Below are 63,056 nucleotides of genomic sequence, written 5' to 3' on the forward strand. Positions count from 1 at the left end.
GAGGAAACACGAGCCTTCACTATGACCTTGTAAAAATACCGCCATCGGCTGCAAAACACCCAGCACCAGGCTCAGGGGCAGCAAGAGGTGCTCGCACCCATCTCCAGCCAAGCAACCAGCACCACCCAGTGCTGAGAAGCTTCCACCCCGTTGCCACATACCGCTTCCGAAGCTTCATCCTCACCGTGTGTGTCTTCTCTGGCCAGCAGGGGTACGACGTCCCTCGGAACCTGCTCCAGCACGTCCCCTCCGTAGTCAACACTACTTCCATAACTTCCACCATGGCAGCTTTAGAAGACATTTCTTGCAAAGAAGAAGCAGAAAAAAAACTCCAGACAAGTGATAAAACTTCTTGCCTGCGTAGAGCAGCCAGCCAAAGAGCAGGAGGACTATGCAAGTGAAGCAGCCAGCACCTGCCCCTTGAACCAACTGGCCACAATTAGGGCTTAAGTCAAGCAGGTGTCCGTGGTTAAGTAATTAACTCCCACCTGGTCTCCCTCTTCTTTTTTTTTCTTTTTAAGGTGGCTCCCTAAGGTGGCTGCTTTTTCCCAGTCACCACTAGGATCAATCCCAGCTGTAGACATTTTAACAATTAAATTACCAGTGCTCCAAGCCCCATTCTTCACATCAAGCTGAATGACCCATTCCTCAGTGACAATGTGATCTTTCGCTCTTGGGAGTTGTGTCAATCTGTATATTCTTAAACATTGAACTTAAATAAGAATATAAGAATAACAGACTAATTTATTGATAGATAATCCAAGCTAGTGGACTTCTAACATCAGATTGGGTGATAGAGATAGGTCCTAAAATCCTAGAAACTCATTTAGTGTAAGAGCCTTCAGCCCTTTAAACCCTCAAACCTAGTTGAAACATGGAAAGGAAATTCAGACAAAATCCAACACTCATGGAATGATTTTATAATGGTCACCTGTCTAGGTAACCACAAATTAAGCATCCCAGACTGTTTTCCATTAGTCCACAAATTAGCTGCATCTTATCACCAGCATTTTTTTCCACTAACTGAGGTCTGTGACCACTTCAGGTCTGTGCAGCTGCCTTGGGGATTTCTGGGTGCTGGGTCAAAGCTCCAATGCTCTGGCACACTTCAAGTGCCTGGGATGCTACAGCAATGCACTAAAGCACCTGTGATTAGATGCTTCAGGTATATTGTTGCACTTAAAATCAAGATAAGATGCAAATTGGTAGTTCATTCAGCTTTCCTTACACAGGTAAGAAATATCCAATTCTGAATGAAATCTGAGCAGTCTGGAAGACTGTAGCTCCATAAATGTTGTAGTTTCCATTGGAGAAAATTCTGTCACGAAAAAAACCCAAAAACCACAATCCAGAATAACTTGGCCAGGGAGGAGGAATGTGCTGTTTGCCAGTCATTAAGACCTGAACTCTAATTTGGCTCAGATGGCTGGGGCTCCAGCTGGAAGGGAGGCTGGCTGAGCTCCCTCCACACACCAGCAAGGTGACTTTGCAGACACTGGAGCCCTGCAGAGCTGGAAGATTCCTGCCATTCAGCCCAGAGAGGTGGTGTTTTACACAGTAGGCAAAAATGTTTCCAGGTAGGAAGGTTGCAGGGATGCAGAGTGGGGCACCAGGAAGAGAAATGATTGTGAGGAAAGCATGAAGTAAAGCAAAGCTTTCTTTATGTGTGTGTCTTGGATCCAAGTGCCTTTCCCTGCTCCTCTGGCAGAAAAACAGAGCTCAGGAATTTAATTAGGTAGATTCAGGAAAGCTGAGCTGTGTGGGATGAAATGCAGGGCAGAAAGAGATGTCCCTTCCCAGAGGCAGGAGGGGGGAGGAAGGAAACACCCAGCATCTATACCAGGTCGTCACGCAATTAAAAATGTCTTACAAAGAAGTGCAGTTTTCTGACACTGCTTACACAGGTCTGGCAGAAATGTTTATGCTTAAAGATCCTTAATAAATATCAAATAAAGTCAGAGTTCATTTCTGTCCCAACATAACTCTGACTTCAAGCACATTATTTAAATTATATTTCAGCATTTGTTCAGTGGGACAAACTCACCATTCAGTGAGGTAACATTGTAGAAAGAGTTTCATGTGAATGAGAAGGACAATGTTATTTAAAAATAACATTCAAATTTCTTACCCTTTAGAGGAGAACCACCTTTGGGACAGGCTTTGTAGATCCTTTAAAGGGTCCCTTTAGAAGTTTTACTGATTGAGAAAAGAGACCCTAACATTTTAAGACCTGTAGTTTACTGAGCAATAAGCTTAGCAGAGGCTATGGAGGTTCACAATGAAAGAAAAAGAAGGAGCAGGCTCATGATAATAGTTTGTAATTCAGGGCCAAATCAAAAGCATTGAGCCTCAACAGCTGTGCCAATTAAATCTCATTCAATTTGCAGAACAAGAATGTTAACATTAATCACTTGGGCAAATTTCTTGGAATATTTTGTGTCACTAAGTAGTTCAGTGATTTTGTGCTTGTTTACAGTGCAGAATAACATTATATGAAGCAATATCATTAATCACTGAGCAACAGTGAGATGCTCTGGGAATTCCTCTGTGGTTCATGGCAACGTTTCTGTGGTGGTCCTGTGCCTCCTACAGGCTGTTTTTTACAGAAGCATCCAACAGACTATTTTTTTAATTGCAGTTATTCTTTCCCTTCCCATATACATCGAGCACAGCTGCAGAACAAACTGCCAGCCTGAGGAGAAGCAATTTTACCTTCTAAAGCCACCACATCCATGTCCCATCTCCAGAAAACACCATCATTGCTTGGAAAAAGGAGATCCTGTGCAAACTTCCTGCTGTAGTTCAGGCCACAGGGAGGCAGAAAATCCCTCCTTGGTCATGTTTATTCCTTTAAACCTACAATTAAATAGGTTTTTTGGGGTTTTTTTTATGACATGTACCACACTACACAGTACTGCTGTAGCAGAGGAGGAATATCTCACCCTGGGTTATTTCAAAACATGTGCTACTCAGCAACAGAGAGGGGACCTGGTTTTCTGAGCTTGGCAACAACATCCCAGGCTGCAGTACCTCATCTAAAAAATGTCTGGGGGCAAGGGGGTCTGAGGGAGAACTGCAGGAGAGAGCAGCACCTGCCAGGAGAAGTCCAGGCAATCAGCTTGCTTTTACAGAGCATTTAGGGGATTCCTTTTCTTTTCCTGGCTGCAAAAGTACTTCTGAGGTGGATGAGGCAAGGTGGGAGATCCTGCTTTGTGGTCCTTGGCCTGCTGAGGGTGAAATCTGGGATGCAAAAAGAAACAGCAACAATAATAGAAAATATTCAGGCAGCAAAATCAAAATTATAAGATTTTTTCCTCTATTGTAAAAGGATTTCCTTCAGATGCAGCTTCATAGATTTAGAGCTTTATCAGTTTAAACATGAATAAATAGGGGCCAACTGTGCAGGAGAGACCAGTCATTTTGAAACTAAGTAAGGAACAGTTGCTAAGTCCCACAGCTGCACAGAGCAACCCACAATGTGTCAGGTAATGCAGTTTCATGATGCCACACGGAAAATTTGATGTTGTACCTTGTTATTAACAGTGGAGGAGCATTTCAAGGAGCATTTCTGGAAAACTGCAAAGGTCAGTGAGATTTATCTTAAGTGTAAGATAAAATCAGTTGTGCTACTTCTTAAATGTGTTGATCCAGTAGGGTAAGACACGTTACTTGCTGGTGATACCAAGAAGTATCAAGCCCATGGGGTTAAACTTCCCTTTTGTATGTTTTCTCTCTTCCCATCCACATTCACTAAAAGGTTCTGTCTTCTGTCATCAATGCCCCTAACCAAGGGCTTTCCCACCCCTGAGAGAAATGCTCTTCTCCTGCAGCCCAGCAGCCAAATGGCCTCAAAATTCCCACAAAGAAAGGAGAAGCACAGACCACAGGGCAGGGCCTGAGCTGGGCGGCATCTCCTCCAGCTCTTAGACCTCTCCACTCCAAAGCCAGGGCTTGTATTTGCTGTAACTGAAAAAAAGAAAAGCCACGTGTAGTGATGAGGCTGCTCCTTGCTGTCAGAAGCTGATGAAATCAAAACACACCCAGCAGAGTTTCATTAGTCCAGTTTTTATTCAAATCAAAGGACAGGGAACTACAACGTGATTTTCGTTTATAATAGAAATGAGTCAGTAAAGAATGTTTCTTGAGTCGTTCATCGCACTGGACAAGACAGCTGTCAAGAGAATTACTTTGCAAAGTCTCCAGTCCTTCACATTCATGCAAAAATCTTTAATTAAAAAAATGAGCTTGAACAGTCAACCAACTCATTAGGGCATACTGTCAGCTACTGAACCAACAAACTCTGTTTCACAAAAACAAAGAATTTCACACCCAGGTAAATTATTTCACAATTGTCCATTACTCTTAAGGGCTTTTTATACATAAAAGTCACAAATTAATATTCTCAATATTAATTTATTGTTACTGTAGAGAATAATTTATAGACCCATAAACAATGATAAGGGCAGAGGGAAAAAAGTGAATTACCTCATTTCCAGGCTATAAAGTCTAACACACTCCCAAACACTTAGCTCTGAGCAACCAGTTATGCTCCTGTGAATGTGATTTGTGGGCAGGATGTCAAGCCAAGGGGGCAACTGCTTTGATACTACATTTTATTAGTAATGAATCCCAAAGGTTAAAACCGAGCTGCATTTATCTGTTGAACCATCATGTTAGCTTGATAAATAGGCATCACACATGGCTGGATATTAAGGGTTTTGATCTCCAAACACTGCAAATGAGAGAACAGAATTAAGCCTTCACGGTGGTGTCACACAACTGCTGCCAAGAGTGTTGATAGTAATTACAGAGCTGTACACATCTGTACAAAAAAGTATTTGTGTGAACTGAATGAACTGAAAATTGGTTTTAATCACCCCCAATTTATCTATTAGGCACAAATGGAAAAGATGGACTTGATTCAAACTTGTTTCAACAACAGATTGCTCAAGGCAAATCGATCCTGCTCAACCTCTGCCTGCTCTGCAAGGCCAGCAGTGGCTGCACCCCTGGGTTTGCTGTTGGGTTTGGGGGTGCCCCTCCCTGGGGGACACTTTCTCCACAAGAGCAAAGTCACCTTTGGGAAACCCACAGCCAGCACCCCACAAGGGCTCAGCACACAGTGACTCCCAAATAGGGCTGACACCAAGAGAGAGCTGAGGAAAGCTTCCATATTCACAAAGGACCACTGGGAGGAAGTTGCTCAAGTTGCTTTGTGAAGCTTGTACAAAATCTGCAATAATTTAACTGGTTTTGGCAGCCTGGGGGTTTGCACCCGTGCTGTTGTGTACATGGCATCCTCCACCTCCAAGCTCACGCAAGAGCTGAGAAATTAAACCACTGAGAGACAGCTTGTCCACCAAGCTGACTGAGAAGCAAACACATGGCACAAGAAAATTAAATCAGAGCATTGAATTTGTTGTAAAATAACTAATCATCTAAGAGCGTACTGGTGACTGAGGTAATGGATTTGAATTTCTCTCACAATGTTGAACCCAGTGCTGTCCTTCTACAAGCTCAGAATCAACATAAGAGCTATCCCAGATCTTAGTTGTAACGTTTAATTTCTTGTGCAGAAAACTTAAGAGATTCACACCTACATCATGGCCAGCAAAAACTGCACTGGAATGTAAGAATTAGATCCAGAATTTACCAGCACTGTCATTGACGACCATAAAAAGCAATCAAAATATTATTTAAAATTGTCTTATAAAAATATTTACAGTAAAATTTATTAGCTCTAATGTTATGTTTTCAGTCCTAGAAAAAGGCAATCTGTACAGGATCTGGCTCAGGTGCTCAGAATTAACAATACAAACATGAAACCACACACCAAAGAGGAACAAATCCTAAAAGCATTTCAAGGGGGGGGGGGGATACAGCTGGTTCATCACGTTATGGTTGTTCATATTGCATAGCTGGAAAATGAGGTCACTTGACTTGCATAACACTGCAACCTTGGAGAAGGGAAGAAAGAAACGTGTCATTGGCCTTGGAGGAGAGCTGGCTGCAGCAGGGAACACCAGCTGTCACCCCTGGCAAGGATGGCAAGTCCTAGCCCTGTCCAGCAAGCCACAAGTCTGGGCCAGGAGCAGGCAGAAATGCCATTTGACAAGAGCAGAAAACCACCCAAAAACTGTTTTCCTTATAAGCAAGGAAGGTTTATAAAGAGACGTATAGCAGAGGAAAAAAATATCCAACATGTTCAGCAGGATATGTTATCCAGGGATATTCACCTTTCATATCTAACAAACCTGGCAAATTTCAAACCAACCTCCCTAGCAGTAACTACCAGTTTTTCTCTCCAGCCCACAGAAACTCTTAGTCTCTGGGTAATCTTTGCCTTTGCCTCAGATGCTCCAAGTGGAAAGTGAGCTGGTAACTGCTCCCAGCTATTGAGCTGTAGGTGGGCTCTACAGTAGCTGTTTAACCTCATGTTCCCTATTTCTATACCAGACCTAACAAGGGCCATGTGTGCCCAAATCCCTGTCTACCCTTGTCCTGCCATCTCAGTCTAACAAGAGACGCTGACTGTGACCAAAACATTCTGCCTGTCCCATGTTATCCTCTATTCCCACAGACTGCATGAAAGGAAAGCATCTTTTGATGTCTGCTTTTTGGGGCAGTGAATTTCAGTCACTCCAACCCGAGGCATCATCTTGCTGATGTCATTGTAAAGATGTGTCTCAGGACTCTGACCTGAGGGCAGGTCCCACCAGGGATACCTTCCCACCAACCTCCATTGCTTTACAATAAGGAACACCTCATAGAAAAGCAGCATGTCATACTACTATTTTGGCACATTTCATTGCAGATTGTAGAACCCAAAGCAAAAGGCTTAAAAAGGGTATTATACAAAAGACTTTTTTTTTTTTGTTATTATCCTCAAGACCTCTGAGCTGACATAGAATGGAAGGGCAGACATGAAGAATAATACTGCTATTTCTATGGTCAGTTTGCTTACGTTTGTAAAAACAAGAACATCCAAAGTGAAGTGGGAATTACCTAATGTTCCCCATGAAGGTCAGCCCCCTCTGTGGGAGGTGACACAGCCAAGGTAGGTGCTGTTTCCCCCAGAGTGAGCAGGTATCCATCTTACATGGATTGTGTTAACTCCAACACTGAAAGTCTGCTTATTTACAGAAGTAACACGCTCCTCTACAAAAACCAGACAGGGTGATGCAGCCTTAGATCCCTCTGATATAAAGTTTTAAGTACTTTTCTACTGTAGAAGGTCCCATAGAGCCTTTTTGATAGGAGATCTATGGAGAAAGAAACCAGCAAAACAACACTGGTCAGTGCTGGAGCTCAAGAGTAACACAGGCAGATTCAGTGCTGCAGGTTAGCTGCCCACCACAGAAAGCCTCACCTGATCCTCAGGGTGGGGAAACAAAAAACCAAAAAGGAGAGAAAATAGTTTTCTTCATTAGTTGTCTTGAGCTGAGGAGTCTTTTGGGAATCCACCCCTGTAGGCAGGAGCATGCCAGAGCTCACAAGGAGACACAAAAAGGTATTTTGAAGTCAGACATCATCTTAAACTGAAAGCTTTAAGAATTTGGGATGGAAGCAAGAGAGCTTCTTTAAAGCTGGATCGAGATTTGTCTGTTTGAATAATCTTCTGAACTCTTCACACTAACAGAGGAACGCCCTCAGTACGGGCAAGATGAAAATAGCAATTACAGTGACAGTGATTAGCTAATCTTCATCCTCTGGAAGCATTAAAACACTGCAGGTATTTTAGTTTGCTCATTAATCCCTGCTTGGGTGACAGAGGGTTCTTGCTGTATGTCATGTCTCTGCATTAATGGCACCATAAGGTACTTCTTTTTAACAACTAAATGCTCTATTATGAAATGGCATTGAGATGCTGGACAGAGCTAGAACTGGGGCTTTCAGCACAGCTGAAATGCAATGGGTTGGGAATACTTTCTATTCAAGCAACAATTGTTCCACAGGAGCAACAAACCCCACGGGAGCAGCACACGTTTTGTGGGGTTGCGAAGATCTGCGTGATTCAGGTGCTGAGACTTCAGCCCCAGGGAAGACACTGCCCAGCAGGTCCCATCAGGTACAGCAAACAGCATTCATGGCAAGTAGAAAAACCACACGGTATTTATTTCCACCACACGACAAGCACTGGAGGGATACAGACAGTAGGCCAGTGGCATATACAAACGTATGACTGAGACAGCGTCGCACTCGAGCCAGAGCACCCTGTTCCAGTCCATTTCTGCTGACTGCTTTTCTCACTTGGTACTCAGAAGTCTCCACTGCCAGTAGTAATGTCCACCCTCCAGGCACAGTGAGTAAATAGTTCAACAATGTGTACAGAGCATCAGTAGTAAAGAAATCCAGAAGTGTTCATTTTTACTCACGTGCCCAAACGTAGAAGTTCTGTTTCACACAAGAAATTCAGTGCCTGCAGTTCAAGCACAGTGTTTATCTCAGGACACTAGCCATTGAGAAGAACACTTGATTGTACCACAGATAACAAGCAACACCTCGTGCCTAGCATGGAACACGTCCCCAGAGGGATCTTCACTTCGCTACACAATCCACCACAGAGCAGATGATGTTTGTAACGTATCACTTGTCATGCTAAGACGTGAACAGCAATGAGATGGGTCAAGTCAGAGGTCAGTCATCTTCCCAACACCACCTAGCTGGATCCACTTCACTTCTGCTCCTCACATTGGCCTGATCATGTGTCACAATGGTTTGTGAATCACAGCCACACCTGTTGTAACAATGGACAGACACAGTTATCGTGAGCAGCTCCTGAACTGTGATGTAGCCAAGATTGTCCTGCAAAGCCCAAGACCAGCAACAGGCTAGCAGAGAGAGGTGTCTACTACTTCCATGGAAGTTTCCTCTATTGAGCCACACAAAACAAACAAAAATATAAGATCAAAGCTTCAGAAGGCACAACACTCCAGTTTATGGATTACCCCAGTTGTTGTTGTCAGCTCTCCCACTGACTATTTACCTGCGTAACTTCTGCCCGTGCTCATGCTGGTTGGTAATAATGTCCACTTGTCTGTGGTGGGGTTGTAGTATTCCACTGAAGCCAAATTACAGGAACCATCATCTCCTCCTACCACGTAGAGGAGACCATTCACAGCACACACACCTCAAAGCAGAGCACAGATGGTTAGACATGGGCTAATTTGTCCCCCACAACATGTCACCTACTACATTCCAGTTCATTCCCAAGTAGATACCTCATCTTCCATTTTTACCACTTTCTTACAATACTGAACACTTACATCTCTAGCGTATTATCATAGAATGGTTTTGGTTGGAAGGGACCTTAAGGCTAATCTAGATCCAACCCTCTTCATTGGCAGGGACACCTCCCACTACATCACATTGCTCAGAGCCCAAACCACACAGACAACTGCAACCAACCCCCAGAGAAAGGCTTATTGTGGTTACCTGCATTTCTTCTACACATATTCATGTCTGCTACTTGCTTCCAGGTGTTTGTTCCTGGATCATAGACTTCCACACTCTTCCTTACTAAGGGCCCGTCGTGCCCCCCGGTAGCGTAGAGCAGCCCACTGAGAACACCAACACCTGCCAAACAGAGCCCAGAATCAGCCAGACATACAGGGGAAAGGGTCACATGTCCCTAGTGTTGCCTTGGCCTCCACAAGGCATTTCCAAAACATGGGTTACACGTGCCTCAAGATCACCTGGGACATGCTCAGTTCTCCACCCACCCACCACGTGGCAGTACAGCAGACCTGTGCAGCAACACCTGGCAGATGTCCTGTCTTTCAGGGCTGTGCCCCTTCTCAGGTAGATGTTTGTCTATCAGAGATCAATGGTCTAGTCCCATGACATCATCTCCCCTTATTAAATCTCTTTAGACTGACTTATTCTCTCTTCCCTTTCTCACCCCTGACTGCTGCATCCCAACCTACCTCATCCCCACCTGCCCAATACTTTCTGCCATGAGGCCCTTTGCTTTTAGCCTGATTCCTGCTTCCAGGAGCTTGTTTTTTGCTTTTCCTGCTGCCTTTGTGGCACATGGCTTCATCCTCTGGACACTCTTCCTCTTCTCAACAACTTACTAGCTCCAGTTGTTGAGGAAACCACTGGGTTCCTCTCCCCCATCACGGCAGCAGCAATTGGGACAGACAAAGTGCCTTCAAGGCCACCATACCAGCCACTTTCACAGGCCCCTCTCTCAAGCTCTGGGAATGACAGGGATCTGAAGGGTGTTTCTGCCTAACATTGAGTATATTAATTAAAATGTTCACCAATCCATAAGCGTTAAAACTTCCAGCAACGTATCTTCGTTAATAGGTTCAAAGGCCTCTATTAAAATTAACAAGGTGGGATGTTAGTAAAAGAGAAACACAGATCTGAATTGCATCATTTTGACCATGGGCATGAACCAGCAGGATGGCCCCCATGCCCTGAAGATGGACTCATGCTGATGATTGAGGGAAAGGCACAGAGTTGGAAATGGCTGTGCAGGAGAAGAAGGACCTGCCAGCCACAGAGCAGGCACCATCCAGGCTTGCGAGCTCCTATGCCACAGGAACATCTCCTGGTGGTGTGTTACATCCCAAAAAAGTGAAATGTCACACTGCTCCAACTCTTGCTATGGTCAGCAGGAGCAGGGACAACAGTGCTCCACCCAAGGGATGGCAACATGAGGCAAGCAGGGAAACCATCTGAGCAATATTGCTCTTCCCTCACCCAAAGAAAAAGCCAGCACCTAACTGAGACCAAGTGATGAGCTCCAGCAGGCACACCACTGTTCAGAGGACAGGAATGCTGCCATGGGTCTGCCACCATCAGCTCTCTCTTCTCCAGATTATCTAAATTTGCTCCTGTTGTGTTTGGCTGTGATGAGCTGTCTCTTGCTGCACCAAGAGGTGTCAAAATTCCAACACAACATTAGGATTCACGGTTCACCTCTGGCAAACACTGGTAATTAATGTCTAACTGCCATAAATATCCACTTACTGGGTGAAATTCTCAGTCTGGTGGAGGTACTCCAACTTGCACCATCTAGGAAGAGCAGAACGTGTCTCAGGATATGTTCTGGCCCCACAGCTCTACACAAGGTGCCTCCCAGTTGACTGCAGAATGGGAACTCACTTAACTGGTGAGGAAAGCTTACTGCACCTGAGCCCAGCAGCCTGGGTTTACAGCATCGCAGCATTTGACTATATTCAATTCTATTCAAATTTTATGCTTTTAAGAAATAATTTAATTAGTGAACTAATTTAAGCAGTAGGAGAGTAAAGAGTCAGAAACACCTAAAACTGCGTCCCAGTGCGGTGAGACAGACAAGGAGACGTGGATGGGATAGCTCTGGCAGGAGGGGAAAGGGACCAGCAAACCAGGCTGCACCCACACATCAGCACAGCCCCACTGCCTGGATCGGGGTCACCCTGGGGACTTGGGGACACCCGTCCTCGCCTCCACTAGATGTCAGCAGCGGGACGGCGATGCCGGCAGCTCGCAGCAGGGCTTCCTTTGTGGAGCTGTTCGGTCGATGGTGATGAGCGGCACCGGGCCCTGGAGGGGGAGCTGGGTGACAACCAGAACTTGAGGACCTCAGCTTTCAGGCTGGGAACAGAAAATTGCAGAGCTATTTGCAGGCAAGCAAGAGCATTCCAAATATTGGGCTTGCCGTGTGGAGATGTACTTGCAAAGCAGGGCTCAGAGCAGAGTGCTCCCAACAAAAAAATCCACTAAAATCCATCTCACTACAGACACAGACTTTCAACATGCTGTCAACAACACAAGAGACTAATTCTGTTCTCGTATGAGGTTTAAGCATCAAGCAGATAAAAACCTCTTCAACTGAATTCAAACTATGAGTGTGTGACCATATTTGCCTCACCTGGAGTTACGGAAAAGGTCTGAGTATGGAAAGAAAGACAGTGTGTACAGAGCAGCTTCCCAGCTGCTCAGCTCAGAAGGGAATTCCCACAGCAGCTTAATTTCCAGGGTCATGTCAGCCCCATGCAAAGGGCAGCCTCTGGGCTTGGCTACCCCTGGGCAACTCCACTTTGACTGTTGTACAAGAACTGTTCATTTTGACACCAGGAAGGACCTGCTACACACACTGAGCAACAGGATCAACACTGACAAGTTCCCTTTCATCTGAAGATGATTTTAAATGAAATGGACAAGAGCTTCCTCAGAGAAGAACAGTCACAGAGAAGACAAGTGCCTGCCTAATGTCATGTAGTAATGTAGAAACCATCAACATTAAAATATAATCCTTTTTTAACATGTCCTTTTGTCTAATCCTCAGTATCACCAGCTCTTGCCAGGAAAAGGTGCACTAAAAACTAGCTTAGCAGGGGCAATTTGAGATGAATTTTGTTACCCTTGACTTGGTCTGCACATCACCCAGTGCAGATGTGCTTTGTGCTGCAAAGCACCTAATGGATACTTGCAGAGAAGATCCAAAAGGAAAATCCACGTGACAACCCCCAAACAATAGAAGAGAAGGAGGCACAGCTTGGCTTTCCAGTCCCCAGCTGAGCCTGCAGCTGGCTATTTGGCAAGACAACTCTCTGCTTAAAAGTGAGATGCATCTGTTAGCAAGGCTACTTAGAAACACTGAACATTATTTCATTAATCCAGAAATGAATTTCAATTTGGCAGATTTTAACAAAGTCAAGAGAGCTGCCGAGAGCTTCCAAGCAATTATGGTTTTTTTCCCCTCATGGGAAGTGGGGAGGAAATAACAGGCTGCACTTGCCAGCCCAGCAATGCCAAAACACACTTTTCCTTCCCTTCTGTAAGCAGAGGAGAAGCCAGTGATCATCCCCTCTGAAGAGCCCCTCTGGGAGGCAGTACCTGCACCGCTGCGCCGGGTGCTCATGTCGGCCACGTAGGTCCATTCATTGGTGGCTGGGTTGTACTGCTCGACGGTACTAAGGCACTGCCGGGATGCTCCATCATAACCCCCCACAGCATACAGCTTACCTGGAGGAGACACACTTGGCATCAGCATTATGTCTACAACTGACTGGCATTGCCATCATGTCTGACAACCCCAGGTGAGGACAGATCCCAGCTGAGGGAGGCCCCGGGAGATCTGCCTAAACCTGCAGGGATGTCTGAGGGAAATCCTAGTGAAGGATCTGAAGCAGACTCACAGACAGGTGGGACTGTTCTTAAAGCTGTTAAAGCTGTCAACCAAGACAAGGAAACAATGTAACACCACTGCTCAATTAGAAGCCAAAAACCCAGAGGGTTTTCCAAAAGACTTGTTGCCCCAGGAGAAGAGGTAACATCAAAGAATGTTCTCCTGATTGAGATGTTTCCTCCTGTTCTGGTGCCACAAGGCAAGGTGTGCTGTCAAAGGCTGATACTGTACATTAATTACAATATCACAGGAGCAATAAATATGAAATAGCTTCTTATGTTAATATAACACCTGCATGGAAACCTAGATCTGATTTTGAAGAACCTGGATCAAATCAAAACCAACCAGTGCTGCTAGCACAGCTGAGACTCGCCTGCTCACTCCTGCCAAGTGATCGCAACACAGAAGATACCACAAGAAACCCTCACAGCATGGTATAGCTGTCCCTCCCTACCTCAACTCAATGAACACTGGACAACATACACTGAGTAAGATTGGAGAAGCACTGTCAGATGTCACAGGACTACACCATACATGAAAGAAGGCTGATGCTCCATCATGTCTACTGTTCCAGGGCCTGACTGATACTGTCTCCTTGTCTCCCTGTATCATCTGTTGGGGTATTTTGCACTTAGGTAGTAAACTCTCTGGACAGAGGGGGTTTCTTAGTGCTTCTTTACCACAGCACCCAGCACAAAGATGGTCTGGTCCAAGACCAAGCTTCCTAGACACTACAAGAAACAACCATTAATGAAGTTCAACGAACATATAGGAAAACTCTAACGCAAATTTTTGTACAAAACCCATCAACTGTGTAACAGCAAAGCCTGGACACATGCTATGTAACTCTTCAGCACAGGAGACTCCCCACAGCAATTACAATCTACAGGCTTATGCTTTTCCATCCTCCTGTTTCCATTATATTTGCAAGCCTCCAAGAACAGGCCAGCTCTTCTCCTTTTCATGGTCCTGCCTCTGACCCCTCTTCTCCTTCACCTCCACTCATGGCCTCCTCAGGCTGTGATCATCAGGAGAGGTCCCCAAGCATCAGGTTTGCAGACTCTGCTCCCTCTGCCTCTACAAACATTTCTAACTCATGTTTGTGCTGTTGTTTCAACCTGCCCAGTGTTAGTCAATGAATCAAGGCAAGAGTGCCAGGCAGAGCAAGACACAATAAAGTTCTCTGTCTGGGATCAATTATTAGGTATTTTCAGTACCCACAGACATGAGATCAATCTTCAACATGTTCAGATGAACACTGGATTAACTGCAGGCTGTAGCTTGTTCCCTACACCTCTCTGGTGAGCTCTTCTTCCCCATCACATGCCTTTTTTTTTTTTATCATAGACTCCAACATGTGCAACGTTTATTTGCACTTTCAAACAAAGCAAAGGAAAAGGATTTCACATGTCTCCAGTAGAAATACGTGTCTTAATATTTGTTCCACATTCAAACAACTGACCCATTTTAGCAAATCCCACTGACTACCAGCAGCCCAGCACTTCACATTCATGGGCCAATTCTGAAGGAGATGCTTCTTAAATATGTGAATTTAGAATAACCACCACTACTTATTCTGAATTGATCTCCCTCCCTCCTCTCACATAAACACATTTCACGTGCATAAACACATTCCATGTATTTCCTATGCACACAGGTCAAACCAAGCTGCTCCAGAGCACAGGATATACAACAAGGCTTGTGCCAGCAGCTGCCTCACACTGTACTAACTGGACATGCTGCACCATGCTAAAGACAAGGTCAAATCAAGCCTTTCACTTGCTTCCAAACTGATCTTGCTAAAGGAAGGAAAGGTTCTTACTAAAACTGCTCTTTCTCCTGGATGCAAACCAAGCTGCTCAGCTCCAGCTCACTCTACTCTGGTGCTGACACAAAGGTGCCAGTGCTGCCACGGTTCCTCCAGGCACCCTCCGCCCCCCTCAGCTGCCTTCCCCAGAGCTTTGCCTGTTTTCAGTCCCTGCTCATTTACAATCCAGAGCAAACCCTGCTGTGTGTGCCAGCAAGTCCCACGTCAATAAACACAGGTTTCAGTATTCCTGCCAGACCACCAGCTTGGGGCTGTGGGATGAACTATGCTCCTGTTCCCCTCTCTGAGCAGATTTTCAGTGGTGGGTTCTCCATCCAGGCAGCGTCTGCTGATGGCACCAGCAAACACATCACAGTACCATTTATTTGCTTTCACTGGCCAGAAGCAGCCCAGGAAGCATAAGGACTCAAAGAAACCTGGACACACCTAATGGCATTCACAGGAGGCTTGGGCTGGTCTGATATGGGTCTGAGGCTTTTGGAAAGCTACACATGACTTCTCACTAAGATAAAGAGGAGAATGGAAAAAGCTGCAGCAATTACATCATCTAAAATAAATCTTTAGCAACTAGTCTAGACAACAGTTCCTGCAGTTCCCTCCTATTGCACTTAACCATTCAGGCTTCTGTTTGCCACAGTAACATTTGCTTGATGGAAATGGCTGCTGGTTTTCTTACCCTCCACAACTCCAACTCCAACACTGCTTCTTCTTGTGTTCATAGGAGCCACAAAAAACCACTCATTGGTTTTATAGCTATAGGCCTCAACTGATGCCAGACCTAGTTAAAAAGGGGATACACAGGTTTTCTAATTAAAAAAAAAGAGAAGAAAAAAAGATTGATGTTGCACTTTCATCTTCCTTCCACCTCCTCCCAAGCCCGTCATTCCCCCCACACTCCTGCAACCCAGATTTCTAGTCCTTTGCCTTTCAGGCTGGAACCAGCATGTCAATGCCACTTCTCCAGCAGCTGGAAAAATTGGTACCCCCATTGCCCCTGCCCTGGGACTGCTGCCCCTCTGATGTGCCAGGGACATCAAGAAGCAGAACCCAGATTCCAAGCATTACAAAACATCCGTGTAAAGGTTTAAAAATTCCCCCAGACTCTGTTGCACTGTACTGCTCACCGGTTGAAATAGTTTAGGGCTTAACCAAGTGGCAAAGCTCTACAGCAGAGGCAGAGGTGTGAATCTAAACATGCAGTTATGCCAAGATAAATCCCACACACACACCCCATGAGATGCCTTGCTGGCATTTTATTCATGTTGCTATGAAAAATTTAACTAAATCAAGGAAAAAAAAAATCCCTTTTCAGTCCAGAAAACACATACTCATACAGAGAATGAAAGAAGAAAAAAACCAGGGTGAGATTCTTTGCATTACTGATGGTTAGTTACAGCACGCAGTAAACATGATCTCTGGCTTGTTCTCTAGAAAACCACAGAGGAAGGGTGCAAGAACCTCTCTAAAGCTCTGCAGTCTTGCAGGGGTCTCTGAAAACATTTTTTTCAGGTCAGGCACTGCCTGGTTTTTGCTCAGTCACCTACCAGTGCTGCCATCAAAGCCGCCCACTGCGTACAGGAGGTCATTGAGCACCGCGGCGCCCAAAGTGCTTCGTCTCTCCTGCATGCTGGCTATGGATGTCCACTGGTCCTTCACACCATCATACACATCGACTGTCCGTACCCTCAAAGATCCATTAAAGCCCCCAACAGCATAAACATTGCCAGCCATAAATACCACACCTGAGAAAAGAGGAGAGACATTTTATGGAGGTTTTACAACCAGCTTGGGAAGCCACTACCATCAGATGTCTGACAGACTGAGTAAGACACTGGGAAGAACAGAACGTGAATGAGCCTTTGGCATTTTCTGCAGGTTAAGAGCACTGGATCCAAGTATGATAAAACATACGTGTCGTGTGGAAGGTGAAATGCACAAAAATACATGGCAACATAAGGCACAGTTGGATTTCACACCTGAAGGAATCATTTTCTGAGTCAGAGAGGACACCAAATGGCAATCCACATTGACAACCCTCTCTGGTGTTTTCAAAGGAACACTCCCAACCTACAGATCTGCTGTCTATCACCCACTCCTCAGCACCAAGAGGGCCTGACTCAGCTCCTTTGATTTTTCAACCAGCAAGGACGACTGGATCCCTGTGGGCTGCCAGGGTAGTGGGACAGGAGGAGGAGGTGAAATGCTGGTGGAGGAGCAGCCAGGATTGAGGGGAGATAGTGGCTATGGAGAGCAGAGAGGTAGGAGCAATCCCTCTGGAAAGCAGGGCACCCACCTGAATGAGAAGGACATGTGTGTAGGGAAAGATGAGAAAAGAATAGCAAAAAGAAAGAGCTGCTTGAGGCCAGGGGTACAGAAGAAGGCTGACAGAACAACTGAGAATACCCATCCAGCCCTGAAGAGCTGCACTGGGAAAACAAAAAAGGTTACAGCAAGTGTTCCTGTTACCTGCTCTGCATCTCCGGGAGGGAAGCTCAGCAACCTGATCCCACCTCTCCTCCTCAAAATCGTAGCACTCCACGCTGCGAATGGCTTTGGGCGCCTGCCCGCCCACCACAATCATCACCTGCAGAGAGAAGACAAGAGCTAGAAAACCTCAGACACCAGCCCGGGCAGCTGCTCTCTGCAAATAAACCATTGGCACAACCTGGTCAAAAGCAGCTGCCAAAAACATGCTGCAGGCCCACTAAAAGCCTCTGCAGGAGGGAAAAATGTTCTCTCCAATCTGATGCACAATAAATATGTCAGCACCTTTCCTCGCCCTTTCCAAGGAGGGCAACCTGTCCCATTTCCTCACTACACACAAAACTGCTTTGCACCACAGCACACACACAAGACTCACTGCAGAAATATTTTTAAGTGAAGATCTCAGTGTAATTTCCACTGTTTAGTCATTATCTCCATGGTGGTGCTGAAAATAATCAATGGCACTTAGTAAATGAAACCTGACAGCTGTACTGCCACCTGCGGGGAAGACAACACGCAGGGAAACCACCAGGACTATTAAGACCTCGGGTGCTGGGCTGCTGAAGGAAGTGATTTGTCAGCTTCATTAAGGCTTTTGGCTGCAACATGGATTGATGCAAATCCAGTAATTAAACCCTAAATTCCTTAGAGACAGGGAAGATCTATGTGAAGGTGATCGAGGGCAATGCCAGAAGCATGACAGCCACTCTGCCAGACAACCATCCAGCCCCAGACTCCATTCCCAGGAATGGCAAAGCAGGGAACACTGGTGGAAAAGCGAGAAGAGCTGGGCAGCATGCAGCGTGATCCTTCCCAAATCTGCCCTGTCTGCCACCAGAAGACAAACTCCCCATGGACTCACCAACTTGCCCAGGGGTGGTGGTCCCAGGAACCAACAGCTCAGCACTCAAGGGCTACCCATCACTCCTGAGTCCTGCTTCTGGGTGCTGAAGACCAATGGATGCACAGGCAGTGTCCAAACCACCCGCACCCACAAACAACTTCATCTGCACTTTGATCTGAACGCATTTCTACCCCCCACAGTTATCAAGAGGGAGGATTTGCTCCCCTTCTTGCAGCAAATCAGCAGGAGCAAACATTACCCAGGACAATCTGAGTTTTACAAGGCCAAAGAGCTGGAAGCAAGATAAGAGGGTTTCAAATAGTCAGAGTAGATGAAGAAACTGGGTTTAGCTCCTACAAGCTGGCTGTGAGCAGCTGAGGGGATCAGATCATCTCTCGAGGTCACTCAGGTAACCAGCTCAACTCCAGTCATGGATGCTTTAAAAGAACAGAGCTAGACAGAAATTTAAAGAGTTTGAAGAGTATGAAAATAGTGGACTGTTTGATCTACAAAGTTGAGAATGTGACATTAGAACACAAATTGAGTTTAAATTAGCAGCCTGACTACTAGTTGTGTAACAGTCTCCCATGGAAAGCTGCAGAGCTTCACACTATTACCGAATTAAGAGACTCCACAGCAGACAGTAATCCCTCATCCCCAGGACCCACCGACCAGACGAAAGTTGCTCAGTAACAGGATTGCTGGAGTATCATCATCACCTTCTCCCCTTTCTTTACAGTTAAAAAGAAGGGAGGAGAGACCTGCAGCAGATTTGGGTTTATGTTCATAGGTCATGCTATAGAAGATGTTAAGATCCTCTGAACTTTTTCTGTTTGTTTTCACCTCCGAATACTTTAGTCCTTGAACAAGGGTCACATCAGCCCTTCACGATACCCTCAAAGCTGTGTTCTATCCACTTCATCTCAGCACCAGCAGATGGAAAAGGACACAACACACCAACACACTCTGCAGAACCGCAATTTCTCAGTGGACAGTCTGATATCTAAGGATCTGAACAGCCCCTCTTAGCTCAGATCTCATTCACCATCCCACAAACCAAGCTCCCTATGATTTTGTTTAGAAAAATGATACACTAGTGGTTTTGATGTCTTACAATCTCTGAAGTGCTTATTAATAACTTCAGGCTGTAAAGAGACAGCATGCTGAACTAGGTTTCTCTCTGGGGCACAGGGAAAATAGTTTCTGTCATCATTTTTTTCTTCACTAATAAAGCGGTGGCCAGAGCATCACATGCCTGCAGGATAAATGCAGCAGTAACCAGGATTATTTATTCAGTAGCTGCTTTGAGTCTATTGAAATTCACTTCAGACTTCCTGCCCATGGGTCTGGTGCTGTAGTTTCCTCCTTTTCTGACTTCTGATTATGGAGACAGAAAAAGGAAAGACACCTACAGTGACCCTCCTCAGCAGTGCTGCACCAGTGCTACAAGCCAGCAGAAACCTCAGCCAACCCTCCCAGGGTTTATCCAACTTGATAATATTCCCTTGGTGGGCACAGGCAACAGCAGAAGAGGGAGTAAAACACTTCCAAGAACAATCACAGAGGTAGTAAGAAGTAATATGGCAAACATGCAAGCTCCTTTGAAATACAGAAAATGCCACCAGCAGTAGAGTATGAGGTGACACAAAATGATGAACTCTGCTTACCTTTGGCAGGCTAACGGGAGTCCTTGGCTTTGTCCTGGGATTCTTTATCAGCTGCCTTTGATCCAGGGGAAGCAAATGATACTTCATGGCCTCGATAAGGAAGTCTTTACAGGTGTTGTTATTCTTGATTAAAGCTTCTTCTTCAACTGTCTGAGAACGTCCACACACACACAAAACACCATTTAAACTGAAGTACTTGGTGGCACAGGCCACAAGAAGCTTCGTAACAAGAACATGAAATCTGCAATTGCTCTTCCAAAATATCAACATTGAACAAAAAGGCAGAAGAAAAACACAGACTTCCAGCACTTCCCAAAGAAACACATTCCAGCTTCTCACTCTTTTCCAGTATCACTCACGAGTAGCAGTGATCCTTCTATTTTACCACCCTAAGCCAGACACTCAGAGAAGAATTCACCAGGAGTCTGGGTACAAAATAAGTAATTTCTTTTATTTGAGCCAGAATTTTTAAGGAGAGGCAATATCTTTTACTTGATCAGAAGATATAGTTGAGAGAAAAAAATACATTATAAGTTCATCTTGTGAATACCAATTTTATTTCAATTGTATTGATTATTTTAGAAACATGATAAATGCATAGTAGTCAAAGGGCTTGTATGTCAACCCCTGCTTTGGAGACTCTCAGCTCATTATCAAGGCCCAGATCTCAGGAATTAACTTGTCAAAATTTATCTCTAAGTCAGCATCCCAACTTCAGTCACACAGACCCATCTCCATGTGGAAAACACTTCTCAAGCCAAAATTATCACGTGACGTGTTGTCACCAAACTAAATTTACCTGTGCACCCCGGGAAAAAATGCAGAAGCTTGTAACACCACCACCTGGGTATTTTTAGGGTGAAAACCCCCAAGATATTAACTTCTAAATGCTTCCACCAAGAGAGGCAGGAGCTCTGCTCTAGGCACAGATCACATGAGCAAGAAGGTTTCTGTGCACACACATTGATTGCAGAGTCCACCCTGTTCTTCCCTTTATTCCCTTGTTTACAGACTCAGTGACATGACGAATTACCCAGCTCAGACACAAACAGCCAAGCCATTGATTAAGGAGCTACCAGCAGCTTAAGTGCAAGTATTAACTACTTGTTTGCAGACTAACCTGTACAAGATAATCTCTGGGCAAAAGGGGCAGGCGAACATGCTCCATCAGTTTAGCCATGTGCTCTAAGCGAGATTCCTTCTCATAATTTATCCAAGAAATAACCGCTTCAAAGACCTACATAAAGTACAATTAAATGGAGAAGAGACAACAGGTTTGCACAGTCACCTACCCAAAATCAGAAGCATTGTGATTTTACAATAGGAAAGGAAGGAGGTGCAACAGGTGAAAAAGTCATGACTATGAACAAAGCACAAGCACCACGGTAGCAAAGAGGTGAGCTGACCATGCATATTAATAACCAACTTCACATCTAGATGTGCTGTATCACTCTCAAAGCCAAGCGTGTGTCCTGGACAATCATACACCTCTTGGACATGAGTACTGGAAGGCAGCCAGGAAACCTAATTAGCTAGCTGACATTTGCACTAGACATTATTCATTAAATAAGCCACAAGAATTACTCCTGATACCAGAGATCTCCCCTCCCGAAGCAGTCTGGCCACACAGCAAGTCACTACGCTCACTGTCATGTTTCATCACCAGTTCCCCCCAAGCCCCAAAACCAAGGAGTTTTCAGGACAAGTTCCCCCCACACACAGGAAAACCTCTGCATGTGTTTCACAGCTAAAAATACCCAGATACTCCTGAAGGGAAACAAGGACATGCTGGACTTGTGGTCTGAACCAAAATCTAGTTTTGCTCCCGGATCCAACCAGTTCAGATAAGCATCCAAACTCTGACTCCATGACAACTGGGCACAAACAAGCCCCGTGTACAGGCAGAAGCATCCTATGTGGGCTCCTGACATGAATATGCATGTGCTTGTGTAACTGTGAGCCTCACTTCTCCCAGAAGAAAGGCCTAAAAATGTCACAAGGGAGTGGGGAAGGTTTCCTGAAACACTCAGCAAGGCAAGGACAGGGGCTGGTGCAAGCTCAGATGCTGCACAGCAGGATCTGGATCCTTGCAGTTGAGTCTCCCCACAGTCATAATTAAATTCTGACCCTTAACTCATATCTACAGGAAAAATGCCCCAACTGCTCTTGTTACCCAGCTGCTCACGGGGGGCTGAGCACAGTCACCTCCCACAGCCCCCAGCTTCCCCCAAAAAGCATTGCTGGCCCTGTGCCCCAGCACACTCAGCACATGCCCTTGGTTTCAGCTTCCTCTGGGGTCACCAAATGGTCAGGCCAATTTGCACAGATATTTTTTTTTTTCTTTCTTTCCACCCCTCGCATCACTCCCCAAGAAACCATTTAGTTTGGTCCAAGGTCACTAATTTGACAAAATCAGCCAGAACTGAGGGCACCATCTCCCAGTCCCCAGCTGTTGCTGGCAAATGTATTTGCAGGAGGAACTAGCAAATGCAACCTCCCACAAGTGGAAAGGGGTTTCTTCCTCTTGAGCTAAACTATATGCTTTTAAAAAAAGGAGTAAAGTACCAGCTTCATTTCCTATGCCAACAAATGCTCTTGCTGAACTGTTTGGAATTCAGGAGCTGAGCTGAGGATTTAAGCAAAGCAACAGGGAGCCATGTAATCAAACCCCAGCAAACGCAGAGGAAAATAACTACTGCAGAACCTCAGAGTATTTTTAAATGAAAATAAATATACAAACAAACAATTTCACTTTGGATATAAGGCATTTAGAGCAGAAACTAGGCTGTTATGAGATTTTTAATTGCACATGGATGTAGAGGAAGCATAATGCAAATGTTTAGCCAACAAACATGCTCTTCATTAACCTCTTCTGCACTAATGCTGAGCTACAAAACAGGTCGCAGGGCAGTGACATACTCAGCTACAAACCAAGATGACAGTGAACAAGTCTTCAAGGAAGGTAAAGCAAATGTGCACAAGGAATAAACTGTTTCCTTGGTGCTGGAGACCACTCCTGAGCTACTCTACCCTGCTGTGCCTACGCTAAAAATAACAGCAATTTAAAAAAAAAAAAAAAAAAAAATCAGATTCTGGCACTGCCTATTGGTGTTAATTTCTAATTTTATGAGAAGGGGGAAAAAATCTGAATCCAAGAAGGTAATATCTCTATTTAAAGGCCACATCTGTTTCCACTACTGCCAGCCCCCCCCGACATGCTGTGCCTGCCGCAGACCCCGAGCAGCTGCTGCCGCTCCCCCTGGAGGAACCGGGTTTTCCCAGCCAGGCAGGACCCGCTGCCGGGCAGTGCTGGAAGAGGCAGTTACCCACACTGCTTCATTCATAGCACAGGCTCAGGCTGAGGGAGCTGCTGGCACCTGCCTGGCTCTAGGAGCAGTCCCAAGCCTGGGAGAAGGTTTCCCACTCTATGGAGTAGAAGGGTAAAAGCCTGGAATATCCCCCTTCTGCACTCTACCTAAGCAAAGAGCGAGCCCGGGTGTTTTCCCAGTCTCTTCAGCCAAAAATCCAGCTGTTAGATGCTCCCAGGAGTGAGGACCAAACTTTGCATCAGCTCCTCATGTTAGCAGCATGAGAGGATGAGCTGATTACTGGGCTCTGCGTAAAATCTCCAATCCAAAAATCCCAACCCTTTAAAAATCTCTTTTACCATTGTCCTGAGCTGGCAGGAGCCCTTTGTTAAGGACTGGAAGCCCCTTTATTTCACATAAATATGAATAAATGTAATTTTTATGTTTTTTCCTTGCTTGCATACATTGTTACAACTAAAGAGCCAATTAGGTCAGGTACCAAAAGCATTGACAAAACTGTCTTGGAACTAATCAGCTATAGCAAAAAGAGCAGACAGGGACCAAAATAAACCTTTGCCTAGGCCAAAAAGGGCTGTGCAACTGGCTGGCAAAAGCAAGGGGAAGAGGGAGAGAAAGGAGGACAATCTTTGAATAAAGGAGATAATGTTTGAATAATGTCACCATTTTACAATTGAAATTGATTTCTGTAGTAGCAGAAAAAATTGTAGTCACAGACAGTTTTTGTAGTCCTGATGGCCTAGGGATGTAAGTATGCCAAAATTTGTGGAAATAAAGAAGATATTTTATTCAGCCAATGGGTATTGGCTGTGGGGTGGCAAAGGAAGGTGAGAAGACACGAGCTCTTGGGCACACATGCCTGGCCTTGAAGAATGACAAGGGCAACGCTCCCTCCCTGGCCTTATTTCTTTCTGGCCCTGGAAGGACTCAGCTGTAACACTTTCCAGTGACCCAGAGATGGAATTGCCCTGCCTCCCAGGCTGCAGCACACTCCTGACACACAGTAGGAACAGGAACCTCTCATGAAATCTGTCTGGGACCATTTAATTCTCAGATGTTTGAAGTATTTACCAAATTAAAACATCTTGTTGCTTAAAAATAGTTACCTATCCATCACATGTGCATATGTACATAGACATATGTATGTATAGATACACACACAAATACATTAATCTTTTATAATATGTATCTCATACCTGAGCAGATAGAAAGCACAGAGGTCAGGAAAACTGTTTGTTTGTCATTAAGCTAATATAAAACAGAAGCCTGTGAGTCTGTCCTCAATTTTCAGCACTTCTTTGGACTCCAGCACATATTTCATGTTTATGTTCCAATCCCACTCTCTGCCTCTCTCCTGTTATTCATATCATTAGCTTTCAATGTGCAGCTTATGCTTATATTTCCTTCCCCTGCCTTGCATTCTCAACTTTTACAATCAGCTAAAGAAATACTGGTTTTGATTGTATGAAGCTCAGATGAGGGAGGGAGGGAGTACTTTGATTTCTCTGGGCACAAGGCCAATAAAAGCTTTTTAACAATGCTGCACAGGACTGGAAAAATTGGTTCCTAAAGTTGCCCTTCCCTAAGCAGGCTGCTCAGCTCATGCAAAGTGACTCTGCTGCAAGCTCACACCATTTGTTTTTCCCTTTCTGGCCCTGCCTGTGTGGCCCCAAGCAGCACTGAGATGCCCATGTTAGCCCCACACCTGTGGAAAATCACTCCCAAAGTCTCCAAGTTTGCTGGCTCAGGAGCTGGATGACCCTCACATGCTGTGGGTTTCCTGGCAAGCTTTGTTGTCCCCTTGGGCCCAATCACCCACATGTCTGCAGCCCAGAGGGACTGAGCAGGATGGATGCACACACCTGGACCTGCAGCCTGACCAGCTCAGTGCAGGCCACCAGCACCACAAAACATCAACCAGGGCCCTTCCCCCCGCCCTCCCCCTTCCATTAAAAACACTGATGATGCTAGAAAAATGTTTCCTTCCTTCTTTTTGGTTGCAGGCCTCCCTTAGCTGTTCTGTCTGATGTGCAACAGAAGCCAACACTCCTTCTTGGCCCAATGAAATTCACCTTTTTTTGAGGTTTTACAGCAGGTAATAAGAGATTTACACAACAGATGGGAGGTTCCTAGTTTTCCAGAGAAGGAAGGTATTAGGTTCTGACCCCCAGGGCTTTTGGAAGTGATATGGATCTGAGGATCATTATTTCCTGCAAAGAACAACTAAGTGAAGGTCATTTTTATGTGTCTTTAGGATTCAAATGATTTTTAATTTTCCTTTCCACATGAGCTCTGTTGGAAAATGGCCCCTAAAGAGCATAACATGAGAACAGTTCCTGAAGTAAGATCTAGAAACATTCCAACATTCTTACATTCACTCTTGCTATACAATTTACTGTACCTTTTCTTCAGAGGAGACTGTGAGCTTGTCACTTGATATTAAACTGCAAACCTGGTCCAGACTAAGGCTAAGAAATTCTTCTCCTAGCATCACCTCAGGGAAGTGCTGCTCTGTTCAACAAATGAAAAGGGGGAACAGAAAATTATAATGAAATCCATGCTTTCAGTCAATGGAAGAACCACAGCATTCAGAGAACTCCTATTATTGCAGCTCTGAGAACCCCAGAGAGACATCCCACTGTGACTGCATGGTGAGACAGAAACAGAAAACTGTCTCAGAGCAGGTTAAAGACATTTGATGTTATTTCAAGGAACATGAGACACTAAAGTGACACTAAATGGGAACTTAACTTCCTGCAAAGTCACTATGTACCTTCCAGTGGTAAATATGCTTACAAGTGGCAACTGAGAAAAGTGCCAATGCCTTTCTAAAGTACTAAATAACCTGGCCACCTTGGGATTCAGTTGTTGCCCACTTCAACAAGCTAGACAGAATCAGATCTGGTCAACATCTGGATGTGAGACTCCAGCAAGGATCCTTGATATTTACAGGTATTCAAAAGAAAGCCCATCTCTTAAGCTGAATCAGCCAGTCAGTTTAGTGCATATGCTCAGCAGTGAACTGTGAGGGATCCCAAGGCATCCAGCTGAATTTGGATGTGCAAGGAGGCACACAGAGACAAGCAAGGGGAATCCTCATCCCATGCATACAAACAGAAGGAGAGACGAAGAACTGATCCCACTTATATATTCTTTCTCCAAAATGTTTAAATTTAACCTTTCCTATGCTCCAAACCCTCAGAATCTCTTCCCCAGCAGCTTTGCCTCTTCCCACTTAGTCTGAACTGTACACATTTCTTTTTTTCCCTTTTGGCCTCCAAATCCCTCCATGTTGTAACTTTGGGAGCCACCTGAAAAACAAAATACAGCAATTGATATCACTGTTTATAATCCCAAATTGGGAGACTCGTGACCAGTTGCAATACAGATCCAAAAGGGATCATCATCACATCTGTCGAGCTTCACATCTAGCCAAAGGGCACTAGGAAAGAATTACTTTCTAGAAAAGAATTTTTAGGTCAAAAACATGTAGCCAGTTGCAGACAATTTCATTTTGCAAGCATTTGCTACAAATCATTCCAGTTTTATCTCACCTGCCATTTGCTAAGTCTCACTTATCTTTGGTTGAAATATGGAAGTGTGAATCTCAGACACTTTATCTGAAGCAGCTTTTTCAAGCTCTAGTCCTTAAGCTTTGAGAAGCTCAGACTCATGTATCCAAAGAGCTCCCTCCGCAGCAAGATCTGCCTCTAGTTTTCACCTCAGCAAAGTGCTTTGTCTGCCAAAAAGCAGCACTCCAGGGACAAAAGCTGGCATAAGATCCACAGAGGAGCTCTCCTTGAAGATCACACCAATCCTCACCAATGCTGGTGCTGCAGAGGGCACTGGGACTTCCCCAATCACAGATCCTACTTGGTCTAATGGGGAACAAAACACTACAGCTAAGCCAAAGGCTCTGACTGGAAACAGCAGTGTCTGGATTAAGTTCAATACTCTCTTCTGCTGGAAATCATATGGAAGATCTAATGAACTCTTCTGGCCTTAAATACTTGAGAAGCAGGAAATGCTCCCTACACAGTAAGCTGGATGCACTCTGACTTCTGGACACAATCTCCTGTTCATTCTGGACTGGCATTTGGCAGTCAAAAGATATTTGATCTCGTTATGAGTTAGAAGCAAGTCAAAATATTTACTGATTCTAATAAAGTAACATGTGCCTGCATCAAAAAGGCTCCTCCACCTCCTGAAGTTATCCATTGGCCAGAACTAAGCATTTCTCAAGTAACTGAGCTCATACATGCATGGATTCTTGAGCTTGGGGACTTCTGTCTTGGTTTAAGGTTGTTACATAAACAACATAGTGAAAAGAATTTTAATGGCATTTTTATTAATGGGGTTCCATTAACATTACATGGACTGTTGTACTAACTGGGACTTATGAAGGCCAATAAAACAACAAAGCAGACTTTCTAATTACCAAACAACCAAATAAATATACAGTGAATGCAATGCTTGTTGGGTTAAAGATTAAACAGGGCCTGGAAGCAAGGATAATGAGATATTACAAGCAAGCCTTTATACAATTAACCATTCCTTCCAGGGTACCTTTTCCTCCAGGGGGTAATACAGCAAGAGCAGCTGAAAAGGTTTTACTTTTACTTGCAGGAGAATAGGGGAGGACTTGGTGGGCACATTTTTATTCCACTGAGCCTACTTATGGTCCAATTAAGAGCAAAAAAACACACCAAGGAAAATGCTGAGGGGCAGAGCAGGTGTTCTGTGAGACAGCAAGTGTATTTTTCTCTATACATATAGACAGAAAAACTGAAAAACAGACTGAGAAAACAACCAGCTTCTCCCAGGCAGAGGTCAAGGGCAACTCTGCCAGAAGAGACTAGAAAGTGCTGGGAAGTTAAGAGGATGGAGCTGCTTGGAATAGCTTTACAGTTACAACATAGAGGAGAAATGCTGAAAGCCATTGCCTGCATCCACCCATTGCAACCAAGCACCTCCACTCTCAAGGAAACAAGAGTCTCTCCACCCTTGGGGTAAGAGGCCATTGCTCCACGGATCAGAGGCTTAAACTGCACAACAGTTTTAGCTGAGTCTTCCCACTCCCAGCCACAGGATTTAATTTTGCCCAGTATCATATATTCCTAGATTCCACAATCCCCAGCACTGCCTACTGCTCTCATGGGGCAGCGTGCATGGGGAGGACACCAGCACGTCAACACTGGGCTGTTGAACAGGCAGCCAAAGAGCTTACTAGGAATATATTAAGGAACTATTTTGTCGGCTGGGAACCAGAGGATCAGGGTCTTTTACCTCCTTAGGTGCTCCCCTGCGACCAAACCACATTTCATGATTTACAGCATCACAGAAAGTTACAAGTCTACAAGCTAATAAAATATTCCCTTCCCGAGAAGCATGAAGAAAACCAACCAGTGCTGGTCTTGCTCAGCCTCTGAATCCCTGTGCCTGCAACCAGGTTGTCCTGGCTTAAGCCAATATGAAGCCAATTTTCCTTTTACTGGTTTAACTCAAGAGACAGAGGCCTGTCCCCTCACCTGCATAGGCATTTGCCTGCTGCAGCAGCTCGGTGCACGCGTGCACATCTGCAAAAGCTCGGATCCCAAGGCAGTTCGTGGGGTGCAGCTGAGACTGGAGAAAGTCACAGCAGTTTTTTCTGACATCCATCAATTGCAATAAACTAGCAGCTGGCAACAAAACCTGCAAAGGCAAGAAAGGGGAATTAAAGCTAGCAATGAAGAAAGTTTGATTAATGGCTTGCACAAATGAGATGTAATTCCCCTTCAGACAGGGACATGTTCCTGGGGGGTATGAGGAGGAAGGTTAAAATTTCAGCATTGTCTGTATGCAGATCCCTGTCTGTGCTCTGAGAGATGGAAACAGCTATCCATGCTGGGCTAAAGGTAGAGCTCTTCTGCCCCAAAAGACCTCAAGGCAGATAAAGAGAGCACAAAACACCAGGAACCATGGATGCACCTGCATTTCTGGCGTTGTTGCAGGTAGGTCCTGCACACAGATTATTTTTTTTCCCCTGAGAAATCTTTATATTATCTACATTCCTCAACATCACATCCAAAGCCCATAGTAGCCCAGCACACCCTTATCTTCAAAACCTTGAATTTTCTATTTCCAGCAAAACCATACTGGCTTGTGAGCAGGGTGCCCAAACTGCCATGGTAGAGGGGGAGTTCACAGAAGCTCAAGCAGGTTTCAGTGGCAGCAAGACTCTCAGGAAAGATGGGGCCAACTATTCAAACCAATGGCCCTTATTTTCACCCATGCAAAAGGCTGTGGACACTTGTGGTTCATGACTGCATCTGAAAATGAGGTACGACTTTGTATCTACAAAACTAAGTACAGAAAAAGGAGACAGAATTGGATCAAGAATGTGTCATCTGCTGGAAAAACCACCTTTGAGGCCAATGAGCGGGACGGGAAGTAGAAAATAAAGTTGGTTGGGATGTTACAGCCAGTGACATCAGCTGCTTCCTTTCTTGTGTCGTACAACAACTGCAGACGTGTCTTATCCCAGCTCTTCCGTAGCTCTGGCTGCTTCACACATGTCCTTCCAACCAGGCATCTGTGCTCACCATCTGAGCACAGATCTCTGGAAAAATATTTCCTACTCAGAAAACCCCCAAGCGGCTGTTAAACAAAACAAACAGGTTAACGGCCCTCACCTCCCTGACACTCACTGGCAGGGAAGGGAAGCAAACATCCCTTCCCTGCCCCCAACAGTCCCATTCAACACCAGGGCAGGACACTCACAACCTGCCCCAGGTCTTTTCTAAGCCACTGATGCATTCCAGCTCTAGCCCAGCTGTACAGTGCCTGACTGCTGCCAAGCAGCCTTCCCGACAGGCAACAATAAAAAAAAGAAATCAATTAACCCAGGAGCCCCTTTGGCCAAGCCTCTTGATGCCAGGAGGAGATTAGTTTGTGGTTTTGATTAAATCAAGATAGCAATGCTCTCACATTTTTGAAACCTAGCTGTGAACAACTTTCAATCTAGTTGAACCATCTCCTTATGTCAGCAGAAAGGCAAGCACCTGACTTGCATAAGAGCTGTGGATAAAGAAGTCAGACTCCACAAAGCATCTCTGGCCATAGCCAGAGCTTCCTCCATGCATCCCCCATCCATCACACAGACGTGTCTGCAAACCCAGGTGGGCTGCTTACCTTGAGTGTTTTGGGATATTGTCTCTAGACCAGAGGCTACTCACCACCAATACCAACATAATACACTCCCTGAACATGCCTGCATTGCTCCTTGCAGCCTCGTGCTGGCTTGACAGGGCAGTGCAGAAGGAACCTTAGGCCACTGCACTTATTGGAAAAGAAACATTATCATATAATGCTTTTTAGAAGTAGGATATAAATAGCTTATCAAGAGATGAGTGAATTTTCTCTCTCCCGTTTCCCAGCTGAACATCACACCACATATCTTGTTTTGACCAGGGAAGGCAAAAGGCAAGCAAAGGATATCCGCTAGCACAGAGTCTGTTTCCTTTAGAAATAACAAGAGGAAATGCCCTGCCTAAACATGCAGCAGGACCACACTGCAACCCCACTAATATCCAGGCAAGTTACTCACTTGGGTCTGGATTTTGCTCATAATATTTGAACTCCAGCTACTGTAAATGGCTTACAGAGAGCTGGCTTCTTTACCAGATCAGCCTCCATACCAAAATCCAATCCCCTTTTCAAACTATATCAAAATTATCTGCTGTTACTACTGAGACTGACTTCTTTGCTAAATAAATCATGTCTGTAACCTCATCTATGGTGTGTGTGTATATATATACATCCATAACCATCTTGTTCACCAGCTGTGCTCTCTTGTTCTGCAGACTCTGTACCAATCTCAGGTTTTACAGAACATTGGCTGTGCTATTAAATACTTCCATAAACCTTTGATGTCTCTGAACCAGAAACATCTTTCAGCCAAAAGTGCTCAGAGCTGCTCTAAGGTTCATTCAATAGGCAGGGCATTAATGCTGGACTTCAGAGACTGGGGTTAGTTCCCTGCTCTGCCACAGCCCTCCAGGTAACCTCAGACGAGTTAAGCTACACTGTCCTCTGCAAAACTGGGAGAAGAGCGTTACCCCAAGACAGGGGATATATTAAAGCTTATAAGCTGCTTTGACAATTTAGTCAAATTGGAAGGCAAATAAGGGTACTGGCTGTAATCCTCAGCAGCACATCCAGGGCCACAGCTGGGACTACACATCTGGCCAGACAGAGAGGCAGCTCCCAAGCACCTACCCAGGGGAGTCTGTGATCAGAGAGACAAGCACATCTTGAATTTGCAAGGCAGGTTAAATAGTGGGTTTTAAATGAACAGCTCTAAAACTGCACAAATAATAGAGATAAAGCTACATTACTGCAACTTGGCTTTTCAGTGCTAGGAAGGCAATTAGACTTTATCACTCTGCAACTGCCACCAGGCAATGCTGAGGGTGCTTCTACTTATATCTCCACCTGGGGAGAAACAGCCAAGGCAAGGGCACGTGTAGCAGGATCACAGACCCACAAAACCTCTCCAGGAGCAGGTGAAAGAAGAAGGGATATAGGGGTGAGAGAAAAAAAGGGGGAGCAGCTGGCAATTTCCCTCCTGATCTGCCATCTCCAGCTTCAGCTACACCATCCCTTGGTTAAACAGTGGGATAAAAATGTGGAGATGCATCCATCAGACACAGCATAGTTCTCTGATGCCACATTCGCAAGTTTCTCTTCACCCTTCTAATTAGGCCAATCCAATGAAAAAGATTTTCTGTAGGCCTAGGAAGGGCCCCCAGCCCAGTTGCTGTACCAGCCCAGAAGTCAGCTCTGCTGCTGACCAGGGCTCTCCTGCACTCAAGGCAGGTGATACAAGGCAAGGAGCTTTTCCTCCAGGGACAAGATAGCCCTGATTTATTGCATTTCCTAAAGCTGAATTGAAAGAGTCTCTGCCTCACTGTGGGCTTGCACAGTTGCAGCTTTTGGAGTGAACAGGGGGAAGTGAGGTGAACATCCTTCTATCTCCAAAACTGCATCTGCCACAGATACTCTCCTTCCTTTGCTGTGAAGTGCTAAGTCCCTAGGGAAAGCTGAGGTGCAGAAGCACACTTCTGAAAAGGAAATGCTACAGTGTCTAGCAAAGCTTTTTATTCTCCTTTCTCAAGTCATTTTTATTACAATTACTATGTCTGCAAAGCTGACAATTTCAACATCTATTTCCTCCAGCCACCTGATTTCCAGACTCCTCTTTCTGTATGAGCCATATCTCAAACTATGGCAGTACCCTTTACCCCCAGTAATTCACTGCAGACCATGACAAACTGACTGTCCAGGCTTGGTGCCTTGTACACACATCCTGCCTTACATAAGAAAAACACCAAACTACACTTTGTGCAATGAAATGACAATCAGCTACAAAAGTATGTGCTTAGAAAAAACAGTCTCACTTCCTGAGCACCACACCAGGCCTATAAAAGCAAACAGGGACAGGTTTCTATTAGAAAAGAAACAACACAAATACTGACACGGAGCTGGGCAGCAGGAGGATGTGACAACTCAAAGGACCCAATCTGCTCACTTCTTCCTCAGACTGACATTGCTAACCCAAAGCAGAGACCGCAAGGAGCTTAATGTTCTGTTGTTCATGTTGTTTGCCTTCACTGATGCGAACCTCTGGAAGGAATCACAGATTATTCTTTTCTGAAAGCTTTTCTTCGTGTGGCTGCAGGTGAATATTAACCTATTTATGGCATTCTGCTCAGGGGCAAAACACCCAGAGACAGGATGGAAATTTCTCTTTAAACTTCCTATTGGTTTCATCACAAAACTATATTAAATTCCAGAAAACACTTTCAGCATGGATATTTTTAACACATAATAAAATTTAAATTAGTCAGTTAATCTTGCATTAGATCAGCTTCATTTCTTAGCTCCCATGAATTAATTTACCTCAAGTCTAAAGAGTTACTGACAGAGTGGTTATTTAAATAAATCCTGTAAGGGATCTGCTTTATTAGATTGGGTAAAAACACTATGGCCAAACATTTGTACTCACCAAACTTATTTTTATTTTAATCTTATTGTCTGAGATATGGGAGCCAAAGCACAGACAGAGCTCTTACTTTAACTCTTTGTAACCCCTGGGCTGCAGAAGGCAGGCTTTGGTTAGGTGTCACTAATAAAGACAGCTTTCTGGTTGCTCAGAAAAGTTAACACTTGGACTTCTCCACAGATGATCTGCACAGGTCTGTGCTGCCAAGGCAGTGCAGGACTAAGCTGGCTGTCCAGTCTGCTCCAGCTCCCACAGGGCTGCTTATCTCCAGGTCAGACATACTGGAGCACTGAGAGGCTCTCATGGGAAGAGCCCGAGCACACGTAGGCACTGCCAGCAAGCTTCAGTCAAGGCAGAGTGACTGGGGCCAGTGCACCAGGTGGTGTCCCAAGCTCAGCATGTCCCATGTGCCAAGTGGGGACTTCTGGGCCACCTAACAACCAGCACTGAGGAAGTAAAGTATACATTTGACAGGGCACCTGGATATAATATAGTCTTCACATTTCCCACAGAAAAAGGGACCAGACTCAGAGTGTGTGACCAGACTCAGTCATTTTTCTTCCAGCAATGGAAGATCCCAGAGGTACCAGGAATTCCATCCCTGTTCTCTACTGAAGTAATGTTGCATCTCAGCTCCTTATGACCCTGACTATACACTGTAATTGAACATGGGGTAAACTGCAGACCACTAGCCCAAGCAACCCACAGTTGGGCTTGAGCCTCAGCTCCACTGCTGTAATGCCACCTTGAAGGTCTCCTTGCTGCTGGTCCCCAGTGACTTGTCCTGCACAGCCTCTCTGTAGGGCAACCAGTGTCCACACTCCTATGAATGTGACAACTGCCAAGTTCAGAGCACGCCAGGAAGTCAAGTTTGTCAAACTGGAAGCCAGCAAGGGGAAGAAAAGGCACCCACAGGCATAGCTCATGAAGGATGACACAGGGCTTAGACTGTGAAGTGGACATAGCTCACTGCTTTTTCCAAGTTCCTGCAGAAAGAGGAACATGTCAGCAAGAACATGTGCCCTCCCTGAGGGACTGGAACTGAAAAGCATAACTCATCCACAGCAAAAACCTATTTTCAAGCAGAACCTGTCTAATTTTGCCATCTTAATTAGGTCAACAGAGCACATGCAGCAGCATTGCTCCCCCCCTCTCTCCAGCATCAAAGACACAGACTTATTACCCTGACCAACGTTTAAGACTCAACCTGCCACTTGCAAACAAAGACTGAGACCAACTAAAAAGCACATCCATATACAAGCTCCCAGCATCCCTTCCAGAAACGAGTGGCTAAGTGCACAGCCCTTTTCTTACTGCAAATACAAGTAGAGTCAAAGAAAAAGCTTTTCCAGCAGCCACAGCCATGTGACACAGCAAAATGCTCATCCTGAGCATCCTGCTTTATCTGTAGGCTGCCTTTCAATTACTCTTTCCACTTCTGGACAAATGTTTACCTCAAAGACCTTCAAGACAGAGCATACACACACAAAAAAAAGGAAGAATGCCCTCAGTTGAACAATATATTTCACTCAAAGCTCTGCCAAACACCTCAAACTACCCAGAAGAATTTAAAAACTAACAGCCAGATTCCTCAGCCATGACCTTAAAACAACATTTGACTTGCTGCTGCTTTGAGTCTGTTTTGACCTACGACAGACTGACCCACAAGTCGCCACAGTTTCTTGGAAGGCAAATGCCTGCTCTCATTATAAGAGCTTGACACAAAACATAAATGCAATATGACTTAAGCACGGGGAGAGCAGCAAAGTGCCTCAAGACTAAACACAGGCTGGAAGTAGCTCTTTTCAAGCTCAGCCTTTCACTTTCTGCAGCCTGAAGAGATCACTCAGCCCCAAAAGACCTGTGCATTTGAGTTTCAAGCTTTTTACTTGGGTCTGCAAGGGTGCTGCTGAACCAGACTTACCTGCACATTCTCTTCCGTGACCTCAATCTCAGCAGTGTAGATATAATCAATCAGCTTCCTCAGGGTCTGCCCATCAACATCTTTTATCTCAATCTTCTTGGCTTTACTTTCAGACATGTCTCCTGAAATGCATTTCAAAAGGACAGTTAAAGATTGCTGTGTAGGGCCCTGCATCTCATATATCTAGCACATCCTCCAGGTATCTCACTAAAAGACTGACCTGGCACTACCTCTGACCATTAAAGGGCAACCAGTGAGATTCCCAGAAACCTCTTAATGTCACCGAAAAAACATCTCAACATTTTACAACCCTAGAGTAAAATAAACAAGTCAATAAATGCAACAAGCTCTGTTTCTTGACAGAAAAGAACCTGCCTTCAAACACATGCAGGGGCTAAGAAAACCTGAACAGTATGATCCTCAACCACGTGTCATCACAGGGAAAGACCTGAAGACGCTGTGGACAGGTCTTATAAGGGCTTTAAAAAAATAATTTATATATATGTAAAAACATAAAAATTATATAGATAGATATAGGAAGATAAGTTGCAACAGCTACATTAGGGTGCTTCATGGTATATCCTACAGTAACAGTGAGGTACCATTACCTTCTTCCTTCAGGAAGAACCCGAAACCTGCTGAGGAAAACAAGCACACATGCCAGCTGTGACATTCAGGGTGCTGCAAGCTTCCCTCCTAAATCACCCTGCTGTACCTGTCCACACAGTTGTACTTTATGCAAAGCTTCTCTGCAGAAAGATGCATTCCTCATCTCTTGCCTTCCCAAATTCACACTTCAGAGCGATGAGCCTTTGGATCCAAACCATATCCTTTCTCCAAATACACAACTTTGGAGAAAATAAACAAAAACAAAACCAACAAAAAACCAAAACAAATACACAGAGCTAAAGTAATAGATTCCCCTACGGATATACAAGTAACATGGTTACCATGTCTGTGTAACAGAAGTATGTCATAGCAACAAAAGCACACTGTGGGGAGGAGAAGAAAGGACTCCCCAGGCCTCTTCCAGCATCCACGCACATAGTGACCTCACCCAAGTCTTAATCACCAAGTTCTTGAGGAACCACAGAAAAGAAAGAACAAACTTCTGAGTGGAAAGAAAGCGATAAGTGAAAAAACAAAGCTGAACAAAGGAAAGCATGAAGAAATATCAGTTCTTAAACCTGGGCATGAATAATCACTACTCTAAGAAATCTGGTGACTCAGTACTGCTGTGGGATTAGGAGGAAAAATAGTTCCTGCATCCTATGGGAGAACTAATTACAGCCTACATCTTGGTACAGCATGCAACAAGGCATGGCCAGGTACATAAAGTGCACAGCACAGACTCAGATGTTAAGGGGGGTCCAAGCTTGAGCAAAATCAGGATTGTGGAAACTGAACTTTGCAGGCTTCACTTATATCAATAAGGAAGTAAATAAGAGGAGTGGGATCAGACCAAAAGTGCTAGAAGAGCCAACAATGTCCCAAGGGAAGCGCAGACTGAAATAATATTTGCCTCAAATGCAATTTTAAAAATTAAATAATAAAATGCTATTCAGAGAAGTCCATGAATACAAATGCACAAGTACAAAGGGATAAACGACCTACATTTGGGAGGCTTTCAAAGCAGGTAAGACTTTTAAATTGACAAAATAAATGTCATCTCCTTCACTTGCCAAAAAAAATAAAACAAAGCCCAATCTCCGGAGATGAGAGGGGGCTTCTGAGAACAGGCCAGGCCCTTCAGCCTACGTGGAGCTGGAGGTGAAACCCCCAGGCTTGCACAGCAAGGGGCGAGCGGAGCAGCCGCAGCCCTGCGGGGTCCGAGGGGAGGCTGGGACGGACGCACACGGAGATCGATGCAGGAATAGCTTGGAGGGACCAATCCACTAACATCATCTGTCTTTGTGGTGCTCACGTGACACAGGCAACAAAAATAAAGGCTGCGTGGGCTTCCACACCCACCAGCAAGCTGCCAGCTCTGCACACGAACAGCCCGCGCTGCCTCTGCTCCGGTAACAGCCCAGAGCAGGATGAGGAAGGGGAGTCTCCTGTGCTGGGCCCCAGGGTGGGATCCATCCCCTCCAGCCAGGCTGGTGCAGACCAGGAGCAGGCAATGAGCTGCTCCCTCCTTCAAGCACGGACCCAAGGCAAACAGCCTCTGACACACCACTGTGGGCAGCCAAACAGTGGGTCAATTAAAGCATCTTGTACGTCAGAGCTGTGCAGAGGAAGCAGCGAGCTGGGCAGGGCTGCCCTGCACAGACCCCTTCCCACAGCGCTGGGCCGGGTGGACACGAGGGACAGGGCAGAAGGGAGCAAAGGCAGGTAAAACAGGCAGAGCCACTTTACGATGATCCCATCTAGGGGACACACTCTGCAGACACCATCCCCTCATAAAGGCAAGCCCTCCATGCATCAGTCTCAGTGGTGCCTTCTCCTCTCCTCTCTGCTCTGTTGCTTTGTCACAAGATAAACTGCAGTCGCAACTGCCGCAGCTGGCGGGGCCTTGTTTACCCAGCACAGCAGCTTGCTCTGCCTCCTACGTCCTGCACTCCAGAGGCTTCCCAGGGCACAGCTCCAGCTTTTGTTGCTTCCTAAGTCAGAGACATGCTGACGGAGAACACGAGTGAATTGGATAACAAAACTGCAGCCTTTCACACGTGGGGTGAGCACTTTGAAGCAGCACATGAGACCTGCAAGGGAGGCTTCTGCATTGCTGCCTCCTCCTTCAGTACTTCTGAAGACCCCCCAGGCATCTCACAGGGGCAGTCCTAGCAGCATCACAGAAGTATCTGTTATCCTTTCTGAAACTGTTGTGTTGTCTTCTAAATGGATAGAAGTCACTGTCCCCAGTCATCCCCACAGAATGGTGACAAGGAGGACCAGCCACCATTTGAAATCCTCTAGAAAACCAGTATAGGGAGGGACAACCAGCTAGGAAGTGCTAGGTCCTGTCTCTGCTTCAGCAGTGGAAGACACAAATGGAAGATGTGCTTGTTTAATTTTGGGCTTCCCAAGGCAATTTCCAAGAGAAATGCCTAACCAGAGGACACTAGATGACTTAGCAAAGATCCCAGTGTCACCGCACGGTCATTCATGAGTTCAGAGTCAGGCCCATCTTACAGGGACAGAGCAAACATCAGGTGAAAATGGATGAACTGCTTGTCTCAGTTTGGTTCACATTGTTCACAGCTTCACCCCAAGTGCTCCCTATGGCATGGCTACCAGCACTGCTGGGGTACCCTCCAGCTCCCCACATCCCCAAAAAGCAGCTCCTCCATCAGAGACTCAATGGGCACGAGCAATTCCTGCCCAGGCCTGTGAACACCCACCACATGCAGCTGCCCCGGAGCCATCAGGCTACAGCACTGATGTGCAATGCAAAATAACCAAAACTAAACCACAACCAACCAATGTTCAAGCTGTGGTTTTAAAACGTTTCCCCTCCAGTGCAAGCCACCACTCATCTGGACAGAGATCACACGCTCGGTCTTTGTGAGAGGCAGATCCAGACCTCAGAAATTTGGGACTAGTTGGACCAAAAGCCAAGGAAGGGAGAGCTGGTCTTTGCCTGACCCGGGAAGGTGCAGGGGGAGGGGACCAGCAGCTGCTGAGCTGTCAGCCAGCCCAGGGGAGCTGCCGAGCCGGCCACATGACAGCGGTTAGCTGATTACTGGTTAACTCGCAGCGTGAGGGATTACACGGCCTGGAGAATTCCTGCATGGAAACATGAGCAGCTCTGCGCCACTGCCGTCACGCTCAGGTCACCCCTAAGGATCAGAGGGTTTTTCCAATGATTTTCTTTTTTAAACCCCTCATCACAAGCACCCTCAAATCCTCTCCAAGGTGCCCTGTGTGAATGGTTGCCTCTGAGCAGGGTTTCCTCCTCTGCCTCGTCACCATGGCCATTACCCACCTCCCCTGTGCAGTGCCAGTGCCCTAGGAAACACAACTGGTCTCCAGTTCAGCTCCCCACACTGCTAAAACCACCATGGTGAAGCTCACATCTCACTTGAGGTTTTCTCCATTACAGAAGGGAAAAAAAGCTTCCCAAATTACAATTTTTTTTCCTGAGAAATGCTGAGTTCTGCTTCCAGTAAAGCAAAGAAAACAAGGCCTAATCTCAAGGCTTTTAAAAGAAAGAAGCAATCCCAAGACTACAGGCAGAGGAATATGACACAGGGGCAAAACGCCCAAACCTCATTCATGCTGAAGCTGAGGGACAACCATTCCCTGGAATGTACAATCATTTTATTTGTATTTAGTTAAGTCAGTTCCTATCCTGGGAAGGAAAAGAAAAGGAAGCTCAGCAGCTCCTGACCAGACTAATTTTACTAGAATGACTTAAATAAGTTGGTCATTCCCCTGCCTTGGGACTGGCACAGCTTTTTTGCTGCCCCACTTGGGCACAGCCTCCAAAGGACACATGCTATAGGGATCAGGAGACTGGAACAGTAATTTGTCCTCTTCTTTCCCATCACACTGAGATTGTATCTGCATTACCAAAATATACTGGCCTGCAGCCACGCCCCCTGCAAAAAGGCAGGGCTGCTAAAACACACAGGGATCCAGAGAACAAGGGTGTTATTTCGGGCAGCAGCCAGAAGTGCCACAGGAGATTGAACATCCGTGACTGCAAATCAGCACTGGCAGGGCTGAGCCTTGAAACTACAACTCCTGTGCCAGCAACTTCTTTGATGTGCACCATGAACATTTAGGGCACTGCACACGTGGCTTGATGTTAATGATGTGTTTTCATGACCCAAGGTCTTGTTAAGGGGGAAGAAAACCAACCCAAAAAGCAGTGAGCCAAACCTCATAGTAAGCTTCCCATGACTCAGATGCTACCCACTCACCCCATACCCCAACAACCACCCCATACCCAAATTCCATGCCTCAAGAAATTAGTCCCAGCATTCCCCTACATCAAGTGCAGCAAACTGCAGACCTAACTGCACACCACTTCTCTCAAGGAAAAAGAACCCTTTCCCCACAGGCCATGCCTACTGCCTCTACTGCAGCTCCTGCTGGAGACACAGCCAGAAGCCCCTGGGTTTGCAATGGCCCATTCAACCCAAATACAGTGTCCGGTGTGGAGAAGAGTACCTGTAAACATCGCACAGAAATAGGGGCTGCAGGCCGCAAGGACCACGCGGTGAGCTTCCATCTCCACAGTTTCAGCCACAATCACCACATCGCAGAGGAGCCGTTTGCTGGAAAGACACCAGAAAAGACAAAGATAATTTCTGAACTCTTGGTCAGGCAAAAAGCTGAAAAAGTAAGCAGAGATCCCACCACTCTGGACAAGACAGGCACCCAAGCTTCTGCCAAATCCCAGTGGAAGGTCCTCTAATCCTTCAGCTACCAGCTCCTATCAGTGTTTGCCTACAAAGTGAAGCCTGAATTCTCCCAATGCTGCAGTCCTGTCTGGTTCTGCTTTTCCCATAAAAAAATACCTGGAAGTCAAACTAGGCATACATGCTGCCTGAAGAATGGATGGATAAGGGGCTCCTTTCACCTCTCAGACAAGTAGGGCTTGGAGAAGGCATAGAAGAGTTTCAAGCTCTAGTAGATCTTTAAGACAAGAAACTGTGCAAGGAAACACCAGCAGCACATTCACCTTCCCACAGGGGAAATGTAGAGTGGAAAAATTAAGTTATTTCTGTACTTCTATCTTTGGCCCTAAAGAACGTGACCACCAAAACACCTCCTGACACTGAGGAGCACAGAGACTGCCTCAGCCCTCTCTCAGTGACATGTCAATCACTTGTGTTTGTCCAGAGGTTTGAGGACTTAGTTTACCACATGAAACAGTCTAGGATTAAGAGTCATTGAGATAAAGCACAGGGTTTTAAACAGAAACCAAAAAACTTCTGAGCTCCCCCACTGACTCATTGTACAGCTTTGGAAAAGTCACTTCATTAACTAGTGACCTTTTCTACCAGCCCCACACATATCCTTTGAGGATTCATTAGTTAATGTTTGCACAGGGCTTTTGAGGTGCAGGCAGATAGAAGTTCTCAGCCTCCCAATAAGTTGGTTTAAGATGTTTGAGCATACAAATGCAAAATAAGGGTGTTATTTTCAAATGTCAAGCCTGAAAAAGGATCAGGTCTGTAAATCTAGACATTGCCTTCTCCTCAGAAGTCGTTATCACCACACTGCACTTTGTCTTTAGGAAGCTGCGTATCAAATAAACACAGAGCTTCTAATGGACTAGGTATGTCTCCTCCATACAGTGGAATACACAAACAAAACATCTGCAAAATGGAGGGTGATAGTTGGAAAACAAAAAGAAAGGAACTGGTAGTCCACGCTCTACATTCACCCCAGTTTGGAAGGAGTGATGGCAATAGGAGAAGTCTCTTAATGAAGGCTTCCTTATTTCCTTCAGCTTACGTAAAAGGTGCCCTGTTTGATTCCTCTCTGGACTACAGTTATCTAAAGTATTACTCATGAAATTGATTTCATCTACATTTGAAAGCTAAAAATTTCAAGTGAGCAATATATTGTAAATAGGCTGGAGGCTTAGCAAGATTTTCCTAGACCCTCTGTATAATAAGATTTCTGGACACATTTGAAAGGAGGCACTATTATTCAAGGTAGCTATTAACACTGATTATTGACAGCTTAACAGATTGCAAGTCCAATGCACATACAATAGCTGTGAGAACTCTATATGCCAGAACAGCAGCAGGAGCTGACAAAAAGGAGTGCGCAGAAGAAAACATCAAACAGGTGCTTAAGGGCAGCTTTCAGTCTTCTATGTTTTATCACTTCAGCACAAGATCTAGCTAACTACAGGCACTAAGAAACATCATCCCTCTCCAGCTATTCCCACTATGCTTCATTTAACAAAGGAATAATAGCAGCACAATAGATTTCTGAATATAGCTGCACAAATCTCTATTTTCAGATCCTCTGCTTTCAGGACAAAGAAAGGACTAGAGGGATGTCGATTAAAAAAAAAAATTAAAAATCACACTATTTGGTGTAGTTGTTACAAGGGAAGAATATTTCCATGTTCTGTTCCTATGCAACTGAGAATCACTGTCAGACATCAATGGAAAGTGACATTTCTAATCCTTCTCCACACCAGAGAACGTGTGTATTGGGAAACTACTTAATTCACATAAGACCTCTCTTCTGTGGGTTAAGTAGTTTCCCAGTATATTATTACAGCATCTCTTGAGTACTTGGAGTGTGCAGGAAGAGTAAAGGGTGTTATCTGCTTTTCTCATACCATCTGGACTGTGAGGGGGCACATACGTTCAGGCGTATGACACGTGTACTTTCCATGGCAATTATGTTAAAAACTGGGTTTCTAAGCTGCACTTTGAATGGTAAAGGACTGAAATGAACTAGTCAGAGAAATGCTCACTGAACTTCTGTCTGGGCTGTGGGATGACAACAACCAAGAAACAACTCAGGTCTAACCACTGTCACCACATTGCTGACATGATGACAGAGGTTCTTGAAGACTGTTCAGTGATATTTTTTTCAGCCTCCATTCTCCCTGTACCCATGCAGCTCGGTGGAGACCAGCCTGGTCTCTCTTAACCAATGTCAGGATTTTTAAATTTGCAAGTAGAGAGCTGACATTGTTCCTGAGTTGTTTTTTTTTCCACCCCCTACTTTGGAGTCCTAAGTCCAGACTGAGTGACACTGCTCGTTAGAGAATAAGAACAGCACATTAATAATCTTTGGTTTGTAATTATGCGTAGGTGTCTTAATGTCTGTAATGTTCTATTATTGGTTTTCAGACCATTAACTCTGTTAAGAACATAGTTTACAGCTGAATTTGCTGTAAGTAATGGAAAAGATGAAATTAATTATAATCTATAAATGAAGGTTATTGATTAGAGAATGCTTTTGAGCCACAGTTGGCTTCCTTCTGCTGGGAAGATGGAGAGGTCTGAGACTGGGAAGAGCAACGCACCACAAAAGGGCTATATTTTAGCTGCCTCTTCCTGCTTGTTTATTAATACCCCACACAACCATTAGCTGCGACAAAGATGGCACAGATTTTCTTCTAAGTCTCCCAGGAGCCTCTCCATTCTGACCAGCACATTTCTGCTAAACCAGAGAGGGTGCCCATGAAGTCAAAAGCGTACCTCCGTAATTCATTCATGACCTTGAATGCCTTTTTCATGTGAGAGTGGTTGACAGTCACCGTGCGCTGGTCCTTTTCATCTTCAGCTGCCTCAGAGGATCGGGAGCTCTGCTTAATGCTAAAAACAGAGAGAAAGAAGGAGCAGAAAGTTTGATTCAATGACTCTATGAAAAAAGTATCATAAAACTGCAGCATAGAGTATTATGCACAGAACTACTTGCACATTTGTTAGTCAGCTCAGGTTCGTCATATGAAGAGCATCACAAAATGCAGCAACTTCTCTGCATGGACGTTGAAAGCCAACCTAGCCCACATTTCAGTCAGCAGGGAAGAAAAGGAAAAAGTGCTAAACACTTGAGGACAAAGCCCAGCCTTGCAGGCTTCAAGTCAAGTCAGAACATAATTGCCTCACTGAATAGAGGTAGACTTCAGCACCGGGAACTACAAGAGTACCATAGGTACTTTAACATCCACACAAAGAGAAGTTTAGGCCCCAATGTCCCATCAGAAAAACACAAGCATACAATACATTACTTGTATCTTCTTCCATTGATGCAAGTAGAAAAGGACTACTAAAACTCCCTGCACAGCTTCCAAAGCATTAGCTTCACAGAGGCTACATCCCATTTCCAGTTTAGAAATAGGTCTGTTTAGTGCCACTGAAATGTACAGAAAGAATTATTAAACCACACTTTCATACCAGAACCACCAGCTATACAGGTAACATCAAACCAGATGCACTCAGTTATGTGCTGTGTTTAACCAGGCCAACAGGTGCCTAAGGCACACACGCGTCCTCATTACTTTGTTGGGAGCATTGGCTCTTTATACAGAATTGACATCAGGTCAATAACTCTATCTCCCCAGCCTGAAAGTGTGTGAAACCACTCAGAGCTAAAGAAAAAGCAGCACTCAGAGCCAGGTCCCTGTTCTGCTTAGACCCAGAGCTCAGCCTTCAAACCTGCCAGCCAAGCAAGGCTGTCCATGTCAAAAGCCAATCCCAAGCCAATGGCAAATCTCAGGAGATGACCCCATGGCCACCACCCACCTGAGTGCAGACCTCCTCAGAGTTTTCCTTCCAAAGGACCGTCTCCCTAAGCTTCACATTTGATTCCTCCTCCCTGCCACACTTCTTCGATGGGCCTGTATCATGATAAAAGACTGAATAGGGTTAAACCAACAGTCTGGGCAGCCCAGGATCCTGCCTCTATCAGTGATCAGAAGATGGTATCTGAACAAGGGTACCAAGCCAGGGAAGTGTGGAAGGATCCTTACCCAGAACAGCCTGCCAGCCTCTGCTAAGGTGTGTATGCACGCACATACATAACTATATACGTGTCTACTCGCACACAGCGACTTTTCCTTTGTAAAAAACACATTATTCACAATCCCTTGACAGTGTGAAGCTCTTGCTGAACACTGCACCCCTCCCCCCCCACTGCCTGCTCCTGACCAGTAGCTCTTACCAGCACCATGTCCCTTGAGACCACACGAAGATCTTTGCCCCCCAGCTGTCCTGGTGGGTTGCACTGTCCCTCTTCTAGAAACAAGACACTGAATAGCAGCCAAGCTGCACGCAGCTCAGATACACGCCTGCATACTGAGTGGCCTCCAGCTTTGTGCCTGAGACAAAGGTTAATGCCAGAAACCAGCCAAGTCCAATTCCTTCACTTTGCTGAGCAAGTGAAATATGTTCAATCATAAGTGAAGCTGCCAGGCTGAGCACAACATCACTTAGTGCATGTCCCAGATGAGGGAAACAACTTCCCAGACTGTGTCACAGTCATCATCCAATTAGCTTAGTATGGATGGTTAAAAAAAAAAAAAATCAGAAAGAAGAGATCTGTTAGATGTTTGGTATTCAAAGGACTGGTACCAGGCAACAACACAACCAGCTTTTCTATCCCCAAAGAAAGCTGAACTCATACTTTGCTGCACACACAGCCAGCGGTGATCACAGGCACAGAGCAGCGGCAGCAGCCTGCTCTGCCCCAGGGCTGTGTGCTCCAGCCAGGGAGTCTCCTTGCTCCAGAGTCATGACCAAATTCAGCTAAGCCTCAGTGTTGCATCTACCAAAAACCCTGGTTGAAATCTTAGGCCAAGTGAAGTCTGACCACAGTTTTAAACACCCCAGCATAAACCCTTGTTTTCTAAACAGCTCGACCTGCCCTTGCGGCAAGCTGGAGCCAAGGAGTGAAAAATGAGGCTCTGCAAGTGCAAGGGACTTCACAGATCTTTCAGTCTACAAAGGCAAAAAATATACTGGAAGCAAACAAAACAACTAAAAAGGAAAGAAGAAGGAAAAAAAAGGAAAGTGAAACAGAAAGGCAGTAGCAGGGACAACTGTACCCATTGCTCCTGGGGCGGGACAGCTGGACCGATGCCGGACACACTTGGGTCATCATCAAAGACAGACCTCGTGGGGTCCAAAACCAAGTGGTGCACACAAAAATCATGGGGCTTCTTTAACAAGGAAAAGCACACTGCTGAAATTTATTTATTAGCACATCAGTGTTGGAGACCAAAGATTCATTATGCTCCAACTTTTCTGCTGGCAAGAGATACAGTTCAAAGGACACGGCAAGTTTCACTGAACACCAAAGTAAATGTCAGATCAACAAGCCTTCATAAAAAGTCTCAACTTCACCAACTACTGTCTGTGTATTTTAAAAGCAAAAACCTTGCTTCAGAATTTCTGAAAAAGATCAATCAGTTTTTCCTAAAAAGCATGAGAAGTCACTTTTTAAAAGGCATCCTAAAAGACATCCTCAGCTGTGTTAGCAGGGCTGGGTTTGGCCAAAGGCTCACCAGAAGAAAATACTGCAGATTGTCTGATTTAAAACTTGTTTCAAAAAAATCAAGATATGCTATTTAAAGTTTTTTCAAATGACTCATATAAAAAACACATTTGAAAAATTAATGGCCAAGAGCCTTTAACTCATCTTTGAGACTGACTCAGCTTCCACAGAACTGTGTTCCAGTAAAGGAAGGAGGATGATTTTTATCTGGAAGAAGGATTTCACACCCCCATGCACACACTCTCAGAGATCACTGACACATTTCCAAAATAAAAATGCAAGAACCCAAATGCTCCAAGCAAATGCAACCTGCCACAAAGCAAAACCTACCCTGAGAAGACCAAAGCAGCCCATTGCATAGTCCTTTTCTGACTTTTTTTTCCCCACAACACTAAGAATGATTACGTTTATTATATTGTTGTTATATTAATGGAGCAACACAAAGGAGGAACAGGGTCCTGATCAAAGGCACGGGGTAAGATCACTGGGATGTGCAGAAGCCTCTGCATCCTGTGACACAGAGACTTACCCCCCAGCACCTTCACGTTTCTCCTACCACACCAGCAAGACTCGCAAGCAGGCTGCCAGCAGCAATTTGTTCTATTCCTGGGCTATCTGAGGCCGTGCACCAAGTGAATGGACAAATTATTTAATTTCCCTAGGCCAGATGAACATCCTCATTAGGGACACAGCAAGATTCTCCTAAAATAAGCAGAAGCTCTTACTTTCAGAGAGTGCCAACCCTGCTGTCACCTCCTGCGTGGCCTTTCAACGCTGTCCCCAAGCAGAACAAACAAACCCTGGTTTGAGAGTCCCTGATTAAGCCAGTGAAGCTAATCAGAACCCTGTTTACAATGTGTTCTCCTCTGCAAGTCCCACAAGCAGAGCTCAGCTAAAGCCCCCCCGTGGGCTCTCAGCACAGCTCCTGCCTGCATGCAGCCACATACCAACCAACAAGAGGTATTTTTAAAAGCCTCCAACCCATAGCTCTGCTGCACCCATGTATCAACTATAAAGTTGGGTTGCCTTAGTTACCAGCAGTAATTACAGATGTCTTTGTAGATTACATGAAAGGATAAAAGCTTCCCTTAGAGCTAAACTGTCCCCTGGCAAGATTATTGCCGTGCAGAGAAGTGGTGAACCTCAGGAACAAAAAACCCAGCTCTGCCAAAACCAATTCTACCACTGGCTTCACTGGAGCCAGCAGCTTGCCCTAAAGGGGAGGCAGATCTGAAATACACTCTCTTCGGAGCCAGAGAAGGATGGGCTTCTGCTTGTGTTTCTTGGACAACAGCTGTGAGGCTCAGCTCCTCGCCCATGTGTGAACACCATGAAGGTCCCCCTGCACTAGGCTCTCACACTGGAGAGGTGATGAGACACCAGACATTTCCAGTCCAGCCTCATCCCACTGTGCGGTACTAGGGGGTGTCTCCAGGAGCTCCATCCTTTCCTGCTCTGCTCTCCCAGGTTGTCCCACAGCACCACAGAGCTTCAGCCACCCCAAGGTTGGCCGAACAATCAACAGGGCTCCCCAACCTGTTTTCCTACAGCACAGGCAATCCAACACCTCTGTGGGCACTTCATACCCTTATACTAACTTAAAAGTGACACGCTAACTAAATTTTCAAAGCTTCTTTGCGGGATATGTTACAATTATCACTGTAAAATGTTAATCTTCAGAGTCTGAAAGATTTGACATAGCTCTGATCTAAAAATGTCATCGATACCCAATAGTATTTACTAGCCCTTAAAACTTAAATGCCCCTTCTAAGATAAATGGAGACCAAGATATTAATTTACTCTTAGCAAAATTGAAAATTGCTTCACCTTAACTGAGCAATTCACTGTTTAAAATCAATGGACAAAATCATGCAGCAAATGTGACAGAAGGAATCCAAATACTTTAATGGATTTTGATAGGATTTCAGAGAAAGCTATTAAAACATATGGGAGGTACCATAATAGAATGTTGGAGTTTTTTAATGGCAATATTATTTTCCTATTTTGTTGACTTTTTCAGTGCCTACATCAACACGGAAACATCAGCTTAGAAAAAACACAGAACTGGTATACAACAGATCCCCAAGAGGAAAATCATATCAAAGGAGACCTCAGAGGAAAACGAGACTTCAGGAGAAGAAAAGCCTTTGCTGACGGTAATGGAAACAATACAAAATAACTCAAATATGACAATACTATTTGCTTTCTAAGGCAAATACTGTATTTCTCAATACTGTGAAGAGACTACCCATGCAGGTTTTTAATTCAACACCAAAAATAAAATGCAGTATTCCAGGTCTTTTTCCTCATTCAAACTACAACACATTTTGCAAATTCAGACCAAGAGTTCCATGCCCTACCACACAGCACTACATAATTTCTCCATAAAATGCAAGTGCCTGTCAGCACAGTAAGAGAGAATCAAGAATCTGAAATTTGTTGCCAAACATGAATGTTTCAGGTTAAATCCCCCTTGCCCAGAGCTGCTTCTGCCCATACACAATGACATGGGCACATGATACCACTGAACAACTCGGACGTGCCGGTTATCAGGATATTTGAGTCCTGGTAGGCTTGGGACCAGAGTCAGAGGTGATGCGAGCACCAATGACGTGCTCCCCACTGACTACAAAAATGGAAAAAGCAATAACATTAAAAACCAGGGGGAATTCTGCTGTCATGAGAGTCACAGAGTGTAACGTTTGAGGCCTAATCTGCGTGACACAGATCTGAGTTGAAATGCGGAGCAAAAGTACAAAAAGTAGGAACAGAACCAGCCCAGGGTGCTCACCCACCAAGGTAATTTTTCAACAACTCCTTTCAGGACTTGCTCAGAGCAGGCAAAGGGGCCTCAGCACACTCCTACACAACACACCCTTTTGAACCAGAAAGCAGGTGAATGTTTCCAGCTTTCCTTGCCAAAAGTCAAACCCCACATTGTTACTGCCTGTGACCAGTTCAGGGCCACCTTCCTCTTCCCGAAAACTAGAAATACAATTTGGGTAATCATTGTTCACTTTCAGAGGCAGAGAACATGCTGAGGGGGACAGTCCTTCTTGCCCTAAAAACAGATGGTCTGGAAAAAAGGATGAGGCAAAACAGTCCAGGTACTTTCCTGGTGACTTTTCCACCACTATATCCCCAGGAAAAGGCCTCCAGTCAAAATGAGACCATTGCTGTAAACCGTAAAGAAAAGGTAACAAGTAATAGTGCCAAGGATGATCCTAGCCTAGGGTATCAAAACAACTCTGTTCCACTTCCTCAAACACTAGACTCATTTATATATAAAGGAAAAAAAAAAAAAAAAGGAAGAAAACCTTTTCCACAGGCTAGCATCTAGCATGATGACCTAAGATTTCAAGGCACCTGAAATTAAGTAATACCTGGATTAATATCCAGAGGTGGCCATTCACACACTTACGGGAAATAGAAGCCTTACACTGTAATTTAAAAAGAGATGTGACAGGCAGAAAGTTTGGGTTTGCACATTAAATACACAATTGCAACCCTTGAGGCACATAAAGGTAGAAAACTGCCCTTCGGAGTTTGGAAAGCAACTCCCACAGGCTGCTGTGTTTTCCCTCAACAGAGGGAAAATTTCCAGAATTTGGAGGTTGAGCCCAACTAAGATTTCCAACATATCGTATTTAAACAAAACTTCTGTCAAGCTCTGACGATCAGTACTACCAGCTGGTTGAGCCCCCCCTCCCTGCTCCCCCACCCCCTGCAAGGTCACCAGCACAAAAGGAAGCACTCAGCATATCCTGTTTGGTTTTTTAAAAAAAACAACAAACAAAACAAACAAACAAAAAAATCAACCCAGCTTAATGTTTAGCTTGAAGCAGTACAAGTGAGCTTCTGGTGTGTGAAAGGCATCCGGAGAGCAGAGAGGACAAGGGCTGAGCATAAACACTGACCATCTCTCTGGCACCTATGAAGTCCCTGCGCAGAAATAACCTCTTGTGTGTCCAGCCGACTATGAGCACTTCTGCACGCAGGTTTTAGAGCAAAATAGCTGCCTTGCAGGACATAAAGTGTATATGGCCAAGCTACCGTGCGAGGGAGACATGGGGTCCCTGTCCTGCCTGCCCTGACACCCGTGTGGTGCTCAGCTCCACACACAGACTGGTGAATTGACCCCTGAAGGCTCCACAGACATGACAGATTTTTCACTCGTTCCTCAAAAAAACACCAAATATCAGCGGATATGTCCTCGATTGAATGACAAAGTCAGCTCTGGGAGATGCAAGCTGTGTGCACGGCGGACACAAGCCCGGCGTTTTGCGAGGCACGTCTCGTGGACGGAGCGACCCCGAAGCCCAGAGCCCACCCCTCCTGCTCCACACCTCCCGTGCTCCACACCTCCCGTGCTCCACACCTCCCGTGCGATTTTTAAAAAGCCTCCCTTCCCTCGTTAATCGTCTCTAAACCCCATCCTACTGAAAAAAAACACCAACACCCGTCTCCTTCCGTTCGGGTCTACGGGCGAAGCAGCCCATCACCATGACACTGCAACATCTCCTAACAGCACGGCAGGCGCGGAACGCAGAGGGTATTTCTGCGAGCGGACGGGAAGGGGGGAGGGGGGGGCATCCCCGCATGCCTGCGCACAGCCGCGGAGCGCTGCGCGGGGAAGGGCATCCCCGGGACACAGCATCCCGCTCCGCATCCCTCCGGGCGGGCACTGCGCACCCTGCGGAGCCGAGGAGGACACAAAGGCAGGCAGGGCGGCGGTACTTACCTCTCCTCCTCCATGGTGCGGGGCGGCGGGGGCCGGGGCAGGCTCAGCGCCCCGGGCCCGGCATGGCTGCGAGCGGCCGCCCCGCCCCGGGCCGCTTCCTCCGGGAGCGGAGCGCTGCGTTCCCGCCGGGCCCCGCCGCAGCGACTGCCCGCAGCCCGCCCGCCCTCCGCCTCCCTCCTCCTTCTCCCTCCGCCTCCTCGCAGCCTCCTCCCACGGCCGGCTTGCCATCGTCTCCGGGCAACGGCAGCTGTGGAGGCGGCCCCGCCGCTCGCCCGGCCCCGCGGAGCCGGGACGGCAGCCAGGAACGAAACGGGGCAACGCACCCAGCCGAGCGGGAACCCCCCGGGCGGCGGGGCGGGAGGGAGCTGACACCCTGGGGGGAGCAGCCCACGTCTCCCCAGCATCCATCCATCCGGCGATATCAGCCCTTATATCGGTGCCGTTGCCTCCACAGGTCGAGCTGGCGCCTGAGGAGGTGGTGGATGCGCTGAACGGCCCATAACTCCTTCAGTCCTTGCAATCTAGAGACTACTGAAAAGTTCTAGCAGACTTCTTGCGGGTACCAAGCACAAGGTCAAGCCCATGCAGCAGGGCAGCAGCAGGAGACCACTGGTGATGGTCAGACCTGCCGACACGGAAGAGCGTCCCAGCCCCCCTCGGCCTCCCCACAGAAAGCAGGATCTAGCTTCCAGTTCCCCAGTTTATACAACTCTTGCTGTCCTGCTATGCAAACTGTCAGGCCAAATACATGCTGCACAGGCTAAACTATTTAGCCTGAAGCACTGGACTAAATCACAGTTGCCAGTTTTACTCCAATTATACAACTGCAGGGACTTTTATATAAATCTATTTTTTTCTCAATTATTAAGAGACTTTTTTCAATCTTGTTCTGCAACAATGAGACCCTAGAGGTTAAGTACAATAAAGACAAGAAACATTTGCTTTCTTCATTATCCTTCCATTCACAAAATGTTTTTGTGCAAAGGAAAGAAGTTAAGTAGAAGTATCAAGAGACCTCTTGCAAGATGGCATTCCATCTCTGCTGTAAATAAAATTACCTCACTCTTCTACGTTTCCCCTCAAGCCATGTCCTCAGCCTAAATTTCATACATCTTTTAAAATGTATCAGCAGTGAAGACTGAACAGATGCTGTTGCACCTTCCACATGAGGGTTTCAAAAACTTGCTGAGAACCTTAACTAGTCATCACCCCCAGCCTTCAGGTAAGAAAATTTAACACACCTGGAAGTTAAAGGACTTTATCAAAGTCTCATGGGGATGGAGTTGAGAGTCCTGCTGTTTAAACACAATTTGGCAGCCTCCCCATGAACAGACAAAATACAGACAAAGCCATGAAGTCAAACTTCACACAGGATCCAGGCATAATTCCTGCATTTTCCCTTTGAGAATGCTGTTAAACTACCTGTTTAACACATCCAGATCCTCAAGTACTTCCCAAGCATCCATTCAGTCTCACACTCTTCATGCACAACACACAAAACCACTAGATACAAATTCAAACAAGATTTAAAAGTAGCTATACTAAAAACAGTAGAATTTACAAAAAAAAAAAAAAAAAAAAAAAAAAAAACACCAAAAACCACAACAAAACCAGCAAGGGCTGGAGCTTGTTTTCATTGAGCAAGTCCCTTAGTAATCATTAAAAATCCAGATATAAGAGCAGGCCCTGAAATTACTGCAAAGTACCTGTGTATTTTTGTTAATACATAGTATTTAAGTAACATAATCTCAGCCTGTCCCCTTAAAAATACCTACATCTCTCTTCAGTCCACCTAGGAACTAGACATCAAACCAGCAGAACCTTCTTATGTGCTTTGCCCCACCAGCACAAGTACTGCTGGACTCTGCAAATGCCAACACCAACCAGGGAGAGATAAATCCCAGTGACAGAAAAGAGGACTCCAGTAAATGCCCTTGCTGGAATGGGACAAAGGCATGTTCCAGTAATCAGAGATTATCTTTATAGCAGCCTTGCAAAATAATTGTGACTGGGTAACAACTCCAAGATGAAAATTTCTTGCATGTTTTTAAGTGCAAAGATCGGTATCTTGAACGAGCAGGCAGTTAAAAGGAATTAGTAACACCTGATTGGTGGAATTTTCCAGCCTCTTTCAAAATTCCCTAGTCCTGAGTAGTCCTAAACTCCTCCTACATCTAATCTGCCTTCCATCACTGGCAACCACATAAGCAATGCTCAGAGCAGAAGGGTGCACAGAACGCCTCTTGCCAGCCATACCACTTTCCTTGGCCCACCAAGATCTTTCCCAGTTCCTGTGACAATCTTCAGATCGACAGTGAAAGATCAATCCCCCAGCTCTACCAAGTTGTCGAGAGAGAAGAGGTCAAGGCACTGCCAGTGTCCCTATGACAGCAAGGAATTTCTTCAATAAAAATGCCAGGAAGGGAGAGAACAAAAACAACCCATGCCAATCTGATCCAGAACTATCTCCTAGCCCAGAGTCTGGCAGCTGGTTTAACCCTGAGGCTACAAGTAAAGCTCATCGAGCTCTTCTTACAACTTAATTCTGTGAAGAGCACCAACACACCCAACCTCCACATCTTCAGCAGAAGCCAGAAAGGGCCCCCTCCCCACATCTCAGCACAGGATCTAGCAGTTTAAATACAGTAGAAACAGTGAGGCAGGAACCCCTCACTCCCCTATATGTACCCCTTTCCAGGTATATACTCATATACAGGTTCCAGAGATCCAGATCACAGACAATTTGCTGTCTTTAGCAACTCTCCTTTTTGGTTGCATAATCCCCTCTAATAAATTATGTATCATCTCTCTTAAAAATATGTCTTCTGCACTGAAGAGCTGTGAAAGGTATAAATAAAACACTGCAATCACAGATGCTTCCAAGACTGCATCTTCTCAGCCTGTTTTTTTCCTTTTTATAAGATATATATATTTCAATCTTACAATCAAATCCATTTTATATGTAGATAGATATGTCTCAATAAAACTTATTTTATATATATATCTATCTACGAATGAACAACCTGATCTCTGAGCTGAAGGTAGTTGGAGGTGACACCTGGGCACTGCACTGACTCCCAGTGGATCTGGAGCACGAGGTGCCTTGGCAGAGGAGCTCTGAAGGTACCTGCTGCTGAACCACTGCTGGAGTTTCGAGCATGCCACGTTGCTTTCACAAAACCAAACCAAAACAGCAGCTAAAAATCAGCTAATACAGCAACTCACACAGATCCAAGTTACCACAAGGCTCAAAAGGAAGTTCTAGGAGACCTTCTAGGTAGGGACCTTCCCAGAACTGGAATCAGGGATGTTTTGGCAGCTGAAGCTTAAGAGATGAGAGACTCACAAGCACTGTTTTCTGAAGCATGTGATTTGTAGAAGAGAGGACTAGAGCATCCACCCCAGCAGTCTCCCCCGGCAGGATCCTACTCCCCAGACCTAGATGCTACAGAAGCCACGAGCATCTCTAGCTCCCGGGACGGTTGCCCTCTGCTGGTACGTGTGCCACGAGTACACTCCTGTCTCCACAGGCCAGAAAAACTGAGGTTTATGAAATATGCTTTCCTTAAAGGATCATCATTAACATAATCACCTTTTCATAAACCACCATTCCTATAAAAATAATGGCTTTACTCCTATAGTTTCTTTCTAACATTACGACCTTTAGATGAACAACCCCTGCCTGTCTTCACCCCCAGGCAGTGATTTCTGGGGTGTAAGTCATTTTATTGCTCATCCTACACAGCAGTAACAGATCAGCTGAAAATGTTCTTCCTGCTCCCCCTCTTAATCCTTCCTGTACCATAAGCAATTGATGTCACCCACAGTCAGCTATGTCAGATGCACAGACTTCCTGCCCTGTGGTCATATTATTTAGTAGAAACTCACTGGAAGAGTTTTCAGAGAGATTTTATGGTTTATAATTGAGCACTCAAAAGGAAAAATTAACAACCAGCAAGAAAGCTGCAAAAACAACTGCTGTGGGCACAGGAACAAAGGCAGCAACCAGTGTTCAGGTGCCTAAATACCCTCTAACTCTGACTTCCATTTCTGCATCTACTGACATGTACAGTTATTGCTACAGGCTGAACATGTGGACTTGAGGAAAAAATTAGGCCATGGTCAAAAACATGGGATTTTTTGCCCAAAATTTTTGCTTACATGTTAAGATATGACTTTAATGTAATTCTTTGTCTGTATAATACATCCCTAAATGCTTCCTCTGTCACCTTATGTAACAAGAGGAAATTACCCATAGGCTTCATAAACCTGTTGTATGGCTTAATTAATATTTGTATTCTGTAACTATAAGAGACCAGCACAACCAAACATATTCTCATTCGGGATCTAGCCACTCCAATCCTAATCTCTTTATTATTACTCATTGTACACTCATTGCCTCACTCTCTCAAAATTTTCCAAAACATCTCATTTTTTGTTCTTTGCAAAAGCCAAGAAACACAGTCCACCACCCTAGTATCATAACACAACATGCTGCAACATTAAGACGAATCAGTAAATCACACAGCTGCCACACACAAAAATGTAGGCAAGTTTGTTTCTACAGGCACATTATTTTACCTGAACAGAAAAAGCTGTCTTCTGCAGCTTGTCCTCCTGCAGGTTATGGATTGTCCTTCATTATCCTGCTTGGTACTTTCTGGGCAAACACCCTTTTCTGCTCAATCTCTGTAGCATATTCAGAGTGGGAACTGTGTGTCAGGGGCTCAGCTCAGGTTTCTGTTCACTTACTGGACTTTTGTGGTGTGCTTTTCAGGGCTCAGCTTTCCCATCCTCTTCATGCAAAAGAGCACCCTGTAAGGGAGAAAGAAAACATGCTTTGAGAAGGCATTAGAGAGCGTGTGGCACCAGCTCCTTGCGACACTTTGGGCTTAGAGCAGCAACAGCAACCAGAAAAGCTCAGCTCTTCCTTCCCAACCCTCCTTCCAAAGGCCGTGTTTCTCAACTCCCTCTCAGCAAAATCCCCAGCCCAAACAAGAGCTCCCCATTGCAACCAGATACACACAAACCCAACATCATCTCCAAAACACACATGGTGCTGACGCACTACCAAGATCATGCCTCAAGGAGGCTTTAAAAATAATGTTGCTAGCACAGAGCAGAAGCCCAGAGCCTTGCTGGTGCTGTATGAGTAACAGAAAACTCCAATAACTTATCAATAACATAATTACATAAAATTTGCCTACATTTAAAATTGCAGAGAATAATGGGTGGGGGGCCCAAGGGGGAAAAGGCAAGGCAATCCACACCAGGCTACTTACTGCACAGGCTTGAACCCTCCCCTTGTGCTCCAGGGGAATCTTTTTCAGGAGGATACATTTCCATGAACATTACAGGAGAAGGCTAGCAGTGCTCTTGCAGATTGCACTCTGCTAAACATCCTACGCAAAAGGCATTAGCAATTACAACTACAACCATCCTGCAGTCCAGTAGTGATCTCGGGGGAGAAGTCCTGACCTTGAATCAGACAGGACTAACTCTCACCAGTGAGCAGAGCATCATGATTTCAGCAGTAATAGAAAGAAAGCAATTAAACAAGCCCAAATAAAATCACATAGTGAAGGACTTCGGCCGAATTTGTTACCTAGTCACCTCAAGAGACTACTAAAACCTGAAAAAGTACTAGGTAAACATAGAGAATTGGGAATTTAGCATCAGAAACCTTCCACAACTCTGAAACCCAGCCAGGAAGCCCAAAAGGAGAGGATGTGCCTTTTAAGGAGGAGGTGATACCTGGGGCATGAAATAGGAGTAGAATGCTTAAAAACACAGCTGATAGGGCTGTGCTTTTTTTATAGGGAGGTAAGCACAGCCTCCCCCCAGGGCCATGCCCTGCCCTTGTTGTTGTAATTTGTTCATCAGGGTGTGGGGCTGGGAGAGGGCGGTTTTCCACTGAAGCTGTGTTAGGAAACAGTAAAGAAAACAAGATTATTGATAAAAAGAGAAGGAATCTCCAGTCCCAAACTCGTGGATTTTATCCAGCACTACTTTAACCCAAATCTATTTTGGAAATAGGGACTGGACTTCTATCTTTCTTCTTCCCAATCAGTGCCTGCAGTGACTAGACTCCAGCTTCCTTCCCCCCAGGATTTTGTGGAAAGCAAACTTTCTTGCAAAATATAAGTCCATCGTCAAACCACAGAAAGCAACAGAAGCTCCAAAAATTACATAGGAGACTCAGATACTCAACTTTTATATTTACTAGATTACAGACTAACAGCTTGTTTTCAGATGTGCAGCTTTCCATGCCTTTCAAAGTGAAACAGTATTCCCAGTGAGAACAGGGCTTCTGTGGGACAAACTAGTTGGCAATTGCGTGGTGTAAAGTAGCATTTGATTCAGTTCATTCTGCTTCTAAGGAATTTTTCTATAATGCTTATCAGTGATTTGTACTTTGATGGCAGTGAGCTCCTGTACATCTTGACACATTTCCAGTCAGAAACTTAATCCCTTTCTAAATTGGCATCTACTCCTTACTGCATTACACATTAAAAGAAATATAGTAGTTTAATCAAAGTAACATGTTCCAAAATTATACATAGCTTTACATACTGGGTTTTGAGAGGTTTTTTGGGTTTGTTTTTTTTTTAAGAGCTGTTCTTTCCAAATCTGTGTATTTTCCATTTGTGAGAGCATTCAGGAATGAAAGTGGGTGTAGGCATCAGAGTAAGAGGGTTAATATCCAGATGCTTCAGACAGATGGCATTATTAGTCTGACTGGGCTTGACATCTAGTTTTCAAAGTTAAGAAGCTTTGGTTACTTGGCTGGCTGACAAGCTGAGAATAGCCAGTGCTCTGAGCTTGATGCTTGCTGAAACAGCAACAGGCAATACTGCAACTTGGTTTAACAGACTTTTAGCTAAACAAAGTTATACCAAGGCACTAAAAAATTACTTAAGAAAATGCTGTTGTGACTTTAGTTTAGGGCTGCTCCTGTCAAAGGCTGAACCAAGGACAGAGAACTGTACTTATGATTTGTTGGGGTTTGGTTTTTTTTGCTACAGCCTAGACCTAAAAGTGTTCTACCTTTTTAACTGCTCAGTCTATTCAGAAGATAGAACTACAGGAAATACAAAAATCTGAAGAATGCCTCTCTCCTACACCAAACCACAGCTTCTTTACAGCCTTTGCTCTTTCAGTGTTCCCACTATCCATTTTCCCCAAGATATAGGTTAGATGTTTTTATGGGGAATATAGATATGATTAAAACACTCTTGGAGCCACATGAACAAGAGCTATCGGTTCAAAAGTGACTTTGTATTTCCTCCCCTTTATATACTGAGGAGGGTTGTGGGAGCAGAGAAGGCAAGAAGACTAAGATTTGCCAAAGGAACCATCAAGGAGGAAAGCACCCAACTCCCTCAGCCCTTTTACAAGCCCTAGGTAAATTATAGGAAATTGCTAGGTAAGGATATATAGCAGAAAGACCTATCATAAGAAATATAGATCTGACACACACCAACAGCAGTACTTACATTATAGTACAAATACTCATTAAAGTGCAAACAGGGGTAGTGTGTGAGCCTATACATGCACATACCAGAAATAATAGAGTAGTTAAGACTACAACAGAAACCTAAAAAAGCCCACTAACAAATGCAAATAGTGCTTGTTCAGGCTGGCTCAGAACTCCTAATGGTGTGCTTGCATTGTGGAATAGATTTTAAAGAGAAGCAGCGATGCAATTGTTTTATTCATTTAAGAAATATAAAAATAACAAGTGTAAAACTCATCTTTATGGGATGCATACATCAGATCACAGAATCAGTTATGCAAAAAAGTAACCTTTCTGTTTTTTTTAAACTGTCTCTGGCTGAGGTGAAGACTGAAATTTTGGGGGTTACACTTTCAATCAACTAACACTAATCCAAAATGTGGTACAAATTGTTGATGACACGATGAACAGTAATCCCTAACAGCTACTACAGGAAAAGGTTTGGGTGAAATATCTTCTATTAGAAAAACAATCATCTCACAGACTATAGGAGCAGAATCCCAATCCCTTGTTTTTATTTACTGTGGGCATATCAGAAGGGTGTCCTTAACGTTTTTTTTATTAGAGATCAACAATGTAAACAACACTTCTGCATTTTAGAAAGAACATTCTGAGGTAGGTAGAAAAAAGATGCTGCTCTATTTTCAGACTCGAATGGGAAGTTAGGGTCCTCAGCACCACTTGGGCTCAGACCCTTCTCAGCAGCAACATAAATTCCATTATATTGCGACAATAGTATCAGCTGACAGGGCAGGATAATAAACCAGTGTTCTGACCTACACTCTCCAGTTAGGTCTTTCCATGCTAAATGAATTCAAAATTTGCTTCATAGAAGGAATCTAAGCTGGAGGTCAGGGGGACACCATAAAGCATTTGAGAAGTTTAAATAACAATTTTAACCATATTAAATATTCAGCTTCACTGCTAATTAAGCATGCAGAAGCATCTGACAGAAGCACCTCTCCTGTCAGTGCCCCCGCTGCCCTCCAGGCAGCAACACCGGGAGTCCCAGAGGTGGCACTGCAGCTGCACCACTTGTGACTGCTCCAAGACACAGCACAGCCCCGACAGCTTGCTCCACTCCCGAGGGAATCACTGCCCACCTCAGCACACTCCACCAGCCCGCAGGGCAAGGCACAGCTTTTATTTTGCAAGCCTGTCACAGCTGTAATGCAGTTAGCGACCCACAGATGGACTGAGATCAGAACTGCTCCAGCTGTTACTGCTGCTCTAAACCACCTTTTCACCTCCCCATGTTAGAACAGTGAGAGGTGCATCCACGGACCTGTGCAAGTATCAGCTCATTACCTATACAAGTGTTTAGCATGTTTCTTTTCAATGCAGTAGTCATCAGTGTTATAAAAGTATATGTTAGGCTAATTTTACCAGCCAAGTAACATTTCCAAGAAGCAGGCTTGAGAACAAGTTACAGGGTAGAAAGGAATACTCTTTACTGTTAAAAAACTGCACCCATCACAACACCCTGGGCTATCCGTGACACTGCAGTCTCTGAAAAGGTCTATCTTGGGGAATTTCTTGTTTATACAGATTACAAAAATAAAAAGAACATCTGTTTTCAGAAAATGACTGCACTTTTTCTTTATTAAATGCTGAAAGTAAACACTCTCACTTCCTATTTCTCACAGGTGAAACCAACACAATCCAGCATTCACTCCTGAACAGAAGGCCATTAAATTACTGAGATTATTTTACACCCGTACTTTAGAACTGAACTACAAACTAAGGAACAGCAAACTAAAGTCACTTTATTTCCTTCCCTGTGGCCATCTCACAGCAACTGTGCAGTCACAAACTCCTTTATTTACATGCCAGCTTCATAATTCATTTCATCTTGGTTCTTCTACACATCTCCATGCAGATAAATCCACCACGGGTCAGAAAATTACTAATTAAATACATAAATAAAGCTTTATCAACTGTCCTAGAAGCAGGTTTATACTCACAGATAGTCTTTAAGTCACCTTGTCTTTAATGCTATCAAATACAGATTCACACCTCTTTCTAGATTCCATGGTATGTCCCAGCATCACTGCCCCTTATGAAACAATCCTTCACACAAACCTCTCAGTCGTTACCTGCTTGGTCACAATGAAGTTCTTGCTCCCAAGAGACAAAAGCAAGTCCCAGCTACTCAAGATGCTCACCACATAACATGGTTAAACCAACTTTTGAGAGAAGTTAGGTAGCACACTTCCTAACACAGGTATAATTTCTCAAATCTCCTTTTTATCTAGAAGACATGAGTCCTACAAGGGGACTGTTTTGTACAGATAATCAAATAGCATGTTTCAGAGCAACAATTTTAAAAATCAATCTACAGCCTGGCAAAACTGACTGATTCTACACATTTAATCACTTTTTCAAGAACCTACTTGTTTCTATTATCAACATACCCTTCTTTCACGGCACATAACAGATGAAAATACCATAAGGCTACAGTTGGTGCACAGATCTTTACAAGGCACATCACAGAATTAAATTTAAGTATTTCTTTCATAACCAGGCTTTCCCTTGGAAAGGTGAAAGCAATTCACCATTGCAAGGGACTAAATCACGTATCCAAACTAACACAACACCCACCACTCCGTAGTTCATTTAAGCTACAAAAAGGAAAGCTGTGGTCCAAGTGACTTTCCAGGATGACTGTCCAACAGTTTTCAAGTGCAAAGGCACAGTCAAAACCTTCAAGCCCAGTGACATGAAATAAAAACAACTACCTGAAGGTGTATGCCAAAAGGTGGCACTTGCAGTTTTACAAATACTTCCCTGAAATAACCTGTGCTTTCAACAACATCCCAGTGATACTGGTTCACAACAGCAGCTAACAAGCTTTTAAGTTAAAAAAAAATTACAGTGTAATTGCAAATACGAAATTACTTGGAACCTATTTATAAAAACTAAGCCACACAGAACCAGTTTCACTCTAAGAGCTGTAAATTATCAGTCAGGAGGAAACTCAGCTCTTGGGTTTAAACCCTGAAGATACCAAAAGGTTGTCCTGATTATTTAAGCTCACATAGGTAATGAAGTTGATAGTTTTACTTCCAACACCAACAAAGAGACTAACTTCAACCAAAATCAGCATCAGGTTAGACTGACATCAAAGACTGACAATACCTTGAAATTTCATACAAAATCCTTCAGCCCAGAAGCACAAAGCCCTAGACATCTAACCTTCCACTGGAACCAGTAGGAATTATAAGCCTATTATCTTGCATATCTGGAACATAGCAAAAATCAGCTTTTAAGATGCAGTCCCATAAAAGATCAGCATTAGAGACCAAGCGCTTAGAAACCTGAAGTCAAAGTAACTTTGTACTTTTTAAATCCATGCCCCGTATCATACATACTCTCACTCAAGCATATAAGGAATTCAAATCTTTATTTCATATCCATAAACCCATAAACGTTGCTATTCTATATTTCTATGCAGGAAGGCAGTTTTCCCCTAAAACATTATGCTTTTTAATAAACAACAAACTTTAATTCTATTGCGTCAAAGGGCTACAAATATACATTTGTTATTCAAGCAGACTACACAGGTATTTTTGCTTTACAACTGGCACCTACGTTACTGGTACACTTAGCTGGCTCATTTATTGTAGCACTTTGCCCACAGTTTAATTATCACTTTTTGAAATATGGGCAATAATATATTAAAAAAAATATACGTGCTGAGGCAGGTATTGCAAATCCATTCCTTTTTTCCAGTTCAGTACTCATAGAGCCCATCTTTTTTCACATGCAGATGTCATTGCATTCTACACCAGCCATCTAGTGGCATAAAATAACTTTCAGAAGTCTAGTACAATTGTTAACAAACCCATTTTACTCCTGCTGTAACAAAGCCTGCAGCAAGGGGGCTGCCACCCTGCGGGCAGATGGTGCTGCGAGAGCTTCTCGGGGAACTTTTAACGAAGGACAATAGTTCAGAGTGAAAAGTCTGTCAACCCGGTACTATAAAAACAAGTATGCGTTTAATAGAAAGGGTAAGTGTTGACCCTTTCCTGGAAGGAATCGTACACAGACACACTGGTAAGAGGACTTGGAACTAAGCAATTGGAAATTCTGAACATTTTGTATGAAGCACATGCTTAACACAAACTATTTCTTCAAAACTACACAGTACATACGTTGATGGAAAAAGTCCTATAGAAAAAATTGACCATGTCAGCATGTCAAACTGCCTAGTACAAGATGGTGGATGCACACAAACTGCATAGGTGAGAACGATTATTTAAAAAACAGACCACATCCACATATTAGTACTTAAAAAAACTTCTGTCGGGTGTCTGAGAACCAATAAATCCACCAGGGGGTAGCAAAAAGTTCAATTAGGACCTTTACTGGCAATAAAATATTTACTCTAAGTACACACAGATTTTAAAGCAGAACACTTGCTTCAAACCTAGAGAAGCCTTAAAACCGTACGGAATGGATCCTAGGAAAAAAAATTAGACATGTAAAGGTCAATGAACACAATGATTTATTTAAAAAATAAAAAACGTAAAAACGATTTTTTCTCCTTTACAGAAATGTTAATTTCAGTCATGGGATCCGAGTAGGTTTTGTAGAAAAAAATGTAGTAGCCAGGTATCGAGTCCTTACAACAAAGGA

At 44.7% G+C, this 63,056-nt stretch overlaps 2 protein-coding genes across 5 annotated transcripts in view; both read right to left on the minus strand.

Moving 5' to 3' along the window:
• Positions 1 to 4,049: 4,049 nt before the first annotated feature.
• On the minus strand, positions 4,050 to 55,569 carry KLHL3 (kelch like family member 3). 4 transcript variants are annotated; one of them, XM_051631125.1, is made up of 16 exons: positions 55,484 to 55,569; positions 43,365 to 43,481; positions 40,357 to 40,463; positions 35,242 to 35,363; positions 28,804 to 28,966; positions 25,677 to 25,786; positions 21,070 to 21,186; positions 19,950 to 20,099; positions 17,421 to 17,538; positions 16,499 to 16,696; positions 15,631 to 15,732; positions 12,835 to 12,963; positions 10,981 to 11,025; positions 9,436 to 9,576; positions 8,987 to 9,130; positions 4,050 to 8,737 (listed from the first exon to the last, which is right to left on the minus strand). In XM_051631125.1, exons 2-16 carry the CDS (start codon positions 43,400 to 43,402, stop codon positions 8,709 to 8,711), a joined length of 1,713 nt encoding a protein of 570 aa, XP_051487085.1. In that variant the 5' UTR covers positions 43,403 to 43,481; positions 55,484 to 55,569; the 3' UTR covers positions 4,050 to 8,708. The 4 variants fall into 4 exon arrangements, with proteins under 4 accessions (XP_051487085.1, XP_051487082.1, XP_051487084.1 ...); XM_051631122.1 differs by lacking the exon at positions 55,484 to 55,569 and adding an exon at positions 50,903 to 51,031; XM_051631124.1 differs by lacking the exons at positions 10,981 to 11,025; positions 55,484 to 55,569 and adding an exon at positions 50,903 to 51,031.
• Positions 55,570 to 61,802: 6,233 nt separating this feature from the next.
• Positions 61,803 to 63,056, minus strand: part of HNRNPA0 (heterogeneous nuclear ribonucleoprotein A0) — a 2,901-nt gene continuing 1,647 nt past the window's right edge. The window contains exon 1 of the mRNA XM_051631463.1: positions 61,803 to 63,056. This exon is cut by the window's right edge and continues 1,647 nt beyond it. The gene's annotated coding sequence lies outside the window, so the exon portion shown is untranslated.

Source organism: Apus apus, chromosome 13 (genome assembly GCF_020740795.1).
Source record: "Apus apus isolate bApuApu2 chromosome 13, bApuApu2.pri.cur, whole genome shotgun sequence".
Taxonomy (NCBI): Eukaryota; Metazoa; Chordata; class Aves; order Apodiformes; family Apodidae; genus Apus; species Apus apus.

Excerpts from the sequence above, each read along its gene's own strand:
- KLHL3 (XM_051631122.1), bottom strand. Across the intron at positions 21,187-25,676 it reads CAGTCTCCTCTGAAGAAAAG|GTCTTTGAAGCGGTTATTTC; the intron begins GTACAGTAAATT and ends TACTTTATGTAG. Across the intron at positions 15,733-16,498 it reads CGGCTTTGATGGCAGCACTG|GTCTGGCATCAGTTGAGGCC; the intron begins GTAGGTGACTGA and ends CTTTTTAACTAG.